The sequence below is a fragment of the Chenopodium album genome, chromosome 8 (genome assembly GCF_948465745.1).
Source record: "Chenopodium album chromosome 8, dcCheAlbu1.1, whole genome shotgun sequence".
In the NCBI taxonomy this organism is placed as follows: Eukaryota; Viridiplantae; Streptophyta; class Magnoliopsida; order Caryophyllales; family Amaranthaceae; genus Chenopodium; species Chenopodium album.
The window spans coordinates 72,965,161-73,017,672 of NC_137841.1; the positions used below are offsets into that span (position 1 = coordinate 72,965,161).

Sequence of the window (52,512 nt, forward strand, 5' to 3'; positions counted from 1 at the left end):
GCATGATAAAACTCAGCAATCTTCCCTTCAGTTAATTCTTTAGCATTGTCTGATCTAACACATTTAACATTATAACCATGTTGGTTTTCAGCAAAAGTAACAAAATCAATCAAAATATTTATAGAATCACTCTTAAACTTCAACAAATGAATCCAAGTATGCCTAGTGAAATCATCCACAATAGTTAAAAACATTGTACAATTATTATGAGTTTTAAATCTGAGAGGCCCCCAGATATCTACATGTATGAGTTCAAAGGGAAAAGTAGTTCTAATTTGACTTGTAGGAAAGGATTTTCTACACTGTCTGGCTTGTGGACAAATCTGACATATATTGTCATCACAAGACTTGACATTTATATTAGGTAAAACAAAACTCATTTGCTTAAAAGGTAAGTGTCCTAATCTAAGATGCCAAAGCTTAGCATCCTTATTTATAGTAAAGCTAGGATTGGGATTACTGCTACTTACAGCAGATGCTAGGTGAAAACTATCCTCAAGAGATTTTGCAATTGGACTGCATTCTGCAAGATATAACCCTGATTTCTGATTACCAAGAACAAGTTCCCTGGTCAAGGTGGGACCCTGTATAATACAATAGTCATGTGTAAACTTAACACTGCAGGGAAGGTCTTTAGAAAGTTTATGAACAGAAATTAGGTTAAACTGAAATTCAGGAACAAACAACACATCTTGTAGGACTATGTTTTGCCTAATTGTAACAGTCCTTATGTGAGAAATAGCTACTTTTCTACCATTAGGTATGGTTATGGTGTCATCATCAGAACCAAGATTTCTGTAACTGTCAAACATAGATAAATCACTACAAATATGGTCTGTGGCCCAACTATCAATTACCCATCCAGTACTAAAAACAGAAAGAAGACAATGTTTACCTGCAAAATAAGCTGCCCTGAAATTATTTTCTTCTGGTTTCTGTTCTTGAGGCATTGCAGGAGATGCTGCATTCTTAGGACTCTCCAAATAACTCATGTACTGATTATACTGATCCTTGGTGAATGTTGCAGTTACACTTTCATCACCATTGTCCACAAAATTCCCTGCACTATCTCCATGAACCATGTGGGCAAACCTTTTCTGACCATTGTTCCCTTTTGAATTATTATTAGGATACCCATGAAGCTTTTAGCACTTGTCAACTAAATGACCTGTCATTTTACAAAATTCACAGAACAGGTTAGACCTGTTTCCTCTGAAATTGTTTGAGATATTCCTTCCTTGAAAATTGCCCTGACTTCCCTGAAAACTTCCTTGATATCCTCCTTTGTTGTTGTTATAGTGGCTTCCATCCTTATTACTGTTGTTATAGTTCATGTTATCATAAAATTTCCTCCTATCGGCTGCAAATGCAAAGCCCTCTGTGGTAGTAGTAGCATGTTCACTGATCTGCTTGTGTTTTTGTTCTTGCAATAGCATCCTATATGCTATAGGAAGAGTTGGAAGGGATTGCATCATTAGAATATTACTTCTGACTTGCTTGTACTCATCTTTCAGCTTCATTAAGAACTGCAAGAGTCTATAATCTTGCTGTATTTTGAGAAACTTTCCAGTAACATTACAAACACACCCACTGCAAGTACACACAGGTATAGGATTAACATCATCCAACTGATCCCAGAGAACCTTAATTTTGGCAAAGAATTCTGCAATATCTTCATTCCCCTCACTAGTAGAAAAAAAGCATTAGGCACCCCCCATATGGCACCAGTTCAGCCTAAACCGGTGCCCAAAACCGGTCTAGAATTGGGCGGGTTTTTACCAAAAGAGAAAAGGCACCGGTTCAGCCTAAACCGGTGCCAAAAATAAAAAAGGCACCGGTTTGAACCGGTGCCATTCCTTTTTAAAAAAAAAACCGGCTTTTTTTATTCCATTTATATATAAGGTAAGTCTCAAACCCTAAAGCTAATTCACTCACAAAACACTCTCTATGTTCGCCGCTCATCCTTTCTCTCTCATCCCTTTCTCTTTCATCTCCTCTCATCTCCTCTTTCAATCTCTTTCTCGTTCTCTTTCAATCCCTTTCTCGTTCTCTTTCAAACCCTTCTTTCCATCAAATTTGATTGCATTTTTTTTTATCGATTTCTCGGTTTTTTTTTTTTTTTTTTGTTTAAGATTTCAATTTTTTTCTGGGCTTTTGATTTTTCTTTCAATTTCAATTTTTCTTTCGATTTCAACTATTTTGATTTCTGGGTGTTTTCGATTTGTGGGTTATTCTGGGTTAATTTTTTTGATTTCGATCTTGATTTTTTTTTTCTATTTCTGGGTTTTTTTTTTTTCGATTTCGATTGTTTTTTTTTTCGTTTTGATTTTGTTTTTGATTTCTGGGTTAATTTTCGGCTACAATAATCGATTTTGGGTTAATGCATGCGTTTTTGGGTGTTTTTTTTATGAATTTGTTCGAAATTGATTATTTTGGGTTAATACAAGTTGATTTGGGTTTGTTCGAAGTTAATTTTGGGTTTAATTGATTTTATGAGTGTCTTCGAAATTTTTTATGGGTTTCTTCGAATTTTTTTTGGTTTAATCCACCATGAACACATGCATGAGCAAGGTTAGGGTATTATTTCTTGATTTTAATTCGATTTATTTTTTATTTTCTGGGTTTTTAATTGATTTTCGAATTTTGTTTTATTTTAATCGATTTATTTGTTATTTTTATCGATTTTAATTTGTTTTTTTAAGTGATTTTCAATTTTCTGGTTTGGTTAATCGATTTTTAAACTTATTTTAATTCGATTTTTTTTAATTTCTGGGTTTTTTCTCTCGAAATTTTTTTATTCTCTGGGTTTTTTTCTTCTGATTTTCGATTTTAATCGGTTTTTTTTTCTGAGTTTTTTTTATATATTTTTATTTTTTGATTTTGATGTTCTGGGTTTTTTTTCTAGGTTTTAAACTGATTTTCTTTTCTTTTTTTTTTTCCGATTTTCTGGGGTTTTTATATTTTATTTTTTTCGCAGCTAAATCATGTTAATCGATTCATTTTGGTTGTTTTAATTGGTGCAGGTATATGGATTTAGATCTTAAATTGAAGAATCAAGATACAAGTATATTGTGAAGTTGTAATTTTTTTTTTTTTTTTTTGTGATTTATATTGTAATTTTATTTATTTATTTATATGTTGTAATTTTTTTTTTTGATTTATATACTGTAATTTTTTTATTGATCTATACTGTAATTTTTTTGATCATATATATATATATTGAATAGATTGAATTATATTGATTGTGATGTTCGATTCATATTTGGTATTCTCATTTAATTCTAGTTTATTTAATTTAAAAAAAAAAAATTGATTATTGGGGGGTTTTTGGCACCGGTTAACCGGTGCCAAAAACTTTGAAATATTTTTTTGTGGGCCTTTTTGGCACCGGTTAACCGGTGCCAATTTCGATTTTTGGCACCGGTTTGAACCGGTGCCTTTTTGGCCCCCTTTTTGGCACCCCTCACATAGGCAGCGGTTCAAACCGGTGCCTTAGACCGGGTTTGAACCGCTGCCAAATGCCTTTTTTCACCTAGTGCCTGATGAACTGCAATAATCCCCTTTTGAATTCCATATAATTTCGTCGAAGAAACTTGACCATATCTTTCCTCCAAATCTTTCCAAATATCTCTGGCTGTCTTATAAAAGAATACACTCTTCTTAGTTATAGGTCTCAAAACTCCTAATATCCATCCAATAACCAGGTCATTACATCGAACCCAAGCCTTATAAACAGAATCAGTAGGAAGAGGAATACTAAGACTTCCATCAACAAAACTCAACTTGTTCTTTGTAGACAAACCAATGACCATTGATCTTTTCCAAGAAGTATAATTCTCACCATCAAAAACTTCAGAAATAAACTTGTGTATGTTGTTATCTGACGGATGAATGTAGTATACTGTACTAGGATCTTGAGTAGGATCCAAACACCTATTCTGACTATCGAAATTCTGACTTCCAGCCATATTCAACCAAATATTTCAATCAACTATAAAATTGAATGATTATCTAACAAACTCCAATTATTTTCTCAAATCAAAACAACTAAACCGTCAACAAACTTCAAGAATCAATCAGCTTCCCAAGAAAAACGATTATATCCAACAACCTTATTCAAATCGCAAATCAGAAATTCCAGAAATTACTCTTTTACCAAAAATAAGCAGATCAATTTTGAACAATCAAACTCAATTCAATCCTCACCAAATCAAATGAACTCCAGATTATCTAATTTGAAGAATTCAATTCAAAGAAACACGAGAATCAAATCAATAAACCTAAAACAATCAATCGAAGAAGAAGAATCAACGAATTGAAAAAGCAAACCAGAACAGCCAATCGAGTTGAACAAATCTTCAGAACTTCAGCGAGAATCGATCGAAAAAATCCGCTCTGATACCATGTTAAAACCTTGAATCTGCCATTAGAAAACCTCAAGTCGAAGAAAGAGTTTTGAATGGAGGAAGAGGAAGAAGAGAGAGAAAGTAAAGTCAATTGAATTAGTTGAGAAAAGTTATTACACAATTAATACAACTTTGCATGACTTAAATAGTCAGCAAGAAAAGGAAAAATAAAATAATGAAAATTACAGCTGGAAATTAGAAAGTTAGTTATAACAGAATTATGTTAGAGAATTCTGGGCTTAGACTCCTGTGTTTTTGGGCTGGGCTTAGCAGCATTCTCAACACATGTGATCCTTGTGAACTATTTACTTACAGTATTGAGAAGAGGGATAGCTCAGTTTCAAGGGATTTTAGGAATGATTCACACACACCCTTTGTGTCTCTCTAAACACCAAGAGATCATGGGATCGATTTTCAACCCCACCCTTTGTGGCTCTCTAATAACACAAAAAAAAAAAAAAAAAAAAACAAAAAAACAAAAAAAAGATAAATAATGAAAAAAAAGCTGTAAATGGGTTGATATAAAAGATGAAGATAAAATATTTGTAAAAGTAGAGTTAGCGCTTGTTCACATTTACAGAATTGAATGAAATTGAACTGAAGTGAACTAAACTGAGTCCATTTCTTAAGAGAGTGAAATACTAAAATAATAGTACTCCATATGTCCTTATCGAATAAAAAGCGTTGCAAATATAATGGGAAAAGTGTTGCGATTATAATGAAACGGAGGTGTAATTATATTTCGTGTTCCTACATCATCGCCTAATTTCATCCTTGTTTTATACCATGTGCGTCGTTCTTACCGTGGCAATTCAATTATGGCAACTAGCGTAAAAGAGTGAAACGATTCTGTATTTGAGCTATTATGTTTATGGCTAAACAATTTATCCCAATAGTGGTGGATATAAGAGATGCTTCTTCACCCTCCGAGTTGTTAGTAGGTGAGTTTTTTTTGGTGAAATTGCTTTTGCATTTTCACTTGTCGAGTACTTTTCATAGTTGGAGACTTGGAGTATCTATGTTTATAAATGCGCATGGACTTGGTTAGTTGCTTTGTACAAGTAATATTTATTGTTGATGTAAAATTTGTTGTACTACCTCCGGTCTAAATTACTCGCAACTTTGGGGGTATTATTTGTGAGATATAAAATATTTCAAAGTTGCGAATAATTTGAACTAGAGGTAGTATATGTTTGCAATAATGATGGAAGGACCTTTCTATTGCAGTACAATTTGGGGATAAATTGCCTTCATTTGCTTGTGTTGTCTAAACTCAAGTATTTGGAATTTTTTTAACTACCTCCGTTATATATTATTTGCAATGATTAAACATTTTCCCTCTCTACTTTATGTCAAATCGTTGCAAATAATGTGTAACGGAGGTAGTATTACGTTTAATTATGGTCAAAGCTTCATTGAATGGATTCCCTTACTGGAGGCATGTTCGCTCTTGGAGAAACTAAGATTAAAGGCAAGATAACGACACTTTTGATTTCCTCTCTTAGCTTCTTTCGAATTATTATATGCTAGAACTGATAGAGATTTAAGGATGTAGTCCACAAAAGGCAGAAATCATTAATGTACGATATCATCTTTCATGCCTTAATTAATGAAAAGCTTTGCTTCACGTCAAAAATACATCCAATATTGAGGGAAAACTCTAAGCGCATAGTCCCTATATATTAAGGATGCAAATAGGATGTCATTTTTGTAAATAATGGGAATCTGAAGGTGAAAAATATGATGACAAAAAGTACCACTACTTGTATAATAGTACATAAAAAAATATTATTCAAATAACTTATATTTTAATGGTACATTATACATATATAGTAGTACACAAAAATATACTACTATACTAAAATAAAAGAGAAAAATGTACCACCGAACTCCAGATTACTTTCCTATGTGCATGCCAAATATATAGTCCCTATGCGCCTAGATGCACTCAATATTGAGAATACGACTCTCATCTCATTTATTTGTTGCACAGTATCTCTTATCCACATCCAATTATTGTTACTATTGTAAGAAATACTATCTAGTATCTACAACAGAATATGTATGACGTATGTACTATATAGTGCTTTTAATGTCTATGACAATTCAGTTTCATCCAATTACTTTATGTACTTAGTAGTTTGTACTATTCTGAAATATAACTTTCATTGGATATACATAATGCTATTAATGTTCAAAAACACACAATTCATACAAAACAATAAGTAATAGAGTACAATATATTTTTATTTTTCTGGTTTTAAAAGAAATACTAGTGTTTACCCCGAACGATACCCCAATTCGCTAGTTTGTATACTTCTTTAATTTAATAATTAAGTTCGACTATTTGTATATGATAATATATAGGGTTGTTAGAATAACAACCCATTTAGGCTTGTAACAGAATTAGTTAAATATTTTGGACGATGTAATAAATGGGTGGTTGTGTCACAACTTAACTGCAAAAAAATATAGAGTAAATAAAATTTGTATGAATTTGTAATAATAGTGTGCCTAGACTAACATCTTTAATGAATATTTAAATTTGTATAAATTACAGTACAAAATCATTGATCAAAGAGCAAGAATGGAGTAGAAGATAGAGCAAGATGTGAGATTAGAATAGCTATTAACTAGCACGCCCTAATACAACCTCAAATTATATTATAGCCAAAGACATAGCTTCTCCACAGAAGGAAAAAATTGAGTGATACTTTAAACTTATGGTATGGAAACGTACAAGATCTTTACTGAGCCTTTCAAGAGTCTAATCGCCGAGCCAAAGAACTAAGTCTACAAGCTCTTTGGCAATCTTTAAGCATCCTTTCGCCCCATCCCCATATGTTATCGAGTTCAAGGGGATAGACTCGCCGTTCCTTATAAGCATGCATCAAGTATCTATCTCCACCAGATACGAGATGATGATTTATAAACTAAACAATTTCACATTTGTAACTTAGACCTGTCCACTTCTGCCCCTAGCTATTCCACTTCTCCCTCCACTTGAACGGCTACTGTGGCTGTTATTCTGTTCTGAACTGAATTCTTGGCTTCCGAATGCCATCCTTTGGAACATTCTGATTTGTGCTGATTGCTCTCTTGAATCATATATCCCACTTTGGCCTGGTTTCATGCCATTCGATATATCTGATAGTTCGTTCATTGTATCCAATGCTCTCACAACCTTATTTATTAACAAGGCAATATAAACAAAATCAGTTATCTAAGGGGGGAAAAAAAGTATCCTTTTTGGCTTGTTTCCTTGAATCTTTACCTGGCTCATTTTTGGCCTCTTTACAGCCGAATGCCGTACACAAGCAGCTGCTGCTTCAATCATCCGAAACATCTCACCTCTATCATAGTTTCCTTGTAATCTTGGGTCAGCAAGTTCATCAAAGTTTTGGTTGTCCAACGCCTCAGTCATCAAAGGTCGAGCCTATATGGTCACATTCACAACATGTGAAGCAATTATTAGAACAGTGACTAAACGAAGAGGGATTTCTTACTACAAATTAGTACCCCAACTCACCCATTCAACTAAGCTCTCATCTCCTAGTGGCCTGGTTTCATCAACAGGCTTGCGTCCTGTTATAATCTCTAGAAGCACTACTCCGAATGAGAATACATCAGACTTTTCAGTCAACTTGCCACTCGATGCATATTCAGGTGCCATGTAGCTGCAAAGAAGCCATATATGACAAACAATTAGACATGTACAAAGCCGTAATATACTGCCAGATGATATTTGCAATGTTTCAGCTTATATATAGAGCAGAATATAGAGTAAAACTGGTCTTATGGAAACTACTGACTTGCTACCATGGCAAAAACAGAATAAACTGAAAAACTACCCACCCAAAAGTTCCCATGACACGAGTAGATACATGTGTGTTGCATTCCAACTCTTGTGCTATTTTTGCCAGCCCAAAGTCAGCTACCTGTTCGCATCAGTAAACCACTGTCAAAGACAAGGACTATATTTGAACCAACAATTTGAGTATCAGAAGAGGCAAAATGTAAGAATATCAGCCTATGTTAATCTTAATTGATCAAATATGTAGTAACTACATTAGTGTAATTGTAAGTCACAGTGTTTCCTTCGAAATGTGACAGTCATTACACATGAAAGGGTGTACCTTAGCATCGAAGTTGTTGTCTATAAGGATGTTAGCAGTTTTAATATCCCTGTGAATGATCCTTGGATGACCTGGTGACAAAAGACAAGGAAAATATAAGAGATTGCATTAGAAACATCAAGAATAAAGATATAAGAACAAGTCAAAACAAAAAAGGATTTCCATGCATTACAATCTTCATGGAGATATGCAATTCCCTTAGCAGAACCACAAGCAACCCTGACTCGGAGGCTCCATGGCATAAACGGTTTATTAGAATCTGGAAAAGCCATAAGCAAACAGATGTCAATAAACTGTCTTTACTTAAGAGATTGACGGAGTTAAGCATCAAACTGCAGACATGATTTTTAGTATCTTATTAGGTTCTGTGACATTTTACCCATAACCTATGTATACTTGACAGGCAGACAAGGAATGAGTGACAGTCAAGACACATTGGCATGTGTAATACATTTATAGAGCAAAGCGTCTCAATTCTTAATAATAAACTTACTGTGGAGGTGGTAATGAAGGGTGCCATTTGCAACAAATTCATAGACGAGCAATCTTTGAAAATCAGTGATGCAATAACCCACAAGAGAAACCAAATAGCGATGGTGCACACGGCTGATAATCTCAACCTCCGCTTTAAACTCACGATCTCCTTGCCCACTGTTATCTTTCAACTTTTTTATAGCTACTTCTGTGCCATCTTGCAAACAACCTTTATACACGCATCCAAATCCACCAGCCCCCAAAATATTTTGTGCAGCAAACCCATTCGAGGCAGCATGCAACTCCTCGTAAGAAAACCATGTTTTTGAGTTGCCTATTCCACCAGTATCTGGTGATGAATTTATATAATCACCACCACCACCATCACTTGGTTTCATAAAAGAGGTGCCTGGAAATACAAAGTAAGCTGTTTATTATGTATGCACATGCAGGCTAAAACATACATAGTGTACGTTTTGGTCTCGAATTCATATTTTCAGTCAGGGGGTTGGGGGATTAAGGTATGGATGCTACTGATGATCAATACAGAGCAGTACGCCAATTTTCAGGTTCATATTTAATCAATACAGCACAGTACACCAATTTTCAGGTTCATGGTTCATGTTTTGACTAAGTTATAAACATATTTGATATAATTGGGCAGGGAGTATAAATTTGTATGTCAGTAATCATACAATTTCTTAAATCTCCATTATCAGGCTAATCAGCCACACGCAGTATCTGTATGAATGAAGTTGGTAAATTGCATAAACCAGATCAGGTTACCAACTATAACAAGTGATTCATATTTGACGTAATGTTGGCAATTTGAAATTTCTATGCAGCCAAGTTTATGATTTTAATCAGAATACAATTTTAAACATAACTACATAAGTGCTACCTGATGTTTGTGAAGATGCATATGGGGATGGCAACATGTACACTGAATTATGTCGTATGTGTCTTTTCTTCCGCCTTCGCAAGCAAACAATGGCCATAAAAAAGCCTATGATGAAAACAGCTGCCACAATCCCAATGGCTATTCCTGTCTTAACTGTTGCATCATTACCAGGAGAGGGACTAGCAGAGGAATTCACTGGTGAAATCGAGGCAGTACTTCCAGATTCTGTTGCTGGTCTTGGTACTGATCTAGAAGGCGTAGAAGAGTCACTTGGAGATACTGGAGGGGAAAGAGTGGACTCGGGTGGCACCGGAGGAGATGAAGAGTCCACAGGAGGAGGAGGAACAAAAGTATCTGGTGGAGAAGACTCTGAAGGTGAGCCAGGAGGAGCTGGGGGGGATGGAGAAGGTGGTGGTTGGAGAGCAACCGGGGGAGACTGTGCAGGCGTTACAATAGGAGGTGGGGAAGAGGCCGGTGGAGAAGAGTTAACAGGTGCTGATGAGGGCGGGGGAGAAGATGGTGGTGGAGACAAAGGCGGTGAGCCTGGTGCAGGAGGTGGTGAGCGTGGCGGTGTAGTGGCAACCGGTGGAGGGGAAGTTGGCGGCGATGGTGGTGGAGGATTATTGGCAGGAGGGGGAGCAGATGGAACGACATTCGGAGGTGATTCAACAGGTGGTAATAATTTTGTAAGGACAGGAGTTAGTGTAGTAGATGGAGGGCTTTCAGGTTGAGAATCTGGGGATGAAGCCATCTAATCTTTTCCTAGATTACTCCTTCCCTACAACATGTAAGCATGTAAATTCATACAAACATCCCAATTTTGCCAAACTTTACAAACCTCCAATATTCTCCTTCAAATTCCCACCAAAAATGCCAATTTTATGTGAAACCTAATGCACTGCAAAAATCCAGAATTCTCATGCATTAATCAAATTGCCAAGATCCTCAAGAAACCCTAATTTTTTTTTTTCCCAAAAATTTAAAAATTCACTCAAGCCACAAAAACTGAAAAAATTCTGCAGCAAGAAATTCAATTCACTTCGCAAGGAATTCAATTCAACCAATTAAAAACCCTTTTTAATTCCCCTTAATTCAAATTCAATAATACAAAATCAACAAGATCAACCTTTTTTTTTTTTTTCTTCAAAGAAAAAACACAAAAATCCAATATTAGCAGAAATTGCTCAAAATGAGAAAAACCCGGATCACCAAACAGAGAATATTACCCCAAAATATAGCAAACCATAATCATAGGACAACACCCAGTTACCCACATTATAATTTTCCCAGAAGAACCCAATTTAACTGCATAAAACTAAATTCCCTAAAACAATAATAATTAAAAAAAAAAAAAAAAAAGAAGCCAACTTTAATTGAAAAAATAGCTCAAAGAACAAAATTAAGATACTCAGAAAAAAATACAAAAGAAATAATTACCTTGTTCTTTATTTAGAGGGTTTCTAAATAGAGAAAATGCAGAGTAAATACAGATGTATATTTTCAAAATTCCCAATTGAAAGGAGCATTCTGAATGACAAAAATAAAATTGATTAGCCAAAATTAGCGCTAACAAACGTGGGAGCAACTTCACGAGTGTTAGGAGAGAGAAAATATAAATATAATTAGTTATTAATTAAGATAATGTTAGGACGATACAATATATGATTACATGATCATAGTATAAGAAAAATATATACATTACCCCGTCTTAGCTGGTGTAGGAATGTCTTCAAGTTGACGAAGATGATGATGATCAATTTCATCACCCATGTTCATGTGCTCTGTTCTTCCCATACTAAGACTTTGGTTTGTCAGCGCTTGAAATCAATTACAGGGTATAATGACTTATGAGTTTTGGCATAGATTGACTTAACGTGGTCTATTATACATTTGGGTGTACCACTCACACGACACTACATTCACATTGTTTTTTTGTTCAGTTTATTAGTCCATAACTCTGCTGCATACGTTATATACAAATGAATAAATCAAGCAAAAAATTGCATTGGTTGTCTGGTTGAATGGTACATCTAGATGTATATGAATATTGTCATGATTTTGCTCTACTTGGCTTTACGATTAACCAAATTACGTAATGCTATTATATACGTAGTATATATATTATTGTTATTGTTATTCATTATTTTTCATTTCCTTGTGTTGAGAAGAGTTTAAGTATGGATTCTAAATTCATTTCAGACTCAAAGAAATTTCATAGTATTGTCATATTCGTCGAGCATATGAGAAAGATTTCAAACTATCAACATCAAAATTTTGTGTTTTTTTAGCAATTACTCCGTAGCAAACAATGAGAATTGGGTAAAAAAAAAACCAGGATATGTATTACAGTGTGCAAATATTGGATACAGTAAAAACTTCGTATACTCGTATTTTCTAATGTGTATAACTGTACAATACATTCAAAGCACAGATGATAAGAAACTGCAAATGGCTCACAGGCTCAGCAAATACACGGCAACAAGTTTCAAGAGCGGTTTGCCTGGTGATCAAGCCTAAAATGATACATTATTATTGATTCAACAGAACACTATGCTACATTGCTATCAACATATCACCATTGCTCAAGTAAATATAAGATGTAAACAACCAACAGATGAAGCAATCCATCATAACTAATAGATATGCAGTTTAAACAGACCTGATATAACATAATTAGTGATAATAGTGGCCAAACCAACAATGACTTCCCATTCCAAGGTACCCATCTTTATCATCACCCCTGCTGTGAATCCACCAGAGGAGATTGGAGAGGGAGTTGCCATCATCGAAACCTTGCAAATTTCTTATTTTCTCTAGGGCGCTCTCCTTGTTGTATAGCCCTTCCAAAGTATAGACAAACCCCTTCCATCCTTCTCCCACTCCGTCCCTTTCTAAAGCCGGCAATGTCCAGTTCACAAGATCTTTCACAAAGCTCACATCAGGAAACAAAGCCTCAGTAATAGGCAGTATTGGAAGGACTTGAATTCCGAGTCTACATTCCTTCCATGCGGGTGGTGCAAACCAAAGTCCACTGTCCCTCTTATTAGCCCACAGAACACCCACCACCTTATTCTCACTGCAAAAGATGTCCTCATATATTCCCTCTCCTCTTACATGCCACCATGTTTGCGCTGCTTGCATCTCCATTGCTACAAGAGATGAACCAACAGAAACAAGATGGGCATCCCCATAAGCCAGCCCCATCAAAGCTGCAGAATAGTAGGCATTCACTGCCTCACTTGTGCTTTCCTGATTCCTCCCATCAGCAAATTCTGTCAGCCCACCAGCCCAAGAATGCAGCTTATACAAGTCGAAACATCTCAAACGAGTATATTGTGAGTTTGCTCGTCTACTCAAACTCATAAAATCAGCCATCATTGAATAAGCCTGAGGCCTATACTTCCTCCCCCAAGCAGGATCAATCTTAGCAAGAACAGCAATTCCATAGATAAAGTACCCCAAATGGTAATGATGATCATTAAAAATTCCAAACCCAAAATCAGCCCCAGAATCATTTGACCCTTGTTTAGTAACCATTCCACCCCATTTTCCATCATACAAAAACCCATTCCCATTAAAAGTCCCATCTAACCAAGGCTCAATTGTTTCCTTCAAGTACTTCCTAACCACAGGAATTGCATCAGGATAACAAACTTCCTCAGCAATCAAAGCCATTCTAGCAGCTCGAGCAACCAACTTCCCATAAAAATACGAGGAAGTTGTCGAAATTGAGCTCGAATTCAAACCCTTAACATCATTGGAAAGAGCTGAGATAATCTCATCATATGACTCCTCCTTAACACCATTAATCGAATGCCAAGTAACCGATACCGGTTGAGTCCTCATCAACCATGAATCCCCAACAACACCAACAAGATCACCATCAATACTTTTATACTTCAAATCATCCAATACAACAACATTATCCCTATTTAACAACTTAAGATGCAATGGATGAGCAAGCATTAACAAATCACCCCTCCCTCTTTTTTCCCATCTATAATTCACACAAAATGGTTCATTCAACACAGCATCACCACTAACAGGATAACAAGAACTAAACCTATCAAGAATCGACTCGAATTTTGGGTCCGAATCGGGTAAAGCCGCAAACCGGATAATACCCGAAAACGAATCAGAAACAATATTAGACAAATCATGGGTTAGGTTAATAGGTGAAGAAGAGTAAATTACCCAAGTTTGATTATTATTAAGCTTAACAATAAACTTAGTATTAGAATTATACGAATTAAACGATAAAATCGCATGAATTGTGGAGAATTTAAGAGATATACCTCCTGAAACAGAACAAGTAACAAAAGGGCTTCCTCGAACAAGGAAAAACCGGAGATTTGAAGAGGGGAAATCCACAGTTACACTAAGATCACTAAACGATGAAATTTTATGTGGGGTATTTGAATCTGGGTTATTTGCTGCAGAAACTGTGAAATCAGCGTTGAAAACCTGGTAAATGAAGGAATTGTTGGCGAATCGAGAAGGGTATGAGAGAGAAAGTGAGGAGAGAGAAAGACGGATGAGGTAAGGGTGGATGTATTCAGGTTGATCGCCATTTTTGAGGACGAAGTTTTGGAAGAAAGAGTTTGTGGGAAGAGGGGAGGAGAGAAGTTCAGGGGAGAAGAAAGTGGAAGGGTCTGGAAGAACAGAGGACTCTGTTTTTGGGAATAGAAATGGTTGATTTCTGTGATGAACCGCCATTGTTGAAGATGACGAAGTTTGTACGGGTTGTTGAGGAGGAACGGGAAAGAAAAAGGGAGGTGGTGCAAATGAAAATGATGATTTTGGGGGGTTTTTAAAGGGTTTGGTGATCATTGATTTTATCTTCCTTGAAGCTTTCTTAAGTACCATGTGGGAATTGTTTATAGGTTTCGGTCTGATAGGACGTCTTCTGTTTATCGATTAAAAAAAAAAAAACAAAGTAAATGATTAGGTGTTCGTCTTCTGTTTATCGATTAAAAAAAATACAAAGTAAATGATTAGGTGTTACTTAAGTGGTAAGAGATGGAAAAATGGGAAGTTGATCCAACAATTGAGGGAAGTTTCTATCTTTGTATTTTAGGGGTGGAGGGAGAGAATGAAAATGGCATGATTGAAAGAAGGTTGGATTCCAAGGTATGTGGGGAGAATGATAGAGTTTGATTATGGGAATGTTGATGTGATATGTGTGTATTTGTGGAATCATGTAAAGGGTGTTTTACTTTTGAGAGTTTGAAAGTGTGAAGCAAGGGAGGGGGGGAATAAGTGAAATACCTTGGAAGCAATGTTAAGGGATTGGATATTCTTGTAGTATGGTTAAGGTTGACATTTAGCTTAGGATTCATATGATGACTTACCATTGGGCTTTTTACATTAGGTTTAAGTAATACTTTGTACTACCTCAGTTAAATGTTACGTGTAACTTTAAAATATTTTATATCTTACAAATAATACCCTAAAGTTGCACATAACAATTAACGGATGTAATATAATGTAGCAAATCCATATTTTTTAATATCTATATTGCTACTAGTAATAAAAATGAACATTTGGACTATATTCAACCACCCGAAAGGCTCCAAGGAAATCGGTGTCCCCTGCACACTGGTTGGCTGGAAAGGCTCGTGTTCGGGAGTGTCTTTTTTTGTCCTTTTAAGTTGCTTGTTTTTTTTTTATTTTCTTTCTTTATTCTCACTGTAAAAAAAAAAAAAAAAAAAAAAAAAAAAAAAAAAAAAAACCCGAAAAGGGTTATAAATTGGGATGGGAGAAGGCTAAGGAGGAGGGATTGGTGGTGGTTGATGGTGAAGGGTAGGGGTGGATTAATTGATGAGGCGATGGCAGTATGGTTGTGGTCTTCAATTGTTGAACTGTTGAGCTACAAGCCTACAAAGCTAGGGAAGTAGGAAGAATAAGAGATAGTGTGCGATGGCTTAGGGTCGAAATTATGGATGGTGTGTGGAATATAATTCAAATTATGAAATATGTCATGAGCGTATTTTAAATTTGCAATCAAATTATCTACTTAAAATTTTATAAGATGTTATCTAAGAGATTAAATGTTGTAAAATTTATATCACTTTTTATGCCCCAATTAACATAAATTAAGAAAGAAAGACATTATACATAGCTATTAGAGATATATTAAAAAAAAAAAAAAAAAAAAAAAAAAAAAAAAAAAAAAGTCAAAAATGAAAAGGAAAAAAAACACAATAAATTAGGAAGTACATAAAATGTTAATCCAATATTGGATGAAACTTCTTGGAAATATTCCAACATTTTACATAGGAAACCCTTCTTACTAAGTATACTTAATTGATAATCCATTGCACTTTGGTTTGTTCAACTACTCGTACTACTATTTTAAGTTAATGCCAAATTGTTAGTTGTCAATGCTTAAACTTTAGTCCTTGTGGCCATTGGCAACTAGGATGACTTAATACATACTCGTAAACTGTTTCATACTCATATATAAGTACTAGTAGTTATACCAAATGTTTTTTAATGGTTGACCATGTTCTTATACAAGTATGAAAACAATCAATATATTAAATCTACTTGTCAAAAAAAAAAAAAAAAAAAAAGTCATCCTTGGTTCCCAATGGCCAGAAGCCCTAAAGGATTTTTTTTTTTTTTTTTTTTTTTTTTTGGACAAAGTTTACGCTAAAGAAAACTAAAAACGTAAATGAATAAAATGACGACAACGAGCTAAACTAGCCAAATGATCAACATTGTTGCAAAACATTGCAATTGAAAATAAACAAAGGAAGTACTCTGTGTAATGTAGTATACTCTATACATTATTATTTTATTTTATTTTTTGTTGGTAAGGAGAAGAGTCCTATCGGGTCGGAACCTCTTACATGTCCTTCCGACCCGAGTTACAGGGCTAGGCACTTTGAAAGTGGGGGGGATGTGTAAGGGAATCCCCAAACCAAAGTGCCTCTAGTGGAGTTTGATCCCACAACTCATGGTTGTGAGATGCAAACCTTACCACTAGACCAAGCATAGTTTAGTACTTTATATATTAGTATGGGTACGACTGTGATGTATAAAAATTCATTATACCCATATACTAGTACGAGATACAAATTAAAATCGATAATACTCGTATATAGTTGTGCCGTGTGCGGCTAAAGTCCAAAACGATCCAATACCATAGTGACTGAACCACGTAGCCTAAACAATCGGACCAAAAACACATGACTTGAATTGTCCTAACAACAAATTCAACTGTCACTGAATTTCACCAACAATACAACATCTTAAGAGAGAAAGAGAGAGAAACAGACACACACTGAGAGATGGCGGGACTGCTAGCATGGGCAGCCGATGTAGTAGGCGCAAATGAAAGTGGTTCCGATGTTTCCGACGACCCCAGTTCGATTCCCCTCATTCTAACCCCTCAACAGCAGCAATATCTCAATGAGTTGAACCAGAAATCAGCTTCTCTCACCCGTTCGATCCAAGATCTACGGATTAGACTCCCTCCCTCTGACATCGCTCAACGTCTTCCTCATCTTCATGCTCATTCTCTTGCTTCCAATGCTGCTCTTACTCTTCAATTAAACTCCCATTCTTTCACTCGTGAACAGGTAATTTCTTCGATTTTTCCCTTTTATTTGATGATTTGAAATTGTTGTATTGCTTACTTTTTGTGTGGGGGTGCTTGTTTTTGGGTTAATTGTTTGATTAAATTTCTGGGTATTTGATTTTTGGTTGTTAATTGTGTTTTTTCGTGGGAAGTTTTGATTTTTTTTTTCCTAGGGGTTTTAGTTTAATTGTCGTGCCCATTTTAATTTTTTCGGTGATTTGTGGTAATTGCGCTTATAATTGTTATCGCGAATTTCTGGGAATGTGAATTTTGTTGCAAATCTATAATCTTTCTGATTTGCTATTCAAATGTTGGAGTTTTGATCATCTTTGTATCTGAAATTTCCATGGATTACTGCAATCTCTTACTGTTTTTTTTTTATTTTACCCTTTTCAGTGCTGCATTATTATGACCATAATGAAATCAGGTTTTTATGTCTGTATTTTCCTAGTCAGTAAGGCTATGTTTGAGGTCATTTGGCCGATTGAGTCAGTATTTCACAGGTTGATGCTTAGGCTGTGTTCTTCTCTCCTAAAACCACGAACTTCAAGTTTTGAACCAATACTTCGCACTCCCTTCAGTACATTTTGATAGTTTGTGATTTGTTGCTTCGGCGCGAATTGCTCATTCCAGCTTCTATGATTTTGGAGCTTTTAGATTCAAATGATTCAATTTGGTTGGCATTGTTTCATTCTTGCATTCTGCTTGTGTGTCTGATCTGTGTTAGCAATTTTGTGATCTTAGATTTGATTTCAACGTATTTATTGAACTCCTGAATTGAGTTGATTGCTTGAAAGAATTTAAAGGATATATGGGGTACCATGTCATCCCTTTTGCTATTTAAACACTAATACAGTTCTTGATAATCTGATCCATCTTTGTTGTTGGAATCGGGGGGGGGGGGGGGGGGGGGGGGGGGGGGGGTTTCCTTTCAGTGACTGAATGTCTTTGATTGTGATTTCCTGTTTGCTAAATCAGGGATGTGATATCTGAAAGGACAAATATGACTTATGTCCAGTAATTTGTGCAAAGTTTCAAAAAAGGATTATGGGTAATGGTGGAAGCTTTCTTCATGGCTTCATTTTGTGATTGACTTTGCTGACCAGGCACAACAAAGGGAGGCTAAATTGCTGGAAGAAAATGCTGCTTATGAAAAAGAAATCACAAAATGTGAAGCTAAGATTCAAGAGAAGTTGCAGGAGGCAGAACAGTTCCAGCAGAAGTTGAAGGTAGGCATGATTATTCAAGTATATGGTTTTATACATATTCCTTAATGTGGAAACAAGTCAAGAGAGAGTAAGAGTCCTTATCTGACCTCTGTCACAGCCCACGCCATTGTTTAGGGTAGTGAGCAAGCATATGATGTGGAGAATTAGCTTCATTTACCATTGCTTGACTGAAGTAGTAAATTTTTCCGATAACTAGTTTCCTGTTATGCCCATCAATCTGTTAAAATTACAGTCACAGTAGGATTAAGATTACCATGTTTTCGTAATTAATATCAGAGGAAAATCTGTCCTTGGAAGATACAAATTCTTCTAATTATTTTGAGTTGGTCATTGATCTTAAGTTTGGTATTCTTATCAAAGTAAATGTTTACCCAAACTACTCTTTACCCATATCTGCTGTTTTCCATTGGCCAATTTAATTCCTAAATCCTTTCCTTCTGCTGTTATGACAGGAGTTGGACTCGATTGAGGAAAATCTGAAAACTGAGTTGCAAAGAGTTCAAGCAGCTTCAAGTGCCAGTCAGTCTGAGAAATCTGTTGTTCAACATGAAAAAGAAGTGGACACTGCAGCTGAAGAAGATGCTTCCCGAACTGCTTTACTTGAGGAATTGGAGAACCAGAAGAAAGAAATGGTAATGCTTGCTTCTTCCGATATGCTTTATACCATTAAAATTAGAATATAAAGAACTAAGCTGCAGAAAGGGTTGCAAAAGGCAAGCATTTTTTATTTGATGGAAGATAGGACAAAGGATTCGAACTGTAGTTTTATGTACAATTCCTGCATGTTCATTTGACTGTTATTAATTTCCTATCTTCCCCTCTTCGTAATTCTTACAGCAATTAACAGAAGAAAAGATTCAAATGTTGGAGAAGAAGTGGGCAGATGTTCAAGAAAAGGCACTTAAGCAACCTTCACCAGGTCTGTACATTAAAACTATAACTCTTTAACCAGCTAGCCAGCTACTAGAGTTCTCTTATCGCTGTCTGTGTAACATTTTCTCCAAGGTTTTAAAGCTGGTGCATTAAGGTTATCTTGGCATAATAAAAGTACATGGTATTATTAATTTTTTGTTATCGACATATCCTTCAGCAACTCTCATTTTGGTGAAATTGATCTTCTACAGCTCAAAGAGAAAAGGCATTGGACAAGCAGCTTCATAGCTTGATGGAGCAACTGGCTGCAAAGCAGGTTAGTTGTCCATAAAAAGCCGAGGCATTAGTTTTGATATATTATTTGAGAACAAAAGACATGTCTACTGTTCTACTTGTGTTGAAAGTAATTGCTATACCCAACCACATTATTCGAGTCTTGTTGATGTCTGATCTAAGATTGTTTTTTATAGGCTCAAGCAGAGGCTCTTATAAATGAGATACACATCAAGGAGAAGGAACTTGAAAGATTGAATGCATTGTGGAGAAGAGTTGAGAATACCAAGGAAGCTACTGCTGCTAGGAACCGCTTTGCAAAAAGCGGCCCAACCTATGGTTATGAAACTGACACTGACCTCGACAGTCAAAGCAACCTCCCGTATCACTCTGGTGGTCGTTCTGAATATCGGCAAAGACTCAGGATTTTAAGGTCCTCCTTTGTGCTTTATGTCTTTCTGCTGCACATAATAGTCTTCATCAGAATTTCATTCATTTGAGAATGCTGTTTTTAGGAGTTCTGGGTTTTAATATGAGGATCAACGTTGTGCATAGAATAAATGACGATTAGTGAATACCATGTATGAGTAAAATGCCTGATTTGTATTATCACCAATGTAATGATATTGATAGTTAGAATACATAGTATTACTTGAACTCTGACCTCAACAAATTTTCCCTATAAAATATTCTAGCAAACTGTCAAAACCTTGAGTAATAAAAACACAATTCCCTCATTTTCTGCTGAATATCATCCCTTCAGTCTAGCATTAGAAGCAGGAAATCACTCCAACTGTCAATCGGCCCTGGCAAGCACCAGTGGACACAATCACTGGGCCAGGTCAGATTGGCCGGACGCCCGTATGTACTCGGGTGTCCATCAGGCCGCAACAACATAATCTGGGTCATATCAAGGAGTTGTAAACTCAGCCCACGCTGCTGCGCCAATCTTTGGCCCTCCCTGAACTCCTCCATTTGGGCCGTGTACAGCTCCAAAGTCTCCCCTTCTACCTTGACCTCATTACTTTTATAGGGTCTTTTCCTCAAGCAATCTCCTCCATGATCCCACTCACCCCCTTCAAAGTGACCGGGAACAAAAGTCCTCATGTACACTTTGCCCTTGAAACTTTCCCTCTCCAAGATGGCCTTGAATGCTGTCCGAAATGCATTCCGGAACCCAAACGAAAGGGAATACTCTGTTAGGTTATCGATCTCACAATAACGACAACCCATAAACTGTCCTTTTTCATAGTATATAAGAGGTCGGAAGAACCATTGTCCTGCAGATACGATAACATACTCATACTTGTCGATTTCATCCTTCCAAACATCATCAGCCTCGTCGAGATGCAGTCCCCAGAAGGTCTTTCCTGTTCGGCCATTGGGATCATTTTCGATCGTTTTCACAAGGTATGGACTCCATAATATAACTAATGTGAAGTTGTACGATTGATAGTACCAGCGTTTGAAATTATCATCTTTGCTAGTCGAGACATCCAAAGGGTGTTCAACCTGTAAAATTTAAACAAACAAATACAATAAAAACGATATTAAGTATAATTTTTACTACTGTAGTATAATCTCTCAAAATTAACACTTATAATATCAATTGTTAAAGAGTGGTGGGTGATGAACCACATGATAAATGAGGATTGTTGCTGTCAGTCTGACATGAAATAAAATGTGCAACTGCACAACATTACATGCACCATTGTCACCAATTTGGGGAAAGGACCATGATCTATTCTTTATTACTCGTACCTGTTAATGACAGCCAACTTCTACCACTAATATGATTCAATTTGTCAAAACCCTTAATGACTTTTAACTTGTGTAAAACATTCCATTGATTGATTTGGGTTGTTATCTTGATTACAGTATTTCTCATATAATACGGAGTAAAAATCTAAATATAATGTCCCAATTAAGCATCGATGACTTCAAGTACTACTCCATTCGTCTAAAATTAGTTGTCACGGAAATACATGATAAATCAATGAAATCTAAAGAAAAGAAAAGGTAATCATACTTTGATGTAGTCTACATTACACAATGGAATAACTTTAATATACCAATGTGAGTATGTGATCATTGAATGTTTGTTACTGGCAGTCAAACTATAGAATAAATAATTGAGACATTATTAGACCGTAATAAAGTGGTAAAAAAGAAAAAGTATACTCAAGTATAGTTTGTCAATTGTCACTGATAACACTGTCGGCAACGTATTCTAATACTAGCTGTATATCAACAATACTAAATTACGAACCTTTCAAATTAACCAATTAAACTAGCTAACATGGACAAAAATACATCAAGAACATCTAAATTCAAACAGTTTCGATTCAAACTTTACCAACTAAACTAGCTGACGAAATCATAAAACAAAAAATGAAAACTTACCCGAGACAAGAGGCAGATCAAGGATTGCATTTGATTCCTAGCAACAGAATCACCAACAAAAGCCATAGACTTATTCTTAACAATCTCAAAAAACTTAATCGGATCAAAAACGGGTAACTCACAATCATTAGGCTTCCACCTCCACTTCATGAATTCAGTATCGGGTCTACCATACTTCATACGGAGTACAATTTTGATGTTCTTGAATCACCCAACAAGTTTCATTTGTATAATATGGAGCATCCATATTTGGGATCCAATCACCCGAATAAAGATCACATTTTTTAATTCTTGTATCACTTTCTGTCGGTGGAGCTCCTTGTTCTTCATTGTTGTTTATGTATGAAGTTGAAATAATTGGATTTGAAGGTGTTTTGATTGATATATTTTTGACTAATTGTAAAGTTATTATTGTAAAAAGAATTATTGGAAGTGTTATTTGGAATACTACTTTTTTGTTGAAGCTGCGATATTGAGTTTTGGTTAAGTGTATTTGTTCCATGATTTTTCTTTTCTTTTTGAAAGTTTTGTGGTTTAGTTCCCCTTTTATTAAGTTTTTTTTTTTTTTTTTTTTTAAGTACTCTTATCTGTGATGTATTCAGTGCACCCTTAATCATCTGACATGTGGCAGTAGATTTTACTTTTTTTTTATACTATGAGTCTATGATAGTGATAGTGATAGTGAAAGGGGACAAAGTGAAGCAAATGGAAATGGTGAGTGTGTAGAAATTTCTTTGCCTCTTTCTGTTTTATCCCGTTATAGCTTAATTGGCGCAGTCTTGACTCTTAAGTACACCTAGCTCTGGATAATTTTCTAAGAATAAATTCATAGTCGTATTAGTTTTCAAACCGTAATAAAACAAAGGCTCGCTATTGAGATGTCTCTCCTAATAAAGTAATTATAGCCATAATTCAAAATAGAAAGAAGAAAATGGTGCTTACAACACGTGAAAAACAAAACAAATGACATTTTTTTTTTCCAAATCTTTGAATAATACTCTATTTAATAATCTATCTTGTAACAAATAGAGTACAGTGCAACAAAACAGAGAGAAGAAAAATGAATCTTGTATGATGAATTGATCATGTATCAACTTCTTTTGTAACAAATTGGTCCTTTTTTTTATACAATTAAATAAATTATACCAATTGCTAAACTTCTTCATGCATCATGATTAACAGTATATAACCCTTTTTTAATCTAATTTTAGTGAAGATTCTTCTCTTCACTCTTTAACATCTCAAGCAAAAAATCATTCCAACTATCAATGGGCCCGGGTAAGCACCAATGGACACAATCACTGGGCCATATCCCATTCATCTTAGCCGGACGCCCATATACACTCGGGTGCCCATCGGGCCTCACCAACATGAGCCGGGTCATATCGATGAGTTCGAAATTAAGCCCACGTTGTTGGGCCACACTTTGGGCCTCCTTAAAAGCTTCCAATTGGGCTGTATACACCTCCATATTTTGTCCATCCAAAGGCAATTCATAGCTTTTTATTGGACTAGTTCTTTTGCAGTCCCCCCCATGATCCCAATCTGCTCCTTCAAAGTGGGAGGGAGCAAAGGTTCTCAAAAACACCTTACCTTTGAAATTCTCCCTCTCCAAAATGGCCCGAAACGAGGTTTGAAACGCGTTTCGGTACCCATAGGAGAGGGAATATTCCATAAGATTATCTATCTCACAATAACGACATCCCATAAAATTACCCTTCTCGTAATAGATAAGGGGCCGGAAAAACCAATGCCCCGCGGATATGATAACATAGTCAAATTCATCGATTTGGGTCGTCCAAACATCGTTGGCCTCGTCGAGGTAGAGCCCAGTAAAGGTCTTTCCAGCTTTGCCATTTGGGTCATTTTCTTGGGTCTTGACTAAGAATGGGCTCCAAAATATAGCAAGTGTGAAGTTGGAAGATTGGAAGTACCAACGTTTAAAGTTATCATCTTTTGTAGGAGAAATATCCAAAGGATGTTCTACCTGTAATAAAATAGACGTAACATTGAACAAACAATCTTAATTGAATTGAAACATTGTTACCACTATTCTTTTGGCTCAACATTAGTAAGTTAAATGAGATTATTATAAAATAAAGTACATCATATTATTAAATGATTTTGAGTTTTTGACACAATTACCTACTTATGCATCCCTTTGGATGCTTTATTAGAGTGTTGTAGTTCAACTAACCTTGTCTTTTTACCAGAACTTTTGCATCTATTGTTTTGCTTTTTGTCAAGAAAATCCAACATATATACAAAATTACAGGGTGTGAATGTAAGATGTAATAACATTTCTAATGAAATTCTTATATACATCAGCGATGTCACGAGGTCATTCCACCTCATAGTGTAATTTGAACTTATAATTAATATTAAGGCTCTGTTTGTTTTTCATTTTCATGATTTTCCTTCATTTTTTCATTTTCCTTTGTTTGTAATTATAAGAGATGGAAAACAATATTTCTAAAGATGTAAAATTGCACTTTAGACAAGGAAAACCGTTTTCCTTTGAAAAAAAAGGTATTGCCACATTTTCCTCTTCACTCATTACTTCTCCGGCTTCTCCTTATACTATCCTCCCATCCTTCCTTTTTCTTTTTTTTTTTTTCATTTTTCTTTTTCTCCTTAAGTTTTCCTCTAATCAAACAAAGGAAACTTTCTTTAAAATCATGTTTTCCATTAAAAATTATTTTCTTTAAAAAGTGATTTTCCATGACAATTGTTTTCATTCAAAACAAACGGAGCCTAAATAAATAAACCTAAATGTCAGCTCAATGGTCAATCTAACTTCATAGTACAGAGCATATTAGTCAATATAGTTGGTAATCATATCTAACGTAATAACTAAATTCGAATGAAGTAGGTTATAAATCTTGTGTAGTATTAACTCTACATGTATCCTTTTTGTTCATTATAAAGGCTATTTGATCATCAAGAACAACCATATGAGAAATTTAAATGCACTCTATCCATAATTCCGTTGACTTTTATATTCCGTTTTTACAGTCTCACTTTTATCTTAACTTATTTATTTGATCACTTTTTTTAAACTAAATTGTAGAATCAATAAAAACACATACATTTTAGTAATCCTAAATAAAATGCAATTCCACATTATACATAGTAAATTAAAAAATAAAATAATTTTATTTAGTAAGCAAAAACTACGAGTAATAATTACCTGAGATAAGAGGCAAATCAAAGATTGCATATGATTCCTAGCAACAGAATCACCAACAAAAGCCAAAGACTTGCCCTTAACAATATCCAAGAACCCATTCGGGTTAAAAACGGGTAATTCACACCCGTTTGGCTTCCATTTCCACTTCATAAATTCGGTATCGGGTCTACCATATTTCATACAATTTTGATGTTCTTGGATCACCCTACAAGTATAATTTGTATAATATGGAGCCTCCATATTCGGGACCCATTCGCCCGAAAAAATATCACATTTTGTAACCGGGCTAGGTTTAGGGCTTGTTTGGTAGCGTTTTGATTCGATCACAACTTGATCATCATCATCATTAGTAGGTGGTAATGATTCTTTTTGAGGTAAAGTTTGTAATAATTCAACATTATTAGCGTGTAATGACTCTAATGAAGTACGATTAGTAGGAGATTTCTTGAAAGAAATGTTCTTGGATAATTGTAATGTGATTATTGTAAATAAGATTATTGGTAATGAAATTTGTAGAATAAGTTTAGACTTGTAATTACGTTTTGGAATTTTGTGTATTGGCATTTCCATTGAGGAGAGAGAAAAAGTTTGAGTTTTTTGGGTGTTTCTATGGAGTTTTGATGTGATGGGAAAGAACTTGCATGTTCAATTTTGTCAACAAAATTAAAAAAATAATGAGTATCATGCTAAGTAGTCCTTATAATTGTTTATTTATAATTAGTAGCATGTTACTAGTTAATTAGCTTGATTTAGAATATTGTGGGAGATAGTCAATTGATTAATACGGATTAATGGTTATTATTTTAATGATCTAATTTATTAAATTGACTTTTACTTGATTAATTAATGATGTAAAAACTAACGTGCTAGTTTGATTATGATGTAATTGAAATTAACCGGATTCAGATTAGACTATGATGATTAAAGTAATTGAAATCAATTTAACTAAGTCAAATTGAAAGGGAGCTTTAGATGTCTCGCATCACTTTCATAAAACTTTATATGCTATCTTCGTTTCATATTTTTTGCAACTTCGGTATATTTTATATCTCACAAATAATACCCCGAAATTGCAAAATAATATAAAACAAAGGTACTAGATATCTGTTCTTAAAAACTCACTTGCTTAACTTTGAAATCAAAATCAAAAGAATCATGTAATTTAGATTTTTTTTTTTTTTTTTTTTTTTTTCAAATAAGCCAATAAAGCAATACAATGCAATTTACAATCAATGGTGTTGGGGATTTAGACATATTGTACACGAAACTTAAATCTTAACCAGTAGACCAAAACCTCATTAGTTAAATTATTTCATATTAAGTTGAACTAAAGCCAACTTAAATGATTATTTATCACTACCACGTTCAAATCTATCAACAATTCAACATAACACGTCTTTTAATAATTGAAAGATAGGAGATCCAATATACAATTATTATTCCATTTGTTGACATATACATACTACATAGTTGCCAAATTGGAATATATCAACCGGTGCCAATAATGGTAAATTAGTGGGCAATATTTTCCTATATAAAAAGTTGTAGTACATCACTACATGTGAGCTACTAAGAATAGAATCGTCGAATGAAGTTTCCGGGATATCTGCTTACTTGCAATTTTCCAGCTCATAATGATGATGATATAAAGATTCAATTTTGTTTTTAATTTCAATTCAGATTTGAGAATCAAATTAAAACTACTGACAAATTACAAAATTTGGGAACACCGACGTCATGCTTAATTGTAAATTAAACAGAGCAAAAGTCTACTAATCTTAAAACTGAAGCATATTCAACTCCCTTTAAAAAAAACATTAAAGGTTACAAACAGAAAAAGTAACAATGCTATTTTGCATTCTTTTATAAAAATTTACTTAAAAGTTAAAATATAGTACTTGGTTGCATAATTGCCTTCTTAACACGTCTAAAAATTTAAAATGGTATTCATATCAGTCACACACTAAAATATTCTTTTTTAGGACGTCCACCCGATTCACCAAAACTAAGCTCCAACTATATTCGAATCTAACTTGGTTCACACATCTGGCTTATGGTGGGCGAGTCTACAAACAAGCATTTTTGAATATATTAAGGTTCGAACCCGAAACTTCCCTTAAGGGACATCAAGTTGCTTACCATTTGATCCAACTCTTATTGATACTAATATACTCTTATTAACTACTCTTTGTAATAATAGTTGTCTTTTTTGACTTTGGAGCTAAAAACATCAAGAGGTAGAAAAGCCAAGAAAAATGAATATGATGTATCAAATATTGAAAAAACTCAATTATTTGACCCCTTAATTAGGGAACCCTCATACTATACAAATACAAATATTTTGACAAATGCATATACTAAATCCCATTAATAAATTAAACTATATATAAATATATATAATTCCAAAATTAATCAAATCATGAATCATTGTTTAACTCTTCAACTTTCTCTCCTTTGAATGAAGAACCATATCTTCTTTAGCCCTAACTCCTTCACTTTTTATCATCTCAAGTAGAAAATCATTCCAAGTGTCAATGGGCCCAGGCAAGCACCAATGGACACAATCATTGTATAAAGTCACATTTTCATTGGGCCAATGCCCATACCTACTTGGGTGCCCATCGGGCCTCATCAATATGGGTTGTGTCATATCCATAAGCCTGAACCCCAGCCCACGTTGTCGGCCCAACTTTTGGGCCACTTTGAATTCTCCTAATTGGGCCATATACAAGTCCAAATCAACCCCTTGCAAACTAATTTCACTACTTTTGTAGGGCTTTTGCCTCAAGCAATTCCCACCTTTGTTCCACTCCCCCCCTTCAAAATGTGAGGGGGCAAAGGTCCTCAAATAGACTACTCCCTTGAAGCTTTCCCTCTCCAAAATGGCCTTAAACGCGGTGTGGAATGCCTTTCGATAACCATAAGCCATGGTATAGTCTGTCACGTTTGGAAGTTGGCAAAATCGACACCCCGTGAGAGTACCTTTCTCGTAGTACATAAGGGGTCGGAAGAACCAATGACCCGCTGATAGGATAATGTAATCAAACTCGTTGATTTTAGTTGTCCAAGTCTCATCTGGCTCGTCGAGGAATAGTCCAAACAAACCGTTTCCATTTGGACCATTTGGGTCATTCTCTTGGGCTTTCACCAAGAATGTACTCGTAAACATGGCTACCGTGAAATTGTAGTTATTGTAGTGCCAACGTTTAAAGTGTTCATCTTTAGTGTAGGAGACATCGTATGGATATTCCACCTAAGAAATGATCAAAGCGTAAAAATTAATTAGAAAAATAAATAGAAAGATCCTATATTAAAAATAAAGATAATTAAGGTATTTGTGAATTTTATATACACATTATTGCCTAGCTGAAATTTGATCAACTAAAAGTTAAGAAGACAGCTATATAAATGCAAATCAAAGCAAATAATGGAGAATATATGCAAAGAAAATATAGTGATGTGACTCCATCCAAAAATAAAAAAAGATTGTGATATATTGAAATGTCCCACAAATATGGCAATTGTTCCAATTCCATATTTTCGTATGATTAATCTTAGTTAAGACATAAGTTTCAACTAATTGTACTTGAATGTTGAATTGCTCAATTTTTCTAAATTATCATTTTAATCATTAATTAGGATGTGAAAGGATATCAACTACTTGCTATTTGTACACAATTATCATCAAATTAAGGACCCTAGTCATATATTTTAAAATTGTCAATACCGCAAATTAGGTAACAAGCAACAATCATATCTAGAAATTTGCCTTCTTTTCTATAGTTTTGGTATTATGTCATACTCGATCTAGTTAGCTTTTTTCCATTATAACTTTTTTCCATTATAAGTTTATAATGAAAAAAAAGTTGTTTATTACTCGTATGTAACTTTTACTTAAAAACCTATTAGACCGTGTTTTTAAAAAATTAACCTCAATTATAACATGTTACATGAACTAAAGTGTCGATAAACACTTCTTTTACAATTTGAAAACCTATATAATTAACAAATTCACATTTTATTCCGTAAGAACCTCTCATAATCTTATACAAGTATTTGTAAACTTTGAATCCACTTATGAATCTACTAATCAAAACAAGACTAATTCTAGGAAATTGGATGACACCTCACCATGTCTTATCTTTGGATCATTTATCATATGAATAATACTTGACAAATAGCAAAGAGAGGGACATTTTAGTGATTGGACTATTGTATATCAAACTCGTGAATAGCTAGCTATTCATGAGTTGGAAAGATGAGGAAAAAAACACAAATTCTACTAATGAACAAAACATAAACGACGAGTAATACGACTAGAAGAAAATGGAGCCTAGTAACTAAATTGTGGAGAAAAAGACCATTTTAACCAAACATGCCACATGGGAGTATGTACATCTTTAGCCCCTATATACACTAAATTACAACGTTTCTAGTTTATGTACAAATCTATACACATAGAAGGTATCTTTTATGTCACTTAATTTAATTTAATTTAATTTAATTTCAACTCCCAAAAAAAATATAAAATAAAAATCAAGAATTTTTCGAAAGGGGTGATGTGTAAAAAGAAGATCAATTTAGATGCTTTGCTAATTTTAAAATAATGCTTGTATTATAAAGCATATCTTTTGGATCTGAATCAATTCTTAATATGGAAAGTATAGTTTTATTATGATTTGATCAAATTACACTTTTTAGATTTATCAATACACAATTTACACATATGATAAGGTATAAATCACTATGTTTTCCTATTTCCAAAAAAAAAAAAAAAAACACACTATGTTTTCCTATTTCCAAAAAAAAAAAACACACTATGTTTTCCTATTTCCGATAAATAAAGAAAGACTTTGTTAACACACTTTGGCAAGGATGGGTGTGCAGCTAGCAAGGGAGTTGCAATATGATCGTGTTGAGCTCGAGTGTGATGCAGCAACTGTGGTGAACTACATTAACAGTGGGGAGAAGGGCTACTCTACTTTAATGCTCTTTTATGAAGATATTAATAAGTTGAAAGAGTTCTTTGTTTCTTTTCAATGTAAACATGTTCGTAGATCGGGTAATACCCTAGCTCACTTAGTTGCTAGATTTGATGTCAATGAACCTTATCATGTATGGCTCGACAATTTTCCCCAAAGCTTCTTATCTTTGGCGGAAATTGATATGATTTAATAATAATACCCGTCTAACGTTTCTTTCAAAAAAAAAAAAAAAAAAAAACCTAAAAAAAAAAAAAATCTAAATATAAAATTCACCTTAATCTACTTAAAAATTGTAATTAAATCAACTCAACCAAAAACTTAAGATTAGTCTACCACACAAGTCTAAATGAGGTTCCACCCCAAAATCATATGACAATAAGTGAAGTAGTCCATTAGCCTTATAAAGTATTTAAGTCTTTCATCTATTCTCAATGTAGGACACTTACCTATATTATTTTGTAGGATATATTTCAATAATTCTATACTCTGTATATTTATTCAAAATGTTATGCATTTTTTTCTTCTAAAATTAAGTAAAAATTAAAAAAAAAAATAGAGTAATTATTTTATATACAGTTCACCTAAAAGCTACCAACATTAGTTGCTCGTTTTGGATGATTATTTTGAAGATATGAAGTAGAAATATTTTGGATAAAATAAGGTTAAATCTATATCGACTATATGACATGTATAAAGTGGATAAAATGGAAAATTAATGGAAGTACACATACTTTATAGCATTGGAAATTGAAGACCTTTTGCGTTCAACTTTAACGGTGCACTATAATCTAACACGCCGCATGTGACTTTGGATTTTAAAACAAGTGCTTTCACAGTCTCATTTGTAGTTTGTAGAATCCAAAATAATGTGCTACTCCATCCCCTAAATTATACTTATTCCTCACATAATTTTAAAAAAAAAAAAATAGAATGAAAGGAATATTAATTAGTTATCTGAATTTAATAGATTTTATTAAAATTTATTTTAATTATAGGTAATTCTTATTAGAATTTATTATTTCAATTATTTTTGAAATTATTGTAGTTATAAGATCGTAAATAAGTGAAAACAACTTAAACAAAACATAAATCCTGTCTATAAAAAGTTGTATTATATGGACGGGCCTGTTCTCATAGATTGAACTCAGCTGAACTGAATATTTTATAAGAGAAGGAAATTAGGAGTTGAATTGAACTAAACTGAGCTGAACTGAAATGAAAATAAAAGTATGAGAATAGGCCCGTAGCCTTTACCACTATTAACTCATACTTTCATACTTGCCTCCAAAATAGTACTCCAATAACCTATTTTCTTGAAGTGTGTGAATGTGAAAAATTAAGTGGGAAAAAAAATAAAAAATAAAAAAATGGAGACGATGGTGAAGGAGCGCATGTGAGTATGTGACTATGTGACATTACCATTATCATGAAACCCGAGCTTGTGACTCTGAAGGCCCATTTGACAATGGCCCATCGAATGTTTTTCCTTTTTCTTCTTTGTTTTGAGCATAAAATGATCAAATGTTTTATTTTAGCAACACTGTCACTACTTTAATGAAAAAACTAATCAAATCTTATTTTCTTGCTTTTTCCTTTCCAAAAGTTTATTCCAAGAGTGACAGCATAACCTTTCCGAATATTAAACTTATTTTAAAGATAAATTAGCTTAATTTAGTAAAAATCAATAGATGATTATCTTAAGAGACCGACACTATACTTTTAATTTTTATAACAACATTGTAACTCAATAATATTTTGTCATTGCTAGAGTTAGCAAATTATAATATAACCTACCAAGCAAGCCAATTACAATATAATGTAATATGTACTCCATAATCGACATTATTTATACACAATATTAATTTGTCCGTACTTAAATTTATAACAACAATAGTTTATACGAGTATTATTTTACAGAGTACGGAGTATTTTATAATTTATATTTTTTTCGTTACATATTACTCGCAACAAAGGGGTATTATTTGTGAGACATAAAATATTCTTTTATTGCGAGTAATATGTAACAGAGGGAGAATTAAAATAGAAAGCAGAGTCGGTAAATTATACCTTACACTCTAACAGTAAAGCAATGTATACTTTATCACCCTTTAAATTTCTTTACCCCCCACACTCTTTTTTTTCTACTTCTACTATTTTTCTAACAGTCAATGCATTAATATCTTATTCTGACACATTTTACCTAAACTTTCTATCATTTTGTATTAGTTCAACTAATCTAAATATATTGGACCAAAATTTCTTAGATCCACAAATTATTTATTTATATTTTGACCACCTAAGATCTAAAATTATTGCATTAATCTTATTTTACACTATTATTACTCCGAGATGTACAAATTAACAGTCACACTAATTTCTTAAAGTTTATGTATCTTACCATAACGTACAAGTCAAGTCTTTAAGTAGGACCTCACTTAACTTTTTTTAATGATTCATATTGACACCTTTGAATTTGCAATTATTTTTGAAACATCTTATCAATTCATCTATCCTTTATATTTTTTCGCTTATAACATCAATGCACATCAAATTAACTTTAGATTCAAGTTTGATATACGATGTGATCGAAAGTGTGAAACTAATAATAGTGTGATTTATTAGTAAGCGTTCTTTCTTTCTATGAAGAGTCAATCACAAGTTGTAGTGATATAGACAAGATTTAATCTTTGAACATGAACATTGCCAGCGTTTAAGACGACTTTAAAACATATATAAATTGAACCGAAAAAGACGGATATACGTGCTTCCAAAAGAAGTTTTCCTATGTGCTACGAGTTCTACTCTTAGCACTTTGTAAGACACAAACCGCTAATGCTAGCTAAGCTAACGCTGTTACCAGTAATAATATACTTAATTAAATAATACTTCGTATTTTTTGTGTTGAATTTTCATTGTAAGAAAAGAGTTCGTTAAATCCGATAGATGACATATTGAATTATTGACATGATATATGATATTTTAATCACCATATAAGAAAAAATAAAAATAAAAAGAAATATACTTATAAATTAGTTTTATGACAAATGTTATGAATCACACACCATATATGCAAACTTGTCAAGAATTCTAAAACTTGGCATAAAAGAAGGAAAAAACACTAACCAACTTTTGTATATGCTACGTAACCCATGCATTTTTTTCAGGCATCAAAATAACAGAATACTTTATAATATAAGATTCAAACTATGACATAAAAACTTAGATATATAAATATAAATTAATAAAAAAAAAAAAAAAAAACTTACCCGAGACAAGAGGCATATCAAGGATTGCATTTGATTTCTTGCAACAGAATCACCAATAAAAGCCAAAGATTTACCTCTAACAATCTCAAAAAATTGTCTAGGGTTAAAAATTGGTAAGTCACAACCATCCGGTTTCCACTTCCATTTCATGAACTCACTATCCGGTCTACCATACTTGATACAATTTTGATGTTCATGAATAGCCCAACATGTTGTGTTTGTGTAATATGGACCCTCCGGATTTGGAACCCATTCGCCCGAAAAGATATCACATTTCCTTGTTGTAGGAGGCAATGATCCGTGCTTAGGAGGAGCGCGAATTAGGGTATGATCATCTTCATTGTTAATGTATAGTTTAGGAGTAGTAATTGGTTTAGGTGCACTCTTAAAGTAAATGTTCTTGGCTAATTGTAGGGGAATAATGGTTAATAGGATTAATGGGAAAACTATTTGTAGGAATAGTTTTAGGTTAAGTTTAAGTTTTTGGTTTTTTGGTAAGGAGACTTCCATGTTTTGTGAGATAGAGAGGAAAGAGGGATAGATGAGAGAGAAAGAGAAAGAAATAGAGGGAGAAAAATAAGCAAAAGTGAGTGAATGAGAAAAGTTTGAAAGTTTCTAAGAGAGTTGTTTGGGATTTTGTGATGAACAAGGAATGGAGTTGTTAAAATAATTGTTGGATTTGGTGGTATTGTATATGATATGAGTATGACCCAATGTTTTATCATTTTTCTCAAAAAGAGGGCTATCATTTATGTGTAGTTGTTATTATTCTTATTATATAATAGTTGTACTTATGGTTATAAACTTATAATTAAGTGCATTGTAGCTATATTAAGTTGATTATGATTTGGAATTTTACATCGCCCACACAAATGTTAATTGATAAATGGAAAAATAACTCCCGTCAAAAAAAAAAAACATAAATGGAATAATAACTTTAGAATAATTTGTAAATAACTACTACTACGTACATTCATCTTTTGTTCTACTAATATATTTTAAGACAATAAACAAACACTTTTATTTATCTCTAAGTTTTCATGAACTTAGACCAGTACGGTATTTCTCTTACTTATTGTGTATTTCACCTGTTTGATAAAAGTTGCAAGAGTTATCTAGCTTTTAAGTGTCAAATACTATTTTCACCAAGATGCACATTCATGAAATCTTTATATATTCATCTCAATGTTTACTTAAAATTCTCTGATAATTAACTTAATTGACCATCAATGGTGAATGGTCATACTCGTATATATCTTAACACAAGCTCAAAAAAACCCATTTTTAACATATGGCCAGTCATCTCTTTCTTTTACAAATAAGTGTACATGTATTATTAATTCGTATACAAAGTTTATATATTCCGTATAATTTTTTATGGTGATAGAGTGATAGAGTATAAAACATATTCCTGGGCCTTTTTACAAATAAGTGTACATGTATCATTAATTCGTATACAAAGTTTATATATTCCGTATATTTTTTGATGGTGATAGAGTGATAGAGTATAAAACATATTCCTGGGCCTCAACGATAAGTTTAAGCTTTTGGTTAAGGCCCAGGAATATGTTTTATACTCTATCAGATGGAGTATCGGTTGTGTATATACATACTTCGTATAATTTAATCTGACATATATATACAAGACACGGTCAATACATGCAAGCAACATCATGTATAGTCGGTATAGTATTATAGTATTGTGTTTAGTCTGCTGTATACTCAGTAATCAATACTCATATTATGTTAGGAAATGAAATTTTTAACTCTTAAGTTAAAAATCAGATACTAATCATTTCCTGATTGGTACAGTTCTTAATCTATGCCATTTTGGTATGTAATTAAAATTGTAATAATGCATTTAAGAGTGCCAAATTGGTCAACTATAGATTACAAAATTGTCATCAAATCGAAGTATATTATGCGTAATTAACGGTACATATATAATATCATAGTACTTAATTCGTATATTATTGCATTGGGTAGATCTAATGTATGACCTCAATTATAATAAATTTAGTAATCTACAGAACCAAAATTTGGAATATAATTTATTTTGTAAGGGGTTTTATGTACATAAAAACGTATTTTAATATGCAAAACATCTGACATACTTTCCTTGTTAGATGCGCAATTTTAGATGGTTTTTCTATTGGAGCAATCTGATTAAGTATTGATATACCATTTGTCTAATAAAGTTAGGTACTTGATCACGTGGTTACATTCATCATTAGGTATCAGCAATCAGTCTTTCGGAGAAAATAACCACTTCAATATCATGTTGTGCTTTGATTTTATTTGGCATGAGATTTTATTTGTCTTTCCAACATTATTATGCATGATTAATTTTGGTATTTGATTATTGAAACTCAAGACCTGTTCTATTCAGCTCCAAATGAACTCCTGTAAAATATGATCTAAAGGCTAAAGCTAAGGGCGGGAAGTTGGGAACTGAACCAACTCCACTTTGTTGTTATGTGAAACTCCTTGATTGACAAGCCAATCGGCTGCTTTATTTCCTTGGCGATAAATATGCATCACCTCCACTAACCATCTTTCGTCTTCTAATAGCTTCTTGCAATCTGTAATATGCATCACCTCCACTAACCATATTTGTGTTCTTGTTAATTGTTACGACCACAACTATGAAATTGTAGTTAACTATCTATAACAATAAAACAATTCTCAACTCGAGCGTACGAGAACCTAGGGACTCAACAGGTAGTTACTAGTTTCGTTACTAATGTCATTCTTAAGGCAGTGGGTCTTGCTTGGGCAATAGGCCCAACAAAATTTTGGGCCAAAAATAGATAAGGCCCATATCACGTAGATTAAGATTAATGAGGGCTTGTTTATCTATAGTTTCGAATAACGGCCCAACTCCAATTCTATCATACAATTCATTCGTGGACAGAAGCTCAATCTTCTAGGGAGTGCTGAGCCAACAACGTGTACTACCACAGTACCACCCCACATTACACTTGTGACTCCATTTTATTTAAAACTAGTCTTCTGACCCGTGCAATGTACGGAATGTTTATAAGGGGTACAATAGTAATTTTTGTTTTATAATATATTTTAATTGGAAAATGAATAGTTTATAAAGAAGAAGAAGGGATGATAATTGAATGTAATTGTAGAGATATTAAGTTGGAGGAAAATGAATCAAATAACATTCATATATGTTTTTTTTTTTTTTAAAAAAAAAAAAAGGGAACATTCATACATGTATTGAATTAAAGCTAGTTCTTTTTTTAAATAATAAGAAAGGGGATTAATTAATGAAGGGAGGTGACATGTGGCATTGTTGATGAAAAATAAATTTTAATTACATATGGCATGATGGGGATGATGATTTGTGTTTTTAAATACTAAGTATAGATATAGATATAAAGTACGTTCAAGTATTACCAATTACGGAGTAATATCTTATCCCGTCATATGGAGAATCTACTCATTAACAGATTCGATATTTCCAACCTCAATGTATCAGATTGAGTACTCTACATTTATTTTTATTACTCCGTAACAAAGAGAATCACGCGGACTAGTTATTGAGAGTTACATTGAGTATGTTTTACATTTGTAACAATATTACTCCGTATAAAACTAGTACTATTAGATTTTTAGGTTTTTTTCCCTTGAAAATTCTTGAATTGAAAGGACAAAAACATTTCCAGATAAGTGAAGAGTCGTGATTGGTAACACATAACGACTATTGCCACATATTATTACAAGTATCTGTTATCGGAATCTAAATAAGTGAATCATGAATAATATATCCAAGAACTAAAAACCAAATATATTAATCTCAAAAGAAATACGACATCAAATAGATTGTCACTTTCTCCAAAGTAATAAAAGATAAATTTCCGATTTTTGTACACCTCTAATTAGAATATAAAAAATATATATATAATGACAATTCATGTTTTTTGAAGGGGCAAAAGTAACAACACTTGGTGAAGTTTGTAACATGCATGCATCATCTTCTTTAATTTCATTCAGTTGCAATAAAGCTGTTAAAACAGAAGGTGATGATTTAATTTGGATTCGGTTTTAACATTATTTTTAATTATGTCATATAATTCATATTATATAAATATGTGCATGCATGTAGTACCATATATACGTAATGGTCCACACATTAAACATAACACATGAGAGATCGATCGAGAGAGATGGGGAGTAGATAGATGGATGATGCATGGAAGCATGGGATGAGTGTGGATTTGTGCATGCATTTTCACATTTTATAATTGATTTATCTCTTAAATTTGCTTAACATATGTAATGTAAATGTACTAATAAAAGTGGTTTTAGTAAGTTTAAAATTAAAGTAGGTGTTATGATCGGGAAAGACAATACGTACCCAAAACATGCGGTAATTAAGTTTCGTTTATGTTAATTATTATGCATGGCTCTCTGAACAAAGAAAAATTAAATTATCCGTACATTGTATGAGTAATAAGTACTCTGTATAATAATTTCTATTCCCTCTAACTTAATCTAACTACTAAGTTTTTTTTTTTTTTTTTTTTTTTTTTTTTTTTTTTTTTTTTATGAATAATGTGTCCCTCTTAAATTACTTTTTCTTAATGGAAACGAAAAACTAATTCTAAAATAAATAACTTAAAGGAAAACAATCTGAAAATTTAATGGGGAAAATTGTCCCATTTTCTCTATATTAAATCCAACCATAAAATGTCCAAAAATATATAATTAATTAATCGATCTGCCCAACCCTACTAAAATGGCGTAAATGGGTGGTCCTATAGGGGGACTGAAATGGCAAGGAGTCTAGGGAGGGGTCATATACTTTTGACTCTTTAGCATGAGATGGATCTAATTTGTGTTCCAACTAATTAGGGCGCAATTAGATCATATTTTAGATTGAAATATATATAAATCTTAATTCACCCACATCCAACGCATTTACGCATCCATCCATCACTTACTCAACTCATCACTACGATCCATTCTATTTACAGTATAATAAATTAGATAGTCGATAGGTGATTGCCAAAATTCACATAAGTTTGCAACTAATTACTTTTAGTCTTGTAACTACTCTTCGATCCTAAAACTTGTGATTCAATATTACTTGTATATGAAATATATACATATATACCGATTACATGAATAATTTATTTCGTTTTTATAGTCTTATAACTAATGCACAATCGTAACTCAAACCTAAATCATTAAATGTGAGTGGTAGATTAGTAAGTGATAGACTTGGTGGTGATCATGGAATATTGTATAATCTAAATTAGACCTAATTTCTTCAATTTCTAACCTAATTCACGAATAGAGCTCATAAATGTAGTGGAATTGGAGTTGGGAGTCATTATTTTATACTATTTATAAATCAGAATCAAAGTGATAAGTGAAATCGTTTATTTAGTGGAGTACTCTAGTCTTGGTCACATCCATCATATATCAATAATACAGATTAATTGTTAATGACACCTAAAAATTATTAGTGGGTTCTAATTTGTTACTTGTGTAGCCCACTTAATTAGTAGCTACTCTATGTCCCTATTTTTTTGCCCCATATCTAATACGATTATATACGAGGTATATCAGTCAACTTTTAATAATTTTGACCATAAATTCCCATTAATCTATAAGAGGCCGTTTATCCACATTAAATAATGAGGACTTATAATGTACATCGATAAACAAATTTAAGAGGTTTTTGGTTGAATATAAGAAACTTATTGATAGATCAAGTAAATTTAGGGAAAATATCAAATATTGATTGTATGTAGGCTATATACTTTGTATTTCTCAACAAAAATGAACGACATTCAATCTCTTTTCATAATATTTTACAAGAAACTACGTACTATATATATTACGTATGAGAAAGGATGTGGTACCTGTGTATAATTATAATCCAATAATTATATTTTCACATCATAAATATACATCTTGAGAAATTATTAATAGTTAACATTAACAAATGTAATAATCGAGCACATTACAATCATGAATAATTTAATAAGCTACAAGTTAAGGATGCATTGTATGGTCCTACAATCAATCTATATTGTAATTTGTAAATTGTAAATGTACCACAATTGTGTGGTCGTCCTTCTACACGTAACTTATTTTTGCCCTTCCTATTAAATGTATTTATCGTGACCTTTCAACTGCTTATTTCATTTCATATACATCATCTCTCTCACTTGTTTCCTCTCTTTCTCACCATTTCATACATTATATTATCAACTACTTGCTTGTATATAGCAATTAAAGGTTTATATACAAATATAGTCATTATTCTCTCAGGTATGTTACTTTAATTTTATCTCCGTTTATATGTTTTTCACTCTCATGATCTTAAGGTTACACTACACGTTCAAATTTATCCTAAGGGTTCTCGATCTCGAGGATATCACTCAATCAACAATCACTTAGAGTCTTTCATCATGAAATCATTATAAAAAGTATATATGTTTGGAGTTTAATTATCGAATAATAATAATGTTCATTTGAATTTATATCTTGCAGGGTCGTCCAAAAGATTACAATGGTGACAATTGGGTTGGAGAGATTGATGGAGACATTGAAGACAAAGTTGGCTAGGTCATTCAAAGGGAAAAAGTTTTATGAATATAATGAGATTGAGAAGAGTGAAAGTATGAGAATAGAGATAAGAAGTAAAAAAGCACGAAAGTTGATTGAAGAGACTCTCAAAGTTGCCGATTCTCCAACTAAGAGAAGTGTTTCCATTTGACATAAAATCAAAAGGCTAAGGTCGTGTATTATTTTACAATTCAGGATAGTCATGCAAAGCATCCTACATGGAAGCAAATTGTGTAGCCGATTATTTGACCTCATTCAAGATTAAGACTAGAGTACACCGGCTTTTCTACTAAGAGAGGCAATTTAATTTTTAAGGAGTACGTACTAATAATTTAATATGTATGGTTTTAATAAACCTTCATCATCTTTGTATTTTTGCAAAAAAAAAAAAAAAATTAAAAAAAAAGCTACAATTTGTATGAATTTTTATGGTAACGTTTAAGTTGTGTATTATGATGATATTGTGGTTTTTGTTGTGCATGCTTTCTGTTTCTACTTGAACAAAGTTTTGTTTTTATCTTCTTGATTTTAATAACAGAAAAGTGACTTTTAAGCTAACTAATTTATACGAAGTATTATAGGAGCTTCCTATTTTATTTTTTAGCTAGTACTCGTATTATTGATCTGAAGCTAAAAATTTACAACTAAAAGCTACCTAAATGATTCCAAATACAGCCATAGACAAGTAGCATAAGCCAATAAGTATAAATATTACAATTTCGTTATGAATATTGTTGTCCTACACACTACAAAGGGTACCATTTCATTATTTCTTTTGTTGTTATAGTTGTTGGAAAGATTATATTGATGTCACTAATACTCCTTAACTTATATAGGAAACAATTTGTAGCATACTAGAGCTATTAAGTATTTATAGATTAACGATTACTCTGTATTATTTATAGATTCTTGAGATTCATTGTCAAAGATTTAAAAGTTTGACCCATATATTTGTAATGGGGCAAAAAATAAAGGACGTAGGAAGTATCAATTAATCACATTAGAAGTACGTTTGTACATAACAATATAATTATCACTTGTGTCAACTCGAACCCTACTTGACCCATTTGGGTTTGGCCTGGGCTTGAGGTAATTCCACCTTAAACTAAGGTACTCTATTTGCAACTTTTTACATGGGAGTAAAGAAAATAAAACCAATAGATATAACTCCATATAAGAAATTCATTTTGTTCACACACTTGGTCCTTTGCTCATCACGATTTTAATTTTTTTTTGTGTGAAGTCATTTTCGTATAGATGAAATAATTGGAATAGACTAGCGATTTAAATATGATAGAATGTCATGATAGCTTAGCTTGTTGAATGCACGTACTAAATACAGTTTATTAGTTTCTTATTTAATGACATTAAAAATGATGACGAGTTAATACTTGTACTAGTATATGTTTAATATTAATGCAGGCATAAAGGACGATTTAAATTAAGGGTAATGCTATACATACCCATTAGGGCTATATATAAGCATTAAAAATACTCTTGGAAATTGTATAAAATTAGGGATTCATAATAAAAACACGCGTATATCAGTGTAATTAGTGTGAATTTGTCATGATTTTTTAAATTTAAACAGTTTTTAAGAGTATTTTTAATGTTTATATGTAGCCCTAAGGGCTATATATAGCATTTTCCTTAAATTAAATGAAACACCAAATAATACATGTAACACTTTGATTATGTTTTCTAATATATATACTGCGTTGTACAGTAGTCAATTAATACTCCATGAATGATGGGTTCTATTCGGATCGGATAGCCCTTTGGAGAAGAAGATATCTATACCAGTTTTATTGGGCTTTTATCTTTGGGCCTATATAATGCATAGTCCAGTGCGAATTTGGATGTGATGAGTCTGGTGACATGGTGTTGTTTTACTTGTATAACAATGATATTTATTCTTTTACTCACATAAATTAAACTTGATCATACAACTATAAAAAAACAATTAGGCTTGTGTTGAGCTCGTGAGAAAACCCACATATGAGTGGAAGTGTTTCCACACATTAGTTGAGTGTATAAGCGAGAGTTTGTATTGGAAATTTAGAATGTGTATCCTATATTGAAGAAAGTAAAAAATTATATCCAATTTATAAGGCTAAGGGACTACTTCCTCTTTGTTATATGATTTTGAGGTGGAACCTCCTTGAACTTGTACAATGGTCACTCGTGACGGGTGTGATCTAGGCTCTAGGCCCGTTTATTAGCGCTTGTAAGCTTCGTAAAAACATCAAGTTATTTTTAACATAGGGTTGAATTATTTTATTTTATATTATTTTATTTTTTTAAAAAAATAGTGTCATAGAAATGATAATCAATTACATAGTACTCTATAGTAAACATTAATTTGTTCACGAATTTAAACGAGTAAAGAAACAAATATCATCACATCATCACTACGAGTCTATTTTGATTTATTGAACTGCACCGATTGGAGCATAACTTAATTGAACTTAATTGTTTATGAGAGAAGGAAATTAAAAGCTGAACTAAAGTGAAATAAAATTAAGTTGAAGAGAACCTATCCTCCGACCCTCCATGTACAACAATACTCCCTCCGTTTTTAAATACTTGCTCTATTTCTCCATGCGCGGAGTTTTAGGAGAAATTGGAAAAAGTAATACAATGTGGAGGTAGTGGGGTAGTTGAGAAAATAAAAAATTGTAAAAAGCAAAAGTAGTGGAACAAATAGGAGGATAGAAAGTATTATGTTGGGTCCACTAAATATGAGAAATAAATTAAATATTGTAAAAGTTTTCCATAAAAGAATATGAGAAATAAATTAAATATTCTTCACCTTAAAAAAATAATATTAAGTAAAAATAATTTCAGTTCAGTAAAAATAAGTTCAGTTCAGTAAAATTAATTTCAGTTCAGTAAAAATAATTTCAGTTCAGTAAAAATAAGTTCAGTTCAGTAAAATTCAGCTTTCTTAAAGAAGAATTATAATAGAAAATCAGTAAAAATAATTTAAGTTCCGTAAAAATAATTTCAGTTCAGTAAAATTAAGTTCAGTTCAGTAAAAATAAGTTCAGTTCAGTAAAAATAATTTCAATTCAGCAAAATTAAGGTGAATCAAACAGAGCCTAAGTATATAAAAACGGCCGAAAAAAAAGTGAAGCAAGTATTTAAAAATGGAGGGAGTACCAGCTAAACTTTACTCCGTAATGCAAGTGGTAAAGACTATAATAGACCCGGTCTACAATAACTTATTGTAGACCCAACTCATACAGATTTGATTATATCATACGAAATGTGATTATATTACTACAAAAGTGATTATATCATCCTGAAACTATTATGTAAATGTATCACTCAAAAAGTAAATTTATCATTATAAAAGTATCAAATAGTAAATTACATCATTCAAAAAATTATTTTTAAATTTTATCATCCTAAAGATAATTATATAATCTCATTAAATGGTTTAATATGAGATTTTATAATTCAAAATATGACTCACAAAAAGATAATTATATCGTCTAAAAAAGTGATTATATCATCCAAAATGTGATTATATCATCCAAAATGTGATTATATAATTTGAAAGTGTCAAATTTTGGGTCTACAATAACTTACTGTAGACCGGGTCCATACAAGACCAATTGTATACAAGTAGCCAATTTTGATGGTACTCAACATTTTCCCACAACAAGTAATAAAACACACAATCCAACAAGTGTCAATTACTTGTAAAACGGAGTACCTTCTTTTTGCATGGAACCAAGCAGAACATGCATGAGCATGACGATTTGACGAACCCCCAAATTACCTAAAAAATGTTGCATATTCATCTTCCCAAACACCATTCATTATTCATCATCAAGCTTAAACCCCTTCATTCACTCTTTTAAACCCCAATCAATTCTCCACGCCACTTTCCCCATCTTCTTGCATTCTTCATCCCTCAAATTTCCATAAACTTTGTTGCACAAATTGCACCATCATACATTCATACTCCATCTAACAACAAAAATTACCATAGTCAAACTCGAAAACTCGACAACAACGACGACAACATCAACGCAATTTCTATTCCCAACATCAAATTCCAAACAAATTCCCGACCCATCTAAATACTTCTCCTCACCCCTCCTATCCTCACCCCTTCCTTCCACATCATTTTTCACTAACTTTATCGTCGGAAACGCCGACCAACCATCTTTCATACACCCATACCTTATAAAACTTTCTCCCTCCTCACTTTCTCTCTTCTACTCATCAACCACCTCATCTTCCTCTTCCATCTCCCACTCTTTCTCCCCTGATCTCACCATCTCAACTCCTCAATCTTCCCGCCATTTTGTCTCCGCCTTCAGTGACCTTACTATAACCCTAGATTTCCCCTCTTTTGATTTTCGATTCATCTTAGCTAGAGGATGTCCCTACATTACTCTAGAAGTTTCTAGAACTTTACCCCTCTCTTTTTCCACCAAATCCGCCGTTAATTCTCTCTCTTCTTCAACCCCCAGAAAACAGAGAGTCAAGCTTCAAAACAAGCAAATCTGGATAATTTACTCTTCTTCTGATTTGAATCTCGAGAAAAAAGATGATACCCATTTTGTTAGTTCAGAATTGTTTTCTGGGGTTGTTAGAATTGCGATTTTACCAGATGAAAAAACCCAGGAAAATGAAGAAATTCTCGATTTATACAGTACTTGTTATTTTGGTCAAAAAACTGATTACCAGGTTTGACCTGGGTTGCGACAACTACATCTAGATTAAAGTAACGAGGCTTGCTAAACTTGGATCTACAAGAATGAAACAGGGGAAAAAAGGGGAAGAAGACACAGAGGTGATGACGCAGAAAACCCCAAGAACGAGGGTAAAAACTGCGGGTGGCTATGAGTCCACCAATCCACTAAGTAGTCAAATTTTACAGGTTACAATATAGGTTGCAATTTAATAACTGAACGATAAATCTCTGATTATATTCTATGGCTATGCTTTACTATTTTTGTGATGGTCCTTGCTATGGTCGTCTCTCTCCCTTTTATACTCCGAAAGCCTTCCCCAAGATCTTTAACGGCACTTTCCCTCAACTCCTCTGATTTCGGGATTGAGGGCCAAAGTTGTTCCTCCTTTTTCTCCGCACGTCCTGGTGCAAGGGCTTACTAGTTTGAACCAGTCTTCTTCAACAGCCAAATTGTAGAAAGTGGCTCCTATTTCCACGGATAGAGGTTTGACTCGAAGATTCTGGAGAATATTCCTTGCATCTCTGCTCAGCTTGCTTGGTTCCTTGACACAAGCTTCGCTGTTGCCTTCAACCTGTGCATTGCCAACCTATAACCTGTAACCTGACTACCTGTAGAACATAAGAATTTCGAGGTAAAAATTTTAGCATAACAGTTTGCCCCCAGCTTGTCTCTTAGATGTTCTAGTGATTTCTACGAGGCAAGCTTTAGAAATTTCGTTAAAAAAGATAAGTATTTCAAAAAATGTAATTCTTAATAGATAAATTCGAATTTGCTGCAAAGATAAACATTCTAGAAAAGATAACTTTTTGCCGTTAGAAACAATTAAATGCGGTATAAATAGATAAGCATCAAACCCTTTCAACTACTTCCCCTCTTTTGCGATAAACATTGTTCCAGAAAATCTAGGATTTTTCGATCCGCGAAAATTGGGGGAACCAGATTGACGAAGACAAGACGCAACTTAAATTGGGATTTCGCTGCTGTGGAGTCAAGCTTTGCTAATTCTCTTTACTCTGGTAAGTAATTTGTCTTTCGCTTTTTGATTTCGTTGTCTCCTTTGCTTAAATTTGCGAAAATTGCTTTCAATTATGGTAAAAATCAAACATGTTGCTAAGAAGAAGTGCCATAGACATATAACTAGGAACTTGAGAGTGAGCCAAAGTAAGATGGGGAGAGCAGATGAAGACAAGGCTAGCAAGATTACAGAGGCTGATTTGGCAGAGCTGAAAGCATCGGCTGGGTTCCCTGAGTCTGCTGTGCTGATTGTGCCTGGACCAGATGACAGGCCACAGCTCTGCAGCAATGATAACATTGTGTTCTATGAGTACCCCTTTAAGCATGGATTTCCTTACCCCTTCTCTCACTTGGCTAGGCAAATTCTAGAAACTTTTGACTTGAGCCCAGGGCAGCTTATGCCTGCTGTTTGGAATCTGATTAGAATCGTTAATGAGGCTACGGCCAATTGGGAGGCAAAAGTAAATGCAGCTGACTTTGTTAGGTGCTACGAGCTGAGGAAAAAGGACCTTGATAGGGTTACGATTTATAGGAGGGCTTCTTACAACCCTCCCCCTTTCCTGGGATATGAGACCCCTGACCGGTCGTGGAAGTCGAGGTTCTTTTTTGTATTGAAGGATTCTTTGGGGGAACCCGGAAGGTGGATTAGGAGTGGCTGGCATAAAGGTAAAGATTTGCTCTTTGGTGTGATAGGTTTTGGAATGAGGTATATTAACTAAGTGTTTTGAACTTTGTGCGCCTTTTGCAGACCTGCGCTTGGATGCTCTTAAGCCAGAGGACGGGTCAGAATTGGTTGTGAAGGCATTGTATCAAATTCCTGGGAAAGTTACGGGCGATCTTCCTACTCCTTCTGCTACTACTGCTAGTGCTACTATGTCTTCAGGTATAATTTCTGTGTTTACTGGTCTGCTTGGAATATAGTTTTTGTGTATTGTGTTTATGAGGTGGCGTTTGTTTGGTGGTATCAGGGAAGAGTGTTATCATGTCTCGGGAAGAGGCACTGCAGCGTCTCAAAAGGAAGAGGGGTGATAGCTCGGCAGGTGGTTCGATTGATACTACTATTCATCGAGCTGAAAATAGCCCTTCTAGGACTCTTTCCAACAGGGAAGAGGTTAGGGTTCCTCGCACTAGGTCTAGCGTTCCTGCTGACGCTGTGGTTATCCCGGATACCCACGATGTCAGCTTCTCTCCTGACTTTCTAGCTGGGGAAGGCACGAGTAATGGGATCTGGCCAGAGGCTCACAAGCTCCTGTTCCCAGCAGCTGCTAAGCGCTTGGCAAGTTTAGATGGTTCTCTGGCTCTAGCAGATGGGGCCCAACTGATTCTACAGGTATGGTTCCTGAACTAGCTCTGCCTAATCAGTTTGTAAATGGGTATCTATTGACTAAGTGCTTGGTTGGTGTAACAGGGTTTCCAGAATATTTTATATTCTAAGTCCCAGTTTGATGGCTTGGAGAGGAAGCTGCTAGATTCTGACAAAGCTAAAAAGATGTTGCAACTTCAGGTAGAGGCGGCTAAGAAGAAGGTGGAGGATGCCAACCTGCAGCTGGAGAGTAAGCAGAAACATTTTGAGGAAGAGATGAGGAAGAAGAAGAAGCCTTACAAGCTAAGGGTGAGGAGCTGAGTCAGAAGGTCAAGGAAGCGGCAGATCTCTATAAGAAGTTGGTTGATTTGGAGGATGAGAATAAGAATAAGAATATTGAGGCCGAGGTTACTCTAAGGATCAAGGCTTATATGGAAAATAGCTTCTTGCTGAAGAAGTTTGAAGGGGACGCAGGTGTGAAGAGGCTTCGCCAGCTTGTTGATGACTATCTGACAGTTGGTTATATCAGGGATCTGGCATCTAGCGAAGCTGACCCTATAGAACCTGAGGCCACAAAGTCTACTGCTGAGTCTTCTCCAGGTCACCAGCTTGAGTCTCCACCTAGGAGGGTTGAGGAAGATGTGCAGCCACATGATGCTTGATCTATGATGTTTTTATTTATTTTCTTTAGTCCTTTGATATTGGTTGTTAGAATAACGTTTTGCCTTTTCTAGATTTTGTTTTACCTCGTTTGTGGGAGCGAGGGTTTGAACTTTGTACTTTCTACTATTTGAACATTGCATATGAATTTCTTTTGAGTGACCATTTAATACCTTAGATTTCTTTGTCTTGCGGAAAACGCTTGGTACTTGCTTGGTCTTTGTGAATACGCGGTGTCTGGCGCTTAGGCCCATAGCTGCTTTGTTCATTGTACTCGTGCTCTTGGTTTCTGTGTTGCCTTGGTATTTCTCAGATTGTCTTCAGTTACCTGCTCGCATCTCTTTGGTTCTGCACAACAACAGGTTAGAGCTGACCGTTGGTGTTGCCACCAACGGCCCTCCGACGCTTAAGTTAGTACTGATCATTTTTTCGGAGCTAAGAAAATAAATATATACAAGTGCTGCTCTTTTTTTTTTTTTTTTTTGAATGAACAAAAACTCTAGAAGTGATAAAGTTTCAGATGTGCTGCGTTCCAGCTTCTGGGTACCAGCTTACCATTCGTTGCAGCTAACCTGTAGGCCCCTTTGCCGATAACCTCTACGATTTGGTACGGACCTTCCCAGGTTGCCCCCAGCTTACCTGCGTTGAGCTCTTGGGTATTTTGAAAGACTTTCCTTAAGACCCAATCTCCTACTTTGAACATCCTAGCTTTAACATTCTTGTTGAAGCTTCTAGCTACCATCTGCTGATAGGTGGCCATTCTTATGTATGCTAGGTCTCTTCGTTCCTCCACGGTATCTAGGTCGTGTGCCAGCTCTTCGCTGTTGCGCTCTGGTGTCATCAGGCCATACCTGGCTGTTGGGGTGGTGATTTCTGTAGGTAATACAGCTTCACATCCATATACTAACGAGAAAGGTGTTTGACCTGTAGCTGTTCTGGGTGTGCATCTGTTGGCCCAAAGGATTCTCGGCAGCTCTTCTGCCCATTTACCTTTCTTGTCTTTCAGCTTCTTTTTTAAGGACCCGATGATGACTTTGTTTCTGGATTCAGCTTGTCCGTTTGCTTGAGGGTACCCGGGCGTCGAGGTTACCAACATGATATTCCATTTGTCGCAAAAATTCCTGGTTGGGGCACTTATGAACTGGGATCCGTTGTCACATACTATTTCAGATGATACTCCGAACCTACAGATTATGTTAGTCCAGATAAAATTGATAACTTCTTTGTCTCTAACCTGCTGGAACGCATCTGCTTCAATCCACTTGGAAAAGTAATCTGTTAGAGCTAGCATATAGACTTTTTGGCCTGGTGCAGCAGGTAGTTTACCTACTATGTCCATCCCCCACCTCATGAAAGGCCAGGGTGTTAGAGTAGGATGCAGAGGCATAGAGGGTTTGTGGGTGATACCTGAATGTCGTTGACAGCTATCGCACTTGCGTACATACCTGTGAGCATCTTCTCGCAGGGTTGGCCAATAGTATCCACACGTAAGTATCCTGTTAGCTAAGGTCCGTCCGGCTGAATGGGCTCCACATTCCCCATCGTGGAAATCTTTAAGGATTTGCTCATAGCCATCTTCTTTTATGCAGCGCTGTAAGACGTCTCTGGTAGATTTTTTGAATAGGACACCATGTACGACCGTGTATCTGCTGGATTTAAACCTTAGTGCCCTTGCTTCCGCTTTATGTTCTGGCTGTACGCCGTGCTCCAGATAATCAAATATGGGCTGCATCCAGCTGGCGGGATTGGTGACAGGTGCGACGAAGTTGGGTTCTTTAAGTTCGATCTCAACGGTTTGGCTTTGGGCAGGGATGGATGTTTCCAGGTTATCCGGGTCCGGTTTTACAGGTTCTGGAGTGTTAGGTTTAGGTGGTGGGTTGGCTGTGTCTACGGCAGAAGCTAGTAGATGGATCAAAGGGATGGATGAGAATTTGGATTTCCTTAAGGCTGATCCCAGGTTGGCCAGAGCATCTGCTTGTGTGTTTTTGTCCCTAGGTATTTGCTTTATGGTAAAAGTTGGAAATTTGGTTGCTAGGGATTTGGCAAAGTTTAGGTTCAAAACCATTTTGGATTCTTTGGCTGTGAACTCACCATTCATCTGGCTTGCTACCAGGAGGGAATCGCAGAATACCTGCAGGTTAGTAACACCTAGGTCTTTCGCAAGATTCATACCTGCAATCAAAGCTTCATATTCTGCTTCATTGTTAGTAGCTTTAAAATCACAACAAATAGCTTGTACCATCATGTCCCCCTGTGGTGACTTCAGCACTACGCCGAGACCTGCACCTCGAAAGTTAGATGAGCCGTCCACATAAAGAGTCCAGGTACCAGGGTTAAGGACTTGGTTGATTTCCTCAGATTCCAAAGCTGCCTGCTGCTCAAGATCAGGGCTGAAGTCAGCCACAAAGTCGGCTAGGGCTTGTGATTTGATAGTTGTTCTTAGTTCGTATGTGATGCCGAATCCGCTAAGCTCGATTGCCCATTTGCTCATTCGACCTGTTAATTCTGGTCTGCGCAGAACAACCTTCACAGGATAATTAGTTCTCACCACTATGGGGTGAGTTTCAAAATAGTGGCGAAGCTTCCTGCTAGCAACAATCAGTGATAATACCAGTTTTTCAAGAGAGGAGTACCTGGTTTCAGCACTGAGGAGAGTTTTGCTTACGTAATAAACAGGTAACTGCTGGCTTTCGGCTTCCCTTGCTAGGACAGCACTAACGGCTTGGGTGCTGACCGCAAGGTAAAGCTGCAAGGACTCTCCATCAGCAGGTTTAGACAACAATGGTGGCGTCATTAAATAGTTTTTAAGGTCCTGAAGGGCCTTTTCGTGATCATCAGACCAAATAAAACCTTTGTTTTTCTTAAGGACGTTATAAAACAAGTGACATTTATCTGATGACCTCGAAATAAACCTATTTAATGCAGCTACTCTACCTGTTAATTTTTGTACCTCTTTTAGGTTTCTAGGTGATTGAATATCAATTACAGCGCGTACCTGGTCTGGGCTAGCTTCGATTCCTCGTTGAGTGACTATGTAGCCCAGAAACTTACCTGCAGCTACTCCGAATGAGCATTTTGACGGGTTCAGCTTCATCTCGTACTTTCGAAGGATGCCGAAAGCTTCCTCTAGATGGCTCACATGATCAACCGCTTTTTTGGACTTGCCTAACATATCGTCGATGTAGACTTCCATGGTGTCCCCCAGCTGGGCTTTGAACATTTTATTAACTAGCCTTTGATAGGTTGAACCGGCATTATTTAGACCGAACGACATCACTTTGTAACAATAGATTCCTTTATCTGTCATGAAGGCTGTTTTCTCTTGGTCCTCCGGGTGCATCAAGATCTGGTTGTAGCCGGAATATGCGTCCATGAAGGTGAGGAGCTCGTGGCCAGCTGTTGCATCTACCATTGAATCTATGTGAGGGAGCGGGAACGGGTCTTTAGGGCATGCTTTGTTTAGATCTGTGAAGTCGATACAGACCCTCCAGGTTCCATTCTTTTTGCTGACGACAACCACGTTAGCTAGCCAATCTGGATATTTGACCTCTCTTATCTTCCCGGTATCTAGCAGCTTCTGAACTTCTTAATTAATGATCTTGTTGCGCTCAGGGGCGAATTTTCTCCTTTTCTGCTTTACTGGTCTTGCGTTAGGATCCACGTTCAATTTGTGTGTGATGATTTTGGGGCTGATTCCTTTCATATCTTGATGCGACCATGCGAAACAATCCGAATTTTCTCTGAGGCATTTGATTATAGCCTCTTTTGGTTCGGCCGTCAATGCAGCTCTAACCTTAACTTTTTGCTTTGGCTTTGACTCATCCAACACAAATTCATCTAATTGTAATTCATCTGGGCGCTTGGGTGCTGGATTTTGCTGTAATTGCTAGATGGCAGGGCCATGGGGTTTCAGGGCAAGCTGGTAGCATTCTCTGAAGGAATTGTGTCTTCGATAAGTGCAATTACTAGATATATCAAGGATCACTATTATGGAGATAATAAGTTCGTTCTTTTGGGTCGTCATTATCTGTTGCTAGACTATGATCAATGATCTTTAGGCTAGTCAAATAGTCCAAAGCCTACTAGAATGGATCCTATGAGGTCACACAACAAGGGTATTGGGTTAAGCAAGTAAAAGGCCCATTAATGGGCCTCATGAGCAACTAACTAATCATTAAATGGATTGGGCTAGCATAGTTAGATGAGAATTAGTTTTTGGGCTTTTGACATGGGCTCTTATTTAGAGATGAGATCTATAAATAAGATCCATGCCTAGGGTTGCTTGCAAGCAGTCATAATTCACACACAGTGTATTTTGACATCAAGGCAACCAATCCCAAAGACCTTAATTCCTCTCTCTAACTCACGGCTTTCTCTCTCCTCCCCTCGTCCGTACGGCCGGCCACCTTGGTGGCGCGTGTGGTGGTTCGTGGTGGTTCATGGTGGTTCGTTGCTCGCACTTCTCCATAGAAGGTCAATTGAAGGGTTCAATTGCAACTAACTAGCAT

At 34.7% G+C, this 52,512-nt stretch overlaps 6 protein-coding genes and 1 pseudogene across 7 annotated transcripts; 1 reads left to right on the forward strand and 6 right to left on the reverse strand.

Moving 5' to 3' along the window:
* Positions 1 to 1,145: 1,145 nt before the first annotated feature.
* On the reverse strand, positions 1,146 to 3,968 carry LOC145555482 (uncharacterized). Its single transcript, XM_081617219.1, has 2 exons — positions 3,523 to 3,968; positions 1,146 to 1,590 (listed from the first exon to the last, which is right to left on the reverse strand). Exons 1-2 carry the CDS (start codon positions 3,966 to 3,968, stop codon positions 1,146 to 1,148), a joined length of 891 nt encoding a protein of 296 aa, XP_081473345.1.
* Positions 3,969 to 6,924: 2,956 nt separating this feature from the next.
* Positions 6,925 to 11,707, reverse strand: LOC145556590 (proline-rich receptor-like protein kinase PERK8). Its single transcript, XM_081618243.1, has 10 exons — positions 11,620 to 11,707; positions 11,355 to 11,444; positions 9,918 to 10,815; positions 9,036 to 9,425; positions 8,715 to 8,801; positions 8,543 to 8,613; positions 8,262 to 8,344; positions 7,936 to 8,083; positions 7,681 to 7,842; positions 6,925 to 7,590 (listed from the first exon to the last, which is right to left on the reverse strand). Exons 3-10 carry the CDS (start codon positions 10,666 to 10,668, stop codon positions 7,363 to 7,365), a joined length of 1,920 nt encoding a protein of 639 aa, XP_081474369.1. The 5' UTR covers positions 10,669 to 10,815; positions 11,355 to 11,444; positions 11,620 to 11,707; the 3' UTR covers positions 6,925 to 7,362.
* A 671-nt stretch (positions 11,708 to 12,378) lies between these two features.
* On the reverse strand, positions 12,379 to 14,977 carry LOC145556591 (glucan endo-1,3-beta-D-glucosidase-like). Its single transcript, XM_081618244.1, has one exon. The coding sequence runs from the start codon at positions 14,781 to 14,783 to the stop codon at positions 12,591 to 12,593; it is 2,193 nt and encodes a 730-aa protein (XP_081474370.1). The 5' UTR covers positions 14,784 to 14,977; the 3' UTR covers positions 12,379 to 12,590.
* A 2,212-nt stretch (positions 14,978 to 17,189) lies between these two features.
* Positions 17,190 to 20,534, forward strand: LOC145642320 (uncharacterized). Its single transcript, XM_081693453.1, has 6 exons — positions 17,190 to 17,503; positions 18,609 to 18,731; positions 19,184 to 19,363; positions 19,569 to 19,650; positions 19,856 to 19,920; positions 20,075 to 20,534. Exons 1-6 carry the CDS (start codon positions 17,213 to 17,215, stop codon positions 20,375 to 20,377), a joined length of 1,044 nt encoding a protein of 347 aa, XP_081549579.1. The 5' UTR covers positions 17,190 to 17,212; the 3' UTR covers positions 20,378 to 20,534.
* On the reverse strand, positions 20,462 to 22,812 carry LOC145642319 (protein trichome birefringence-like 19; annotated as a pseudogene). The gene is made up of 2 exons (XR_014115666.1): positions 22,281 to 22,812; positions 20,462 to 21,389 (listed from the first exon to the last, which is right to left on the reverse strand). The product of XR_014115666.1 is annotated as a protein trichome birefringence-like 19 (transcript).
* Positions 22,813 to 23,192: 380 nt separating this feature from the next.
* On the reverse strand, positions 23,193 to 26,118 carry LOC145556592 (protein trichome birefringence-like 19). The gene is made up of 2 exons (XM_081618245.1): positions 25,471 to 26,118; positions 23,193 to 24,267 (listed from the first exon to the last, which is right to left on the reverse strand). The coding sequence occupies exons 1-2, from the start codon at positions 26,038 to 26,040 to the stop codon at positions 23,488 to 23,490; spliced, it is 1,350 nt and encodes a 449-aa protein (XP_081474371.1). The 5' UTR covers positions 26,041 to 26,118; the 3' UTR covers positions 23,193 to 23,487.
* Positions 26,119 to 27,722: 1,604 nt separating this feature from the next.
* LOC145642322 (protein trichome birefringence-like 19) lies at positions 27,723 to 34,373 on the reverse strand. The gene is made up of 2 exons (XM_081693454.1): positions 33,722 to 34,373; positions 27,723 to 28,723 (listed from the first exon to the last, which is right to left on the reverse strand). Exons 1-2 carry the CDS (start codon positions 34,229 to 34,231, stop codon positions 27,902 to 27,904), a joined length of 1,332 nt encoding a protein of 443 aa, XP_081549580.1. The 5' UTR covers positions 34,232 to 34,373; the 3' UTR covers positions 27,723 to 27,901.
* Between the last annotated feature and the right edge of the window lie 18,139 nt (positions 34,374 to 52,512).

Excerpts from the sequence above, each read along its gene's own strand:
- LOC145555482 (XM_081617219.1), bottom strand. The coding sequence starts at position 3,968 with ATGGCTGGAAGTCAGAATTTCGATAGTCAGAATAGGTGTTTGGATCCT. Across the intron at positions 1,591-3,522 it reads CAGGCACTAGGTGAAAAAAG|TGGGTGTGTTTGTAATGTTA; the intron begins GCATTTGGCAGC and ends GTGTACTTGCAG.
- LOC145556590 (XM_081618243.1), bottom strand. The coding sequence starts at position 10,668 with ATGGCTTCATCCCCAGATTCTCAACCTGAAAGCCCTCCATCTACTACA. Across the intron at positions 9,426-9,917 it reads TGCATCTTCACAAACATCAG|GCACCTCTTTTATGAAACCA; the intron begins GTAGCACTTATG and ends TTGTATTTCCAG. Across the intron at positions 7,591-7,680 it reads AGAGGCCAAAAATGAGCCAG|GTTGTGAGAGCATTGGATAC; the intron begins GTAAAGATTCAA and ends TTAATAAATAAG.
- LOC145556591 (XM_081618244.1), bottom strand. The coding sequence starts at position 14,783 with ATGGTACTTAAGAAAGCTTCAAGGAAGATAAAATCAATGATCACCAAA.
- LOC145642320 (XM_081693453.1), top strand. The coding sequence starts at position 17,213 with ATGGCGGGACTGCTAGCATGGGCAGCCGATGTAGTAGGCGCAAATGAA. Across the intron at positions 17,504-18,608 it reads ATTCTTTCACTCGTGAACAG|GCACAACAAAGGGAGGCTAA; the intron begins GTAATTTCTTCG and ends TTTGCTGACCAG. Across the intron at positions 18,732-19,183 it reads AGTTCCAGCAGAAGTTGAAG|GAGTTGGACTCGATTGAGGA; the intron begins GTAGGCATGATT and ends CTGTTATGACAG.
- LOC145556592 (XM_081618245.1), bottom strand. The coding sequence starts at position 26,040 with ATGGAAATGCCAATACACAAAATTCCAAAACGTAATTACAAGTCTAAA. Across the intron at positions 24,268-25,470 it reads TGATTTGCCTCTTATCTCAG|GTAGAACATCCTTTGGATAT; the intron begins GTAATTATTACT and ends ATTTTATTACAG.
- LOC145642322 (XM_081693454.1), bottom strand. The coding sequence starts at position 34,231 with ATGGAAGTCTCCTTACCAAAAAACCAAAAACTTAAACTTAACCTAAAA. Across the intron at positions 28,724-33,721 it reads TGATATGCCTCTTGTCTCGG|GTGGAATATCCATACGATGT; the intron begins GTAAGTTTTTTT and ends ATCATTTCTTAG.